At 47.9% G+C, this 51,760-nt stretch overlaps 1 protein-coding gene across 5 annotated transcripts; it reads left to right on the top strand.

Annotated features, from left to right (window-relative positions):
* The first annotated feature begins 6,946 nt into the window (after positions 1 to 6,946).
* Positions 6,947 to 50,313, top strand: ILDR2 (immunoglobulin like domain containing receptor 2). Of its 5 annotated transcripts, none has more exons than XM_075434534.1 (10): positions 6,947 to 7,051; positions 15,983 to 16,315; positions 17,410 to 17,529; positions 26,910 to 26,966; positions 31,419 to 31,565; positions 32,315 to 32,491; positions 37,679 to 37,792; positions 39,564 to 39,774; positions 40,700 to 41,390; positions 42,199 to 50,313. In XM_075434534.1, the coding sequence occupies exons 1-10, from the start codon at positions 7,006 to 7,008 to the stop codon at positions 42,232 to 42,234; spliced, it is 1,932 nt and encodes a 643-aa protein (XP_075290649.1). In that variant the 5' UTR covers positions 6,947 to 7,005; the 3' UTR covers positions 42,235 to 50,313. The 5 variants fall into 5 exon arrangements, with proteins under 5 accessions (XP_075290649.1, XP_075290639.1, XP_075290668.1 ...); XM_075434524.1 differs by having other exon boundaries at positions 37,676 to 37,792; XM_075434553.1 differs by lacking the exon at positions 26,910 to 26,966.
* Positions 50,314 to 51,760: the final 1,447 nt, after the last annotated feature.

Below are 51,760 nucleotides of genomic sequence, written 5' to 3'. Positions count from 1 at the left end.
AAGTTCTGTGCATCCCATAATGGGTCCTATATCAGTTGTCTGTAACTCCCCTCAGTCCTAAAGTTGCTGTGGTGTTGACCCATCTCGATGGGCTTCATGCCTGCACCCTGGGGTTGAGACTTTCCTGGGACAGCCCTGGGAGGGGCCTGGGCAGGTTTTCCCTTCCAGAGTACTTAATTTGGGTCCCTGTGCTCCTCTGGAATTGTGGACATGGGCTGTGGATAGGCTGTCAGCTCTTGTGATGGGTGTGGGAAGAGCTAAGACAGGCTATTATTTGGCTACTCCCTTGCCATTGTCTCTCTGCACTCTTTTGTGGGCATGTCAACAAGCTTTTATCACATAATCTCATAGCTGATGTCTTTCCCAGCCTAGTTATGGACGTTTTAAACCAACAGTTTCCCTGGAGAGTGATACAGAGGGTGAACTTTGCCTTTCCAGTCCAGTAATTATTGTTGTTCCATATGTAATGCATAAGCATTTCGAGGATCAGAACCTGCGCGCTTCCCTTCCCCTAGATGAAAGATTTAACGAGTAAGCTGTAGCCATCAGCTTTCTCTTGGTCTCACTCCTTTTGACCTAATGAATCCTGGCTTGCTTTCTGAACAGTGCCACAACTGCAAAAGGAGTGGAGGGTGACTCTCATCTGAGCTGTACGATTAAGGATGTAACTTTGAACACCTGGGAGTCAGGAGGCCTCTCTACAAAAGGTAAGCCATATCCCCCTGTCCTGTCATAGAATCATAGAATCATGGAAAGTTTTGGGTCGGAAGGGACCCCTAGAGGTCATCTAGTCCAACCCCACCTGTCCCACCTGTGGGGGGAAGGAGAGGGACTAAGGTTCCAAAAATCCCCTTGGTCTATATTAAGGTGAAATTACACCAAATGATCAATTAAATGTTTTATTTATGATAGAAGTAACTTGAACTTGGAAAGTGTAAAAGTGTTGGCAATGTGGCTTTTTATTGGAAGCATCTATAAGAGGAAAAGGAAAGAAAAGAGGAGGGAAGGATGTCACAACCCTGGGATCCCGTGACGATGATGACAGGTGTGGCAATCCTCTGGTGATGGGCACGCACCCGGCTCTTTGGAGTTGTGTTAGTTATAGTCTTGTCTCTGCCCTCACTTACGCCTCTTGAGGACTTACGTAGTGCTTATTCCAGAAGGTTTGTGATCTCCAGTGCAGGTGTCATTGTGGGGGAGGTGGTTGCAAGGGGTCTCTTGGGTTGTTGTAAGCCCCTTCCTCAAATGTGACCTCTGGCCAGACTTAGTCAGGCACATCAGAACACGAAACTGTGTGTCCTTCAACAAGCCCTCCATGTCCTCTGTTAACTAACTTCTAAGTCGTTTGCAGTCTGTTGTTGCTGGGCAGCCCTAAGACATTAGCATACATTAACTCCTTTAGTCTCTCACACCCCCTGCCTTGTTCCCTTGCTTGCCTTTGCAGGGCTTTGCTGAGTGTTAAGCCTATTGTGAATGTCCTGGGATCAGGCCTCACAGGTGATATCAGCATCTTTCTTCCAGGTTTCTGGGGGAACTTAAGTGTGAGCTGCTATGTGTCTGTCTGCTCTTCAGAAATATTAGTGAGTTGCAGTGCAGCAGGTCACGGGGTTGTGGGATGCATGAGACCTGCTGTGCAGGTGCTGTAACCCTGCTGACCAGCATGTCCCAGAACCACTAAACTGGTTACAAGGTACGTGGCAACCAGCTGCCCGCGTGTGGTACAGCTGCATCCTCCCTACGCCATAAATTTCAAATATTTTTAACGCTGTGGCTCCAGTGAAACCATCACATTGTTCCAGTATCCTGGACAAATACTGGAAATCCTTCATATCTGATAAGGCCAGGTTTTCAGGTGGAAAACAGGGACCTGGTTGTGACAATCCAGGCGTATGTGAGCATTAGCTTGGATGCCTGTTAGACATCTGTGTGCTCAGGACTATCTGGGCATGCAGAGAAGGAAAATTGTAAGCGTTCAGTTCCAAATGTTAGGTACCAAAAATTTTCCAAAGACTTATTTTGGATATGGCCCTAAGTAGGATGACCTGGGTAATTATAGACCTGTCAAACTGACAGGGATCCCAGGCAAAAGAACAGAATTACTGATACAGGAGTTACTTTAATAACAAATTAAAGACAAGTAATGTAATTAATGCCAATCAACATGGGTTTGCAGAAAATAGATTCTGTCACATTTGTTCGTAATTACATCAAAAAGATATAAAGTATAGTTAGTAAAGGTAATGCATTCAGACACGTGAGGCATGTGACTTGACCATACAACACTAAATCAAGGAAATGCAATGATACAGAGACCATCCAGTCTGCAGTTAAAACACTAGTTTAGGATACCTTAAAATGTAATTTTTAATGAGGAATTGTAATTGCACATTTTCAGCAATATATTTCTTAGATCATTTCTTGGCTGCATAGTACTAAATATTTGCTGGTACCTTTGAAGGAAACATACAGTCATCACAGAGACTTGCAAACAATACAAAGATTGAAGGAATAGTTAAGAACGTAGGTGATAGAGTGGGATATCCACCAAAGAGGAGCTCCCCATGTGATGCTATGTCACAAGAACTAACAGCATGATCCCTGAAAGCATAAACAAATATTAAACAGGAGTGATGATGCTGTAGTACTTCTGCTTTCATGCTTTTAGCAACTGTGCCTGGGATGCTCTCTCCAGATCTGGCGTTAGCTCAAGAATATGGCCAAACAACAGCTTCCAAAGAGAATGTTAAAGCGTGCTTTGATAACAGTCTGTTGTTACCTCTGTTCAGAAACGCCTTAAGAAGGCCCTTCCATCTAGCTTGGCAGCACTAGAAGGTGAAGTTAGCGGAAACTAGAGGCAGGGGGAGGTCCCTTCCAACCCAAAGCGTTCAGTGATTCTTTTTTCTAACAGATACATGGTGGTTCAAACAGGAGCTAGTGTGGCAAAGTGATGTGGCTTACTTTATTAAGAAAGCTGGATTAGACAATCACAGAAGTCCGGTTTCTGAACTCCGGCTCCCTGAAGATATTTGTGCTGCCACAGTTTCTCTACAGCCAGAACTGTAAAGGGTTTAACAACTGTCACCTCCTTGGTTATCTGCAGAGTTTGTCTTATTCCTATTCTGTGTATTTTTGCGTATGGTGACACACAAAAGATGGTGAGCTGGGATGATTCATTTATGATTGTGTACCTATATAATAACGTCACAAAACGTTATTGCTGATACACACTTAGTGCTTTAATGAAAATTTCAGGTTCCCTCTGAAGGCGTAGCAAAGGTACGCTATGATTTTTAGTGTCTAAAAAAGAATCAGAACAGCACAGGAAATTTATACAGAGGAGTGAATACTATAGAAAGGTGCTGTTCTCTTGTTTTTTTTCTGGTGCTGTATTTATGTTACAGAACTCAGGGTTCATTGGAATGAGAAAGTCAAATTTCTAAACATTTGTTGGTACAAAGATCATGGTTAAGAACAAAAGCAGTTTATATATCCATATCACCCACCCCTGACATTAATGGGAAGTAAAAGTTCTGTATTATTGTGCTATCAAATGTAACCAGGCAGCTCAGAAAAAAAAACATATACAGAGTCCATATATTTCAGCAATGTCTTGCTGTGAAGCCATCAACGATTAATAAGAGATTCCAGTGTAACAAAGCAAAGAAGCAAAAGTTTTAGGTAGTAGCTATTCTGAAGAGACTCAGTAAATGCTATGATTTGATGATGTCACCTAATAGCTTCTGTAACGTGCTGGCCTCAGTACTAAATCAAGAGAGCGGTGTCTAATGGCTGAATCTAGTATGACATCCCAGAAAGCTGTTGAAATCGCTGTTTCTATGGAAATTTCTGCAAGGGAAATCCAGGGGGCTGAATGGATGTGCAAAAGTATGCATGAAGAGCAGTATTTTCAGGTAGCGTAGCGGGTTTTTAGGGACGTTGCTGAAATGGGTCATTCTGAGTGAGGTGCTGGTGTAAATTGTTCCAGGTGTTGGTAACTTATTAGAAGGCTGACTCTGCTTACCGACAGAGGAAATGGCCACAAAAGGCTGGTACTGGAAGATGAAAGGAGGGAGGGAGGAGAGGGAGGAATGAAGTAGTTGAAAAGAGCCAGCAGCTGCTGGCAGGAGTAAAAAGTGAGTTTGTTTGTTTCCCTATTGTTCAGCTGAATTTGTTCATGATTGCTTAGAGAACTGCTCCAAAGAGAGTCGTTGTATCACATCAGCGTTGTAGCATGGTGTTCTTCCGATTCAGTCTGGGGCTAAATTATGCAAGAGAAGCATGAGAATGTGGTCATCTGGTATCAAGGTTGTCAAGTGACTGAGGGAGATGAAGGTTGAAGTCTACCGGTATGCTGGTTTTCAGGGGACAGAGAATCCCTGCTGGGCTGCGGCTTGAAGGGATGTGGCTAATCGCATAGGAATGTGCCCGCCGTAGGAAGGTGAAATGGGGCTAACCTGCAGTCGTGCAGCTTTCTGCCTCCGACAACTGGCTAAAATGAAAGACAACATCCCAACATTAACTATTAAGCCGGTTCAGATGTTGCAATACTCAGATCAAAGGTCTACAGAGATCTGGAACATCTATTCAGGGCTTGGGCAGCCATCATACGTGCATATACACAAATGACAGCTCACATTCAGTGAAAAAATAACTGTACAGTGAGTTTGAGCGCATGAAAATTTCAGAGCGGCTATAAATCCAACGTTACATACAAAACAATGGCGCTTCCTTGTATTGAAAATCTTTCCTTCCTTTGTTGTGAGTCAAGAGTTTAGCAAAACTGATGTATGCCAAATTTATTTGCAAAAGCTGGAGTAGGTTAAAAAAACCAAACTAGGAATAGCTAACAATAGTGACGCATAAGGGATTGTACTGCTCCCAATGTTAAACATATGAGATAATATCAACATCAGCATTGTCTCAGGAAACGCTGCATCAGACTCTTGGCCAATTCAGCTACAGAAAGGCAAGGCATCAGGATTTCACTTCAAATTTTGAGGCTTATCAGGCAAAATGGTTAAGGGAGGGAGAGAAAAAACAGCTGTGTGTTCACCTTTTAGGAGTCTTAATTCAGCCTGTACAAACCTTCGTGGATTATATCCCACAGATAGGTAACAATGGTGAGGCGGGCCGTCCGCTGATGCGAAGTATTACTGCAGCTCCATCTGAGTTTTTTAGAACCACACGTATGTCGTGAGGCTGAAGTTGTGGCCCTAGTGAGAGTCTCCACTTTGCCTTCCGCCTGCAGGTACGCACCGAGGCAGCGGGGTGTCGGGTCACTGCGTGTCAAAGGAGAACAGCACCGCGTGCTGTTGTGCACGTACATTATTCAGTGTAGCAGGGGCTTGGTTCTAAACAGTGGTTTTTAGCCAGGACTGCAAAACAGTTAAACTCACTATGTGTCAGGTCAGAGGAACAGCAGGACACTGATTGGGGTGGGTCTGTGTTTTTTTTTTTTAAAGCAGTGTTGGATAAAAATAAACTTCTACGTGAAAAGTGTTTTTCAATAACATCGAATAGCTCCGAATAAAACGCTTAGAAACGGACTGGCTGCCTAGGGATTGTCTCCTTGCTTAATTCCACTTTAGCTACATTAACAGAAGGACTACAACCGTTCAAAACCACCCAAAATGTTTCAACACATCTTGTATCATAGCAAACATGCTGTTTCGCTCAGAAATTATTGATCTATTTTTATTCACCCTTTTGAAAAAAGCTTATCGTGCCTGTAGAGAAGTTCAGTCTGAAAGGCGAAATGACGAGGGATCCACAGGCAGTTGGAAAACACCTGCTGCAACGCAGATGGCTGGTACAGCGTGACCGCAGGCACCCCCCCGCAGCCGGCCCTGAGCAGCGGGACACGCCGAGCGCCGCTCCCTTCTGGGGCCCAACCTTGTGCTAGAAAATCAGAATCGTTTATGTTCTTTGGCAGAGTCCAGGCGAGGAGAAGTCGAAGACTACTCCCATCTCCCGTGTGGGTCACTGACATCTGCGGAATCCAAACATCGGCTGCAAACACCGGCCAAGCCTCTGGAAGAAAAATGCCTGAAGATGAGCAACACGCAAAGGGAAGCTGCGCCAGGTGCTGCGCGTGGTGAGCGCCATGTTGGAAGGTGCCTTGCTGCTGAGCCACCAAAGCAAGCGTGCCGCTGCTTGGCCAGCTCCAGGCCTGCGAATAATTCTGCTGACTTCTTTTGCTGTCTCAGAAAGTTTAGCATTTTAAGTACAGTACGTATGTATGCACGTGGGTCTGCTGTGCCCATGACCGTTTATTTTCAGAGCAACATCCGACTTCTAAAAAGTGATCTTCTTCAGCTGTATTTCTGGTTGGCTGCCCCCCTCCTCCCCGAAAACTTCCCATCCCCTTCCAACATCATGTTGGCATGAAAGCTCAACGCCCCACAACTCAGCTGTCCGTCGCTAACAGCCAGAACACCTCCTCCTCATCTAAAATTACATCCCCTCTGCATCTGAAGTGACAGCAGTTAGTGGCGGTGCCCGTGCTGCAAGCGGAAACCCCGGGGAGGTTCAGGATCGGAGCAGCCTGCGTTCGTTCCCCGAGCCGCAGCTCCGGCTCGGGCGGCTGCTGGCGGCGGACGGGTCCTTCAGCCCTCACCGGAGAAGTTGTGAGGCGGCATCTGGCAGCCCAAACGCGCCTTTGCCGGAGGGAGGGAAGGAGAGAAGCGGCTTCGGGAAGCCGCGTCCCGCCCCCCCCCTCCCCGGACAGCCGCGGGGGCGGCCCTGTGAGGAGCCCCCCCCCAGCCGCCGCGGGAGCCGGCAGCCGGCGGCGGGGGAGGAGCGGCGCGGAGGGGAGCCTCGCCTCGCCAGGCAGCGCGGCCGCTCGCCGGCAGCCCGGGCGGCTCGGCGTCCGCCGGAGCGGGGTGCGGGCGCGCCGGGCGGGGCCGCCCCCGGGCCTCCCCCCGCCGCCCCGCGGCATGGTCGCGCCCGCCCCGCGGCGCCCCCGCCCCGCGCCTGCCGCCCGCCCGGACCCGGACCGGCGGGAAGATGGAGGGGCGCGTCCTGGGGTGGATCGTGCTCCTGTGGCTCGCAGGTACGGCCGCGGGCCGCCCCGGCGGGGCTGCGGTTCTCTTGGGGGTCTGGGGAAATGTCCCGGAGGGCGGCGGCGTGGGGCGGGGGTCTGCTCGCGGGCAGTTCGCGGAGACTTCTCCGCGGAGAGGGCTGCTGCCGCTGGGGTCGGGGGGAGGCAGCCGGGCTTCCCGCCTGCCCGGGCCCGGAGGGGGGGCTCTTGGGCCGGTGTTTGCCGCGGCCGGGGGCGGGCAGGGTGAGAGCCGGCCTGGGCGGGGGCCGGAGCGTCCTTGGTCGCCGTGCGGGGGGATGGCGAGAGCCCTCGGCTCCCCCCGCCGGGCCGGGAACAACTGCGGGAACTTCTCCTTCGCCGGTGTCCTGGCCGTCTGAACAGGGTGCGGGAGGAGGGGGCTGCCCTGCCGCCGCCCCGGCTTCCCGCGGGGCCGGACCCGGGCTGGCCGGCGGCGGAGCAGCTCTGCCCAGGCCTGAGAGCGCGGGAGGGCACTGCCGGCCCCGGCCCGGCCGGCTCCCGGAGGGCGAGGGGAGGGGGGAGCGGGGAGGGCAGGGGGCAGGCTGGAAGGGGGCCGGGACTGAGCGCGGACAGGGCAGGGATTGTGGGAACGGCAGGGCAGGCGGGAATCTGGGGCAGAGGGGGGGCCCTGCCCGGTCGGCGACGGGTTCTGCCTCCCCTGAGCCGGTGGGGCAGGGGCAGAAGGCTTTAGGGGAAGCTGCAGCAGGCTGACTTAGCCGGGCAGGTTGGTGGCAGGCTGAAAGAAGAAACAGACACACTTGGATTAAGTGGCATATATTTCCCACCATCACCAATGTATCCCACAGAAAAGACCTCGGGCTCTTCCCTCTTCCTATTCAGATTTAGGATTCACAAGCAGTAAATTCGGCTTTTAGTCATAACACCTCTCTCCCACCACCCACCCACCCCTTTCCTTGCTTTTTCACTCTGAGTCATCTTCAGCACCGGTGCCTGCCTACTGCTCCCTTCCAGGGTTTCACGGCCTCATCTGTGCCTTCGGCAGCTTCCAGCTCATCCTCTCTCCCTGCCTTCCTGCCTGCCATTTGGCTGCTTCTGCATGTATCCCGCTTCACTGAGTTGGTCTGGAGTGCCAGTGCACCCACAACTACCACTCCTTTCCTAATAGCCATAGTAGTGTGCTGATAAATAGCATCCAGGGACTTGTAGAGGAGTACAGGGTGTAGATAAACATGACATTACATTCCTCCCTCTTTTTAAAAGAGCTTTGTTATCTGGATGTGGCTGGCTATATCAGGACTTTTCCATCAAGCTAAAAGGCTGGGCTGTTGACACCTTTCTCCCTCTATTAAAGGTAGTTCGTGATGACTGGCAGCGACCGCTGTTTGGAGCATGCAAGGTCTATGCGGAGAGAGCGGTACTGCTGCAGTAGGAAGACCTTCCAGTCTCCTCTAGTCCTGGGCTTTGGAGACAGGACAGCCTGCTGCTGGTGCTATCAACTGCCGGCAGGCAAAGCTTTCCGGCAGGCAACAGGTTAGCCGTAGCCATGCGCTGAGAGATGGAGGCAGCCAGTGTCGGCTTGCTGCTCTCCAGCCTCCCAGCTGCTGCTGCCCGGCGATAGAGCAGGCGCTGCTGTCCTTTTTCATGGCTGAGAGAAAGCAAATAAGCAAAGGGGTGTACGAGTGTGAGCGTGTACGTGCGTGCACAGGAAAGGGAGAGAGGCTAGCAAACATGGATTCAAGATTTTCCTCTCCCCAGTGGCTGTGCAAAGGAATGAAAGGTCTGCATCAAGGTAAGGGTGGTACACTGTGCTCTGGGAAAGAGGAGTGGGGGCTGGGAGATAGAGGGGCCAGGGTAGGAGACAGAGTGCAAGATGGGGAGGAAGCAGGGAGACAAAAGGCAGTGAGAAAAAGAGAGAGAGAGAGAGGCTCTTGTCCCCTTCTCTCCCCTCCTCCCCCCTCGAGGTGGGCTGAGAAATTCCTAATCAGCACTCGCAGTTACTTTCCTCCCAGCAATAATTCCTCTCTGTCCTTTGTTTGTCTTTAATTTTTGGCTCTTGCATTTATCTTTTGTTTGATTTTGTGCATTGTGACTTCTTACTGCAATTTCAAAAAATCCTGCGTGAGGTACAGTGGATTTGGTTTGGCTTATCTTCCTCCTGCCCTGCTCTCCAGTGTGCCTAAAGCTAGTGTTTTAGTAACAACAGCAAAAGGATGAAGAGCAGGTCATCCTTTGTTCCTTCCTGTGAAGTGGGATGAGTTAGGATATGTGTGGGACTGTGTTCTTGTCGTTCTAGAAAAAGAAGGTACAATTTGTTAAGTATCCTTACGCCCCTGTGTAAAGCTGGTTCTTGTAAACTATCAAGTGCAGCTTGATTCTGGAATGAATCCTCCCATCGTGTTTACCGTTACTCTTATTAATGCTGTAATTCCTAATGCATTTAAAACTAGAGAGAAGTGTTGCACTGGAGACTGAACTCCAGTTTTACCTACAGAACAAGCAGAGCACATTTTTTTTTCTGCCTCATGACTCAGGCTAAGCTTGGAAAGATTACAGTTAGAAGACTGTCCACATTAAAATGTGATCTTGCCTCCCTGTTAAGTAATTTTTCACTAATAATTTAGCACTCAGTACCTGTTTATTCCTGCTATGCAGAAGAGCTGCTGCAATGCAATGGTATAGTACAAAGGTGGGTAGGATATACTACCTCTGCTTTCCCAGCCACAGTTTAGGAGCAGGCATGCTGGAGCACAGTTGTGCTTTGCTGTTTCCTGGCTGACTGAGCAGACTTCTTGGGAGGGCAGAAAAATGAATGGACTGCTTTATCTGCCTTGATTTAAAGTATTCGTCTGACTTCCCTTGACTGGCTGCAGACGGCATAAGCAAAGTGTAACTGGGAAGAAATCTCACATTTTTCTTACTTTTTATTCCTGTGGCATCACCTTGAGTGGGACTGGCACTGTGGAAATCCCAGTGCCATCCCAAGAACAGGTGTGACAGCTTGGTGTTACAGGGCTTGGAGAGACTCGTCCTGTTTGTTCTCCTTCGTTCTCAGCCTTCTGGTGGTGACCAGTTGCTGAGTGATAGTTATGGGAAAGATTTCTGGGATGTTGAATCAAGACTGTAAATCAGGAGCCATCTGACAATTGTAACAGCTTTCAGATAGTAATGACAGGATGTATTTGATCTGGTGGCCAAATAATTCACCTGAACATCCAGGTGTGTGAATGCATGTCATCCATGAATGTGTGAAAGGGGGACATTGTGGGAGAGAGTAATGAGCACAGGGAAGCTGGTGAAGAGAGAGCGGTACCTAGAAAAGCCCATGAAATGTCCTGAGCTCCTGTGAAAGCGCTTACACAGTCCTTGCCGTTTCAGGGCTGTGTACTTTCCTAGAGAAGTGAGGAGCATGGGGCACCTGGGGTACAGCATCACAGAGAATACGGAAGAGCAAGGAATAGTCCAGCGTCTCCTGCAGTCCGTTTGCAGAGTCTGGGTTGTGTCCTACATGGGGTCTCTTTGTATCGAGGTTCTGTGCTGGGGGTGCAAGGACGTGCTTTTCTCCGACTGTTTTGGTTTTGCCCCATTCCGGGTTAAGCAGTTAGGTAGCTGCAGTTTGTGGTTTTGCTATGGAACTGTAAAAGGCAGTACCATGCTTTCACGTCAGTTGCAGCTGACCTATTTAGGCATTGGTTTCTTGCTGGCTAAAAAAGTTGACAGTTAGTGGCGATGGAGCTAAGAACACAAGTCTGACAGGAGCCAGAGCAAGACATCCAATTCATTTCCTATAAGCCACTCAACACAATCTTATGGTGATGGCTTTTGCTGATAATTTGCATGGACTGGATTGAGTCCAGCATGAGTAGGCAAGAATCTGTACAACACAATCTCAGTGATCCTACTGGCTCTTCATTCACCTGTTTACACGTCTTTTTATCATCTCTGACTTTCCAGGCTTGAAGCCCAGATCTTGCGCTTCCTGGTTTGGGCTTGATGCGCATTTGAAAGCGTGGATGTCGTGCCTGTATTCAGCAGTGAAGAACATTTACCTAATTCTTAGTGGCCAAGGCACAGCAAAGAAAGCTATTGCATCCTTTTGCCCAGCAGTTTGTTTTGGTTGGGGAAGTGATATAAACTACCCTGGGAGCACTGTCTCTTACCAGTGAATGTATGCTTTTCTGCCAAAGCGCTTAGGTGCAGTCTAGGGGTAGTTTTGCTGAGGTGCCTGGTTCAGGGCCCAAGGACTTCCGTTCTCCTGTGTGCATCTGTCCTGTGTGCTCCTGTCAATAAAGGTGCATGAAATTGGGGGATGTAATTTTTGTCGTTTCATAGCATCAGCTGTACTGCCTCAGGCAAGTGGTAGACTGAGCCAAATAATTGCAGAGAAAGAGATGTGATGCATGCACAGATAGGGAGACCCATGCTGACCTGAAGAATGATGTGCTGCCTTCTCTTGGACTCAAATCTTATCTTATGTGCTAGAAGGATGCAGCGTGAGACCTATTACACTGAACGGCAGTATTTGGCTTTGCTATTAGTTACAGGGATTAGTGCTTCAGATCAACTTTATTCTAACTCAGTGATCTTTAAGGTCGCTTCCAACCCAAACCATGCTATGATATTATGATTCTATTCATAAAGGCTAACTTAAGGCTGTGTAGCGAAGGTAAATCTTCCTGGGATTCATCTAGCCTCAGGGAGGCATAGGCTTCTCCGGAGGGCAACTGAAAAGCAAGAGCCCAAATTGTCACCTCTCAATTGCCTTCTCTCTTTTACTCATGGAAGGCGCTTATGAAGATCAGGCTCACAAGGCTCAAATGTGCCCTTACAAATATCCCCTCTGTAATCACTTCCTGGAATTTTCTTTAATCGCCACTAAAATGTATTAGTGATAGCTTGTGTGTAATGTTGATTGTGTAGTTTGAATGTATAATCTGAGGACAGTTTAGGAAAAGAATCAGAGAAAGGAGACAAATACGCATGGGCAATGAGAAACAGGCAGAACCCATACAATTACATTTCTGAAATGTGATTATTTTTAAGCTCTTTCTCTGGGAATGTATGTATACACATGCACAGACACACAAAACCATGGATTCTTTTTGCTTTCTGAGAGTCAGGATATCTGTACTTTTAAGATGGACTTGATTAATATTTGCAGACCTTTTTCTGGGGATTTAGGAGAACAAGAAAGAAGGAAAGCAAAATTGTCATGTAGTTATGAGACTTCCCCAAGCCAGAGTTTTCTTTTGAAAGTTCAAACATTGTGAAATTCACAATGAACAGGTTGCGTCTCTGGAGTGCAGGAATTACATTTCCATGACGATTTTGAAACAAGGGCTAATCTTGCTCTGTGTGCATTAGTCAAAACATAGCAGAGCACAGTTCAGTTTCTTTGTAGACCTACTTGTATTAAACTAGACAAAGAGCTGCCGCGGTGCTGTCGCAAAGCTTGTCGTCCTTTTTCACATCTTTCACTCTTTTTTGCTCTGCTGTATAAACAGCCCAGAGTTCTGTCCTGTGGTACACCTGAGGCTTTTCTTATCTTGGCTAGTCTCTTGAAGGTTTTTGAGGTTAGCAGTTTCTTCTTGAATTTGAGGAAGTCCTAAGCAGACCTCTGCAATTCACATGCATGGACATAAATGATAGGTGTAAAGCCAGCGTCTTGCCTTCAGGCAGCGGCACATCCTGTTGGCCTTTTTGATGGACACTGTTACAGCAGTGACGTATTACATGTATTGAATCCGGTCATTTTTTTTTGGCAGAGGAAATAACAGGTGTGTAATTTCCCAGTTCAGCCATATATAATTATATATAATTTGACTTAAATAGATACAGAGTTTCCACTGCTCCAGTCTCTCAGTCTGAGGCACTGTGTTGCTCTTAAATGCTATTTCTGAAAAGGATCCGGAAATAATACTTCAAAAGTTAATAAAGAGTTAAAGAGCTTGGGATAGGATATAGAAGATGCCAGATAATTTACTGCACATCTCCCAAATGCTTTTGGGCAGAAAAAGAATTCCTGTGTTTTCCCAAAAGCTGCTTTCCTTTTCTTGATATAGACATTCACATGGGGGTAGGGTGGGGAAAGTTAGTCAGATGAGAATTTGCTAAAGCTCAGCTAATCATTTATTAAAGCAGTCCCTGGCTTGCCAAACTCATTAATCTCATTAACAGGGAAGGAGGGCTATGGTGCATGGTTAGCTGAAAGTACTGTGTTTACTAAGCTGTGTACTTCGTTTGCAAGGGAAAGATTTAAATATTCACTGTGTCACTGTTTTGTCCCCGAAGCTGAAGTAACTTGGTGAGTCACTTGATCAGCTCATGTCACATGTGGCTTTGGCCACAGACTGCGTGGGGTCAGGCGTAGAGTTGCCTGATACAGGTCTGGCCTGGACCCATTTGTTTTTCAAGGTGTTTGTCATGTCTCTTACATTCAGATGCAACCCGGGCAGCATGGGTCTCTGGAGAGGAGAGAACAGGACAATGTTACCACTTGGTTCACTTTGAGAAGCAAGTGGTGATCTCTTAATACTGCCCAACCCCCATGTTTCTACCCCTCTAGTCCCTGGGAAAAGGAGGCCTGGCAGAAATGTCCCAGCTGCCCTTTCTTGAGTTAACTCCCTGCCTATGACTCAGGAAAGTGGAGGAGCTGCCTCATGCCCCTGCCTCTCCTGTGCGAGCATCTTGTTGGGACGGCGGCTGTGTTTTGTGGTACTCTGGAGGACACCCACACTTCAGCGTCTGGATTTGGGTGCAGGCACTTCTGGCAAAACTAGTAACATGTCCTGTGCAACTTCCATGTGGCACAAGTACGATATGTGTAATGTCAGGCATTCATTATATGCATCATATACCATTCCTGTGCAAGTGCCATAGCACCCTTGTGCACTGCAAGCCTTCACATAGTAGAACCTAGGGTCAAATCCTGCCTTCATCAGTAACTCTTTGTTAGTATCAGTGACTGTCTTGCCTCTCTGAAATATGCTTTCCTCTAGCTTCTGTCCATACTGTGTTTTAATCCCCTGACTGGTATTTATAGACTTCGTTGCGATTTATGGTTTGGACATTGATAACTTGTTGAAGTGGATATTCAGTGTTGGTCCAGCCTCTTCACTTTTCCTTTGGTTCTGACTCCTGATCATGAGATCTCTGCTTGCTTTTGCTTTTCAGGTTTGCAGCTGTCTCAGACATGACCTTGTCCCTTCAAGCCTGCTGTTGTCATACTGTTGATGCAGTTATTGCTCTCTGTCTGCTTTAAGCTCCAGTGCTTTAGTCTATGCCTTTTTTTCCCCCATCCTAAAGATATCGCATGTCATTTCACTTGCTTTTGCCAGCTTCCATCTCCTTTTCATCTCTAGTTTCTGGAGTGGGTGGCTTATTTTTGCTGACTGCATTTCCTTTCCTCTCTACATCGTTTCTTAATCTCCTGCAACCTGGTCTAGCCCTTTATTTTGACCTAGGCTGAGACACCTTCTTCAGCTTCTTCCAGCTGACCGTAAGCTTCCCGGTTCCATGATTGTCATCCTACTTATCCTTCTGCTTCCTATACTTAACCTGATACTTTATCCTTGCTCTGTTTTCTTCTTTCTTGGCATTTGCCTTTCTCTCCTACTGTTTGCCGACATCAGGAAGCCTTTCTTTGTCCTCAGTCTTTCATTTCTGCCTAAGCTTCCCCTAAGTGCATCAGTCCCTCCTGATGTTGTGTAAACATCCTCTTCTGCTTTATTCTCTTGAATGTTTCCTTGTGTCTTGTCCACTTTTTCACTGTGCGCTGCTCTGGGCTTCAGGATGGATGGTAACTGCGTGTAGGGAGCTGCCATCACCAACATTTCCCATACTGACACTTGTTAGTTATCTATTCTTGTAGGAACTGCCATCATCAGACCCTGCTGCCCCTCAGCTGCAGAGAGTGCCCCTGGTTACAAATGTCTTTCTTAGATGCCCCCGCCTCACTCCTGGGCTGTTTCTGTGCCTCCACAGGCCAGGTCATCCCTGCTTGGGGAATTGTCAGCGTGTGTTTCCAGTGTTGCGTAAGTGCTCTCAGTCACTGCTGCCTGCAGCGCAAGAAGGAAGCAAGCAATGAAGGGCATGCGTGGGAGCTTTTGGCCGTTCCCCTGCGGGTAGATGGAGTACCTCAGTCTACTGAGGGCTCGCTGCTGGCATTGCTCACTGACTCTCGGCTTCTCCCTAAGCTATACAAGGATGTGGCAGCAGTCCCATGCGTCTTCTCTGAGGCCTTAATACATCAGCTCCGGGCTGCAGCTCTCCCGTCAGCTGGTAGATAAACTTTACATGTTGACATCCATCTCCTCCTTGGGAGTGTGAGAAACTTGAGTGTTTGGGCCATTTTTCTCTGCACCTCCCACAAGGAGCAATTTCTTTCAGTGCTACATGCCAGCCCTGGCAGGAACTGTGTGATTTGGATCCACTCCTTCATGCATCTCTAGAGTTTGGCAGAGCAAGCAGCAATAACTGGGCACCAGTGCACAACAGGTTGGGCCAGGCACTGACTTTCAAAGAGGAGGTGTCATGTGACTGAAATTGGGAGGGGGGTGAGTTATTCTGCATTAGGATTGTTGTGAACTCAGGATCTGGCCCCTGGGCTGACCTGCTGTAGCAGTGGAGTGTGGCCATCCCTAAAATATCTCATCCTTACCTGTGAACTTGCCACAGAAGCCGTGAATCGTCACGCCACTGTGTTAGGGTCTCTACAAAGCATAAGGATACTACATTTGAGCCTTCAGCCCCATCATGCTGTATTTTCCCTTGTGGCTGTAGTCTATGAAAAAAGCCAACTTCTGCCACATCCATGCTTACATACACTGAGGAGTATTGCACCCTAGCACCTGAAACAGATGGACATTTCATTTTGTGTACGTGGGGAGAAGGATGCTATGATAAAATGCAGTAGCTCCCTCTTCAAGCAATGCCAAGGCATATGACACTCATGTTTTTGTCTTTTAGCTGAGGTGGAAGGGCTGCAGGTTACCGTGCCTGAGAAGAAGAAGGTGGCCATGTTGTTTCAGCCTGCTCTGCTTCGCTGCCATTTCTCTACTTCTTCCACCCAACCAGCTGTGGTACAGTGGAGGTTTAAATCTTACTGCCAGGACCGGATGGGAGAAGCTTTGGGTATGGCGACTTCTGGGTTACAAACGATGAGCAAGAGGAACCTGGACTGGGATCCCTACCTGGACTGTGTGGACAGCAGGAGGACAGTCCGTGTTGTGGCCTCCAAACAAGGATCTGCTGTCACTATAGGGGACTTCTATAAGGAAAGAGATGTCAGCATTGTCCACGGTAACTCTCCTACGCCGGTGATGCTTGGTGGGGGTTGGAATGGACCCTTAGCAATTTGGGATACCTGAGGCTGGCAGTAACTGTGCAGATAACTCCCTTAGAAAAGGCAACTGAAGGGAGCTGTCGTATGTCAGACATTTAGGATTCAACCAGCCAACCCTAGACCCAAAGGTCATTGCCTTTGTTGCTTCCCTGCATCAAAGTCAATGTAGGTCTCCAACCTTGATACAATATTCTTTTCTCTTTGATAAAGTGAAGGTTTTTATTCCTGGCTTCTGCATATTGCTCCGTGTGTAGATTTTCCTTAACAAAAGGATGCAAGAGAGGTCTGAATTCAGTCTCTGCAGGCTAGTTTTTTCTTCCTTGCAAACTCCACTGATTTTTTTTTCCCAGTTCCGAAATACCAAAATTATGCTACACCTCATGTTTGCTCAACTGTGGACTTCACCAGCCAACCCTGTCATGAGCCTAAACCCACACAGCCTTGGGCAGTGTGAAAGGAAGCGATTTCCATGGGGTGAAGTCAGGTTGGGTGGAGATGGGGTGCGGCAGGGTCCTTAGGCACATGGTCTAGAAGGCTGTGTGAGAAACCTTGTCCTTCAAAGTACAAGGCTTCTGCTTGACTTGAGAGGCCACTAGCCAGAAGTGGAGGCTCCTTGGTGTGGAGAGCAAGTGATCAGCCTCAGCAAGGGGGGAGTGTTTTCCTTTGTCTCCGTGTAACCTCTTTGGTTGATGACTGAAGTGCTATAGAGGAGACACTGCCTAAGCCCTTCTTGCACGGTACAAATACTGTTGGGAGCCCAGGCCATAGGTGATAGGAAGGACAGAGAGTAACGTTAGTTACCCCTTCTGTTCTCGGTATGTGCAGAGTGAGCTGCCTCTGCGGCATTAACTGGTCTTCCCATTTACAGCCACGGAGCCCTGAGCCTGTTGTTTTTTCCTGAATACTGTGATGTTCTGGATAAGGTTAACCCCCCTTCTGAGTAAGGAAATGAAATGGATTTGAGACACTGAGACGGACCCAGTGCTTTCAACACTGCATTCTTCCTATAGTTGTTGGAGGGAAAGTCTGACTTTTCCTTTTTGCCTTCCAGATGCAGACCTTCAGATTGGGAAGCTGATGTGGGGAGACAGTGGGCTCTATTACTGCCTTATTATCACACCGGACGATGTGGAGGGCAAAAATGAAGAATCAGTGGAGCTGCTTGTGCTTGGTAAGCCCTCTTGGCACATTGCTTTTTCAGCAGAGAGCTGATGTATCTTTCCTTCTGCTCTCTTGCTCTCTCTACGTATCTGTGCACCATATTACTATGGGTGTAAGATCTATGTAAAACAGTCCCTGCAGTACCTTCACCATTGCCTTGCACCTTGTGCAGCCGTTCACACCTAGGCAAAGTGGGTGGCAAATGCTACCAAACCAGAATAGTAATATTTACACCCACATTGCTCACACGTTACACAGGCGTAAATGACTACAGAAAGTGCAGGGCTGTGGAAAGTCAGAACCCTTGTTTTTAAAGCATATAACAATAAACTTGCAGCAAAGTGAACACTTGAGAGAGAGTCTTTTAAAAATAGACACCCAGAAGACATCAAATCGTATGCTTTTTGCAGTCTTTTAACATTCCCTTCATCCCACTCTTCTGACCTGTGAGGATGTCAAGAAGTACCATGTTTATCTGCTGGAGTGTGTCAGTTTGGGAGATTTTTCTGTGTGTCTAATTATACTTGTCCAGTTAGAGGTGCAGTTTCACCATCACCGTAATCAAGTGTAAGCTGGTGCTCCCACTAAAAGGACCTGTCCTCTCTGCGATGTGCATGCTTGGCTCTGTTAAGCTCCTTTGAGCAATGTGGTGAGGAGGATCAGTTTCTGTCCTCTTTGCAGGGTTAGCTTTCAGTGATGGCTTCCACAGTCCAGCTCACTGTAAAGGTCAAAAAAGCACCCATACCAGCTATGGGAGAAAATGGGCATTTCGGGGGATATCTGTTGACACTGCCTTGAGCCAGCTGCAGTACTTCACCCCTAGACTGCCCCAGGAGAGTAAGATGAGTTTTTCCCAACTTAAGACCTGCTGACACCAGTGCTTGTCTGGTCAGCATACTGGCGTGATTCTTGGGTGTACAGATTCTGTACATCCTGTGAAGGAAATGTTGAAAAACTTGGGTCTGTAGTGTGTAGGTGATCTGTAGAGGCATATGATAGAACATGTCTGTCAAGTGCCCTTGCTCTCATGGCTAAGGTCAGAGTTTAATTAGCATTTATATTTGGAGCCGTAGTTATCACAGACTAAACCAGATTGAACGAGTGACTATAACAGTGCCATCACCTCCCCTCACTCCTTCAGATATCAGTCAAGCAATGGACAAGTGGAGAATGGGTCCCTCCAGAGAAGTGTCTTACCTCTGTCTAAATCCACAGCGTGACTGTGTATCGTATGCTAGTTAATAACCAGCCCAATACTGACCTGTGTTAGTTCAGGTGAGGTTATCTCTGCCAGGTGGCAGTTATAGCTGTTACGTAGCCTCTCCAGAGGAGCTGTCTGTGGCTGCGTGGTGATGGACTGCTGAATTTTGTCCCTTCTTCACCTTCCTGTCCAGGATTTGGTGTCTTCTCTGATGTGTGTCTACAGCTGTGCACAGACACCAGTGATGAAACAGTGCCATGGTAACAGGAAGAAACTGTTTTTCAGTGTGTACAGAAGACTATGCAGGGGGAAAATAAAGAAATGCCCTCCTCCGAAACTAGCTTGATGATGTCCCCAGCCCCAGTTCATTGTGGTTGTATTGGAAGGAAACACGTAGCTTAGGCTGCATTACCTTGACTGCCTCTGCTTTTCTGTTCACTGCAGCCTGTGGGTCTGACCTTGCGCTTTGCGCAGCACTCCGCCAAGTTTGGCAGCAGCATGAAAGCATACTTGTCGTGGGCATACTTTGTTCTGCCTCATGCTGTTTGGCGCAGCTTGTGTGTATTTCTTTTCCTGGGTAGTGTGTATGGAGGCAACATTCCGGCTTTCGGAGAGATTCCAGGTTACCTACCCATTTTCCTTCTTTCCCCTTCCCATTTTTTCCTTCTTTCCCCTTCCCGTTTTTTCCTTTCTTTTCCTTTACCTCTCCACATTGATGGATAAAGGACGAAGCAGTCAGTGGTGAAAATACCGTTTCTTAATATTCCAGCATCTTCTGGGATGTTTTTTATTCCGTCCCACTGCTTGGTGAGAGACACCGAGTACAAATGTAGATCAGAGTGATTCCACAGTCCTAACGGACGTATGGTAAAAGAGTTCTGTTTGCTGTTTTGATGTTTGCTGCTTTTTGGGTGGAACCCAGATTCACTGTTAGAGCAGTTGGAGCAGCGGTGGGATAGACACTGCGATTCCCAAAGCACGTTGCTGTTTGCTCCCTGCTGACAATGGTCTTTCAAATGCAGTTTCCATTGCGTATTTTGGGGCTGCTGTGTGATTTAATAATGGATTAGATTTTTGAATAGAGCAGAGGTTCTACCTACTGGTGTTGTCAGCGGAGGAAGACAGAAAAATCAGAATGGAAATGGGAAAATATTCCTTCTAGTGTTTTCATATGAATCCCAAGATGAAAGGTGTGTTTAGGTTAGAGAAGGATGCTGGTGGACAGGGCAGTTGAATATCACCTAGCGACCTTGAAAGGTCCGAGGGGCAAAAATGGTAGATAACTAATAGCATCAATGGATTAATGGAGATTTACTTAGACAGAAGTGGAGGATCCTGCTTTTATACAGTGAATTGCACCATTAAAAATTGGTCAAAAGCTGCTTTATCACAACCTGGAGCAAAATCCAAAACCTGAGCAAATTACAGCATTCTTTTTTTCTTGGGCAAGCAATCACAGAGACTTCCAGTGAAGTCTTAAGTAGCCGGTCAGTCTGGGTCATGATGGGGTTGCAAGTGGAGTTTTGTCACCTGGATGTAACATGTTGATGCACAAAGCAGCTGGACTACTCTAGGTAGCATCAAAGAATCCCATGTGCTGTCTTCATTTCAGGCCTATTTCAGAAAAGCATATAAGCATTTATGTATATCTATTTGTGCTCAGCAAAGATGATAGGATTTATAAAGCATACCTGATGTTAAGCACGTGCTTACGTGCTTTGCTGAAAAGACCATTCAGTAGGTCTTGCTTAGTCAGGGACTTCAACCTTCTCTAGCGGAATCAGTACAGGCAAGGGAAGAGGGACAATAACCTCTTCAGAAACACAGGAGGTTGGCTGGTAGTAAGCCTCCTTCAGAGTAAGGAAAGAATTTAAATTAAAAACTACTATTAGACTTTTAGTAAATACGTGTATTTTGGTGGCATTTGGAATCTCTGAATGGGGTCTAACATGCTGGCAACTCTGAACTCTGCTTCAGCTGGGGCAGGACTAGACTAGTACAGGGCTTAGCAATTCCACAACAGGAGTCAAGCGATGCTCTCTCTAGTAAAACACCTGTGTTGTACTAGAAATGTGGAACCCTTTGCTGACATTACAGCTGGGCTAGTGAATCCATTTGTAACTTTATACATTTTTATTTTCTAGAACTATTGTGATTGAATCAAAAAGACTGAATCCTAAATTTAAGAAAGGCTACATTTCTATCTTAGTAGCTAGCAGCTGAGTGTCCTGATTCTTGAAACGTAGACAGTGCTATTAATCAAGTTGTTATTCGTAGCCCCTGTGCTCTGCTTTTTATATGAGCATGTCAGTGAACTTCAGTAAAGTCATTCATTGCAGCCTTTGTTGAAGGGATCTGCAAGTGTACCAGAGCAGTGTATGCAGGGTGCCTGGAGTAACCTTCAGATCAGAAGTACAGGGCAGTGTCAGCAGATACCCCATCCTAGCTGCACATGACCCCACCTCACATCTAGAAGCAGTCTAGCTTAATTGCATGGGATTGCTTATAACCCAGTAAGCCTTTCTGAGAGCCAGCGTTTACTAGCCAGGTGCAGAGTCCTGTGAAAGCAGCTATACTGCTCCCTTCCCAAGCTGGTACAGCTGTAAAGCAGTGGCTGGTAGGTATAGCTAGGCACAGCTGGCTACCCTGAAATGCGTAGATCTGTGCAAGCTTGGCAATGTTTGCATTACGGGATTTTTACGTAGCTTAGATGTGCTGCACGAAATGGTGGCTTTATTCCCAAGGTCATGTCAAGTTCCTGAAAGAGGCGGGAAAGTGATCCCGTAATCCCAGTTGTTGGTTTGATACTTTGGTTAGGGATCCATGTGCTTTGCTAGACAGTTACTGCCTCTTTTTTTTTTTCCATCCAGTTTGGCAGCTAATACTACATAAATTATATATTAGTGAAATATTATTTGATAGTTAATCTTGTAGAAGCTTCAGCTTCCACTGTTGTTATGCTTTAAATAACGACGACTAGCACTTGACGTTTTTGTAATTTCCAAAGTCAGCTGGCACTTAACATAGGTAAACTGACGTCTTTGGTAGTTCATATTACCAGCCAATATCGATATAGCCTAAACGCAAAATTTATGAAGTCTAACACCTATAGGTTGGAAAGAATGTAGATACATATACACACAGCATATTGCACAGTAATTAATGTGCTAATAGAGACATGCGTTGGCTTTCAGAGAGGATAAATCTCTACTGGGATGTGTGTGTATGGTGTGCAATGCTAATAAGACAGTTCTTACTCAGCAAAATGACTCAATAGCTGGTATAAATATAGCCAGGTTTGGAGTCTCTTGTGTGCCAGGGGAGACTGTGTTATAAAAGTTGATGTGGTTTCAGAGACAGTAAAGTTCTTGGCCAAATTTTCCCTGACAAGACGATGGTTTTAGGATTTTGCTCTGTTTTGCTGAAAAGCTGCCAGTAGCATCGGCGCCAGTACTTGGTCACAGCAGTTGGCAGAGATGTCAGTGCTGTTGGCCATGTGTCGGGGAGGAGAGGGCCAGATCTCAGCCAAAGAGGTGTCTGTAAAGCAACTTCACGGCGAGGGCTCTGCAACCTTGAGCTGCGCCTGCGTGACCGAAGGCGGGTAATGCCAGCAGGCGAAGAAAGTGATCGGCACGGGAGCCCTCTGCTTAAAAGAGCCGGGAAGGCGATGCCAGGAAGGCCGCTGCTGTCCTCCCACCCCCAAAACGTTCTGTTCTCACTAGGCACTGCTGCCCTGCCCCGGGCCACTGTGCTGCTGCCTTTGTAATCTGGGTCCAATCCCCCTCGTCCTAGCCTGGACTAGTCCTAGTTATTTATTTCACACCATTTAGAAATGCTACTTGTTGCCAAGGTTTTTTTACCCCTCTTTTCCTCCTTATTTGCCAGCGACAGCCACACGCTGCTCACAAAGGAGACTGGCAAGATTAAAAGACCTCCCTTACTAAGGTAGCCATAGCAACAGCCTCCTTGGAGGTCTTTGTTGGCTGCTGAAACTTTGATCTCCAAGAAGGGCTGCTGCTGTTTCTCCCTTCAATTGAAGAGGAGGACGGGAAGAAAGGATAAAGTTTACTCTGAGCAGAGGGAGCACGGAACAACTCATTGCAGAGCCATACTCTCCCAATAAATCTCACAGCAGCTTCCTTGTAAATCAGATACTTTTCCAAGGGCCACACTTCCTCTCCTGTCCTTTCCAGCCTTCCCTCGGGGCAGCATCCTGTGCCAGGGGCCTCTTGCTGTGGCACGGCTTGGCAAATTTTTCCGCTGCTAGGGAAGAAATAGTTCCTTCTGTAGCTGCTGCCTCCTGTGGTCCCGCTGCTGCAGGTAGGGCTGCAGAGGCAGCCCCCAACAGGGAAACCAACTTAGTTCCCATATTTACCCAATATTTATCACATTTATGCAATTTCCAGTATTTACCATGTTCCTGTATTTACCCAGTGGCCATGTGCCTGACTGCACCTGCGCGTACTTTATTCATGTCATCACTTCTTTTCAGCTGCACCACTTACCCTAATTATTTTTGTGTCTCTTCTCTGCAGACTCTATGCTAATTGTCTGCTTGACTCCAGGTCCTCCCTGATCTGCTGCTGTTTGCTGTCTCGCTCTGTCACCCGCCTGCCTCCTGTGCATTAACTCCTGCCCTCGCTCGCCTCCTCCGTACCTCTGCACCTTCTGGAGCCGCTCCGCACCCCCTGGCTTTTTCTCTCCCATTCCTACTCCTGCCCTCTCCCGCTGTGCTCTGCCAGTGCAGACGGGGGGCTTGCGGGGCTCCCTCGCACCTGGAGGCCGGCTTGGCCCTGGGATGTGCGAGGAGCCCCATGAGAGGCCGCTGCGGGTGGGCAGAGCCCCACAGCAGCACGGTGGAAACAGAGGCAGGATCGTGTCCCAGATCCATGCTGGAACGAGGACAAGCTCCTAGCTCCAGCAGAGCCGCCCGGGACAACCCCGATAAACGGGGCCATCGCCTGTTGCCTCTTTCCCCCGGGGGTGTCTGCTGGGGCTGGGTGGTGAGAGTCCGCACGGAGGACACGCAGCCCTCGCGAGTGGGGCTGCGGAGCTGCCGTGTCTCGGAGCCCTGCCATCCCCTTGCTCAGGTGGGCAGGGACGCCGGCCAGGGGTGGTGTGGCTGGATGGTCTCTGGGCAGGACGTTTTACAAAGTTGTTTTTTCCCCACCAGCTGCTGTCTAGCCCCAGCCCTCCACCTTAAAGTTTCCTTTGGAAAAAGCAAGAGGGAAGTGAGGTGAGCTGAACACCCATGGACGGAGCTGGGTGGGCGCCGGCCGTGGGTGCCGTGGCCGCCTCCTGGCTGATGTTTCAGCCACGGGTCCCACAGGAGGCCTTGCTGGCTGACACCCTGCCCTCTCTGCCGTGGCTTCGGGCACCACGCGACCCGCCGCCGTGCCGTCCCGGCTCCCCTCCGACAGCTACTGCTGCAGAGGGCAGGCAGGCGAGGGTCAGCGGCAGCCCTTGCCCCCGAGAGCCGCCCTGGGCCCCTGCCCGCTGGCCGGCTGCCGGGGTGGTTTTGCTCCACTTGTTGCTGGCAGCGGTGGCGGGAGGAGGAAAGTCGCCTTTCAGTGAGGGGCAGTGGCGGGGAGCCTCCCGTTGCTGTGGCAACTGCGGGGCCACCATGGCGGCCAGCAGCCCCGGCCTGCTGGCTTCACCCGCTGAGGGGGAAGCTCAGGGTGTGGGAAGGGTTATCAGCAAATTAATTCAGCCCGGTGCAGGGAGGGGGAAGAGCCAGTGGGCTGGCAGCTGCTGGGGGCATGGCAGTCCAGAGGTGGGCTCTGTGCTTGCTGGCGGTCACCTGGGTTCAGGCTGAGCCGCGGTGGCTTTGCTGCTGCCTCAGGCCCTCCCGGGCTTTGGGCATCCCCCGCCCATGGCTCTGGGGCCCCCGGGGCTGTGCGGCCCCGCTGGTGGGGCAGAGGGAGGAGATTTCCCACACAGATACTCAGCAGAGCAGCGTGAGGCCACACAAGCAGGGTGATCCTTGACTGCCTGTGGGCAGCACAGAGGAACTACTTTGGCTGTCTTTGTAACGAGTTACCAAGTTCTCAGGCACTGTTATTTTTGAGGGATTCTTCTTCCCACTTTAATCAGGATCAGGAGGTACCATAAGAACCAGCACTAGCAGGGTTCAAGGCGCTTCGAGTCAGTTCAAAATAAAGCAGGCACCTATTTGAACTCATGAGATGGAGTTTCTGCTCTTTGCAGGTGTCACTCCCTGACCTCTGGTACCACAAATCCCAGCCTTAAATTAGGGCTAAATAGCTATATACCTCTGGCTATTTGTCCATTGGTGTCTGCTCTCGAACTAGGGCTGCACGTGGGCTTCTGAGGAGATAATAAATTGGCATGCATGCTGCATGCCTGTGTCTGCTTATGTGTTCTGTGTGTGTGTGGTTCATGTGTACGTTGTTTGCGTACACACATGCGCACAGACGTGCACACACATGGCCTATGCAAGAATTGCATATTTTTTTGTGCATGCTGGGGAAATAAGGAATGTATTTAATATGCACATGAATCAGAATGTAAATCTACCATACTGTGACACAAGGCATACATTTGGTGCCTGTGTTTGGAGCCTGCTTATGGCACCCAAGACTTAAGCCACACACATGTTGTGAATGTGCCTTGTGAGGAGAAAGCATACCTGAGCACTTGCCCATAACAAGCTAGCTGTGAGGAGTTTGGACACTTGATCCTTCTAGAAAATGGACTGCAAAGAATGTCATGAAACTCTTTGTGTATGTGGATGAAAATGTTGCAGTAGACTGATGGCCAGAGTCCTCCTTCAAAGCAGTAAAAGAGAAACAATTATCTGAAGGATCGCCATTGTATCTTTTGCTAAGGCTTCAGGAGCAGTTCATCATGATGGCGTTACTGCGAGTACGGGACAGCTTTGATGGGTTGCAACTGGTTGCAAAGCACTGACTGCATTCAGAGTATGTTTATTATGGCTCTAGCAGGCATCCTTGTGGGTTTTTGATCTCTACAGAACCTCTGCTGAAGCACTGAGAACAAACGGACAGTGGGAATTTGATTATAACATGCTTCAAGGACAGACTAGAGGCCAAGAAACTTGGGATCCAGTTCATCATTGTGTCCGAGTGCTGCTTAGTGCAGGACCTGAAGGGCATGTGGGGAGGTTAAAGGTAGCTTTCTACCACTTTTGCACTGGCTTACCCGTAGCTGCTTCTGTTATATCTACAATGTATGTTTCTCTTCAGAGTGCAGCTCTCCTACCTTATGCATGTCTTAAAAAAAACCCTAGCATGATCCTGGTGCTATCTAGAAGAGCACGCAGCACAGCTGCACGTAGGGCTGTCTGCCGATGCACAGGTGTGTGTAAGTTATAGCTGAACACCGTGCAGGATGTTTGCTGTGTACTAGAAATATCCCAGTTATTCAGTGCCAAAATAAATAGGCACCAAGCTGCTTTTGGGCTTGGATTTTGTTTGTATTCAATTATAAATTAGAAGTTGACTTGCCTTTTTTTAATTTTCCTTCTACAAGGTGATTCCACATATTTCTACATGAATCCTTCCCTGGTTGGTTTGCTTTGCATGAGAGTTGGCCTTATATCACACAATCTCACCAAATTGCTCTTGCATCTTGAAATAAGTAGCACATCCTCACAGTCGTGCTTCAAGGCTCCTTTCCTGGAGCTGTCTCTGCAGTTGCAGAGCCCCACACAGAGAGCACTACCCACGGGTGTTGGATGCGTGTGGCTGACTTGTCAAGGGCCTTGGGTTAAAGATATTTCACACCCATCCAAACTACATCAGTACATTTTTAAAGTAAACAAAATCTTTCTGTTTGAGGGCTGTTGTGCATTTCCAGGAGCTTTTTGCATGTGTAGAGTTTAACTCCAGAAAGATGTTAACGTGTAACCACGCTAAGGGGACCTCCCTCTTCTTGTCATTTTGTGCCTAGATGGGAGAAGCTCTGTTTCAGATTCTTTCCTCCACAGCTCTGCTGATAAAGATAAAATTCAAGGACACAGAAATGGCAGAAGTGCAGAGGCAGACACCAGGCATGGAGCAGGATGACATCTATGGTTGATAGGAATTCACTTAACAGAGTGCAAGTGGGCTGATGAGGAAGGGGACTGGAGGCTGAGGCAGGGGCTGGGGAGTGTGTTTTTCTTGCAGTAACCTCTCTCCTTATTCTCCTCCTTCTGTCTTTTCTAGGCAGGACAGGGCTGCTTGCTGATCTCTTGCCCAGTTTTGCTGTGGAGATTATGCCAGGTATTCAGTCATTTCACCCTTCAATCGCCTGGTCCTCTGTCATCTTTTCTGTTCATTCTTCTGCAGCATCTTTATGTGGTGTATGTTTCAGTCTTATGTGTGTTTTATCTGGGGATAAAAAGAGAAAAGCATGTTGCTTACTGGGAGAGTGTGTTGGGTTGAGATCTGAAAGAGCTGATGCTGGGACTTGGGGGAGGAATGGCTGTACTGGGAGCCGACATACAGAGATGGTCAATGTCATGCCAGGAATGCATGCAGAAATGCCAGCGCTGTTCATAGGAAGTTTTATGTCAAGCTCTCTGCTCTCCCCTCTGCTAGCACACAGGTAACGCTGCTCCAGCCTGCGAGACCTCGGCAGCCTCGTGTGCCCGTATGGCTTTTTACGTCAGCTGCTCTCGTGCAGGAGTAACTTCCGCTCCCCAGACCCTATCCTGCGGGTACCGTTACAGCCATCACCACAGATGGTAGCACAGGAGGTGCTAGAAATAGAGCACTGGTTAGCAACCCATCAGTGGCACAGCCCATCTTGTGCTGCATGGCCAGGGCATGATCTAGGTAGCAGCAGGTGGTTGGACCAGACATGAAAGCTCTGTGCCCATGATAAATCCCTTGCTAGCCAAACTAATGAGAGCCACCAGCTCTGTCACTGCTTGCAGAGCAGAGACTGTGCAGCAGATTGTCCTTGAAAGGGAAAAACTGTGGGAACATTTAGCCCTTGAGTCATCTGATCATCCCCTGACAGTGCCCAAAGAGTGTTTCTTTCACACGTTTGTGCAAAAATGCAACTCCACATAAACGTGTGAAGCTATTTTCAAGTCTGTCCCAGAGATGGAAACAGAGAAGGCAGACACTCCCCCACCTCCAGTGTCACCCGAAGCTTCCTGGAAGTTCAGCATGGCAGGAGAGGGATTGGGCTTTTCAGCATTGATGGAAGTTGATTCTCTGTTACCTAACACTTTTTTTCCCCCTGCTATTTACCATTTTATTGAATGGGTATAAAATTCTTGTGTATTGGCCTGGTAGCTTTCTGGTACCGTCACTGCATGGGTATAAATAACAAGAAAGCGTAAAAAGGAGCAGCAAACCACATTTCAGCTGTTAGCATTGCCTGTTATCTGAATAAACCAAAGCAGATGCTCCTGCAGGCACAAAACAGTAGTTTCCAGACAGCGAGGACACAGCTTGGTAGTCCTTTGAATCTCAGGGCTACATAGTTGTATCTGAAACTGGTTGAATCCCAGTTTCATGCATAAAGGAGGAACCAGCAGGCTCTTCTGCTGTTTTCCTAACCTTGTGAGAGAAGCAAATGGGTCTGACTTTCTGTGAAGTAAAATCCCTCTTGATTCATAGGTCCCTGTGACTGGGACACTGATTTCAAACATCTGCTCCTGGTGCTGAGTGAGTACCTTGCAATGTACATACTAACCTGACATCCTTTTGTTCTCCTAGAATGTTTTCAGAGAGACCACAGATGGTCTTATAAAGGACTTGCTGTTTGGGTTTTTGCTCTACCTGGCTTTTATCCTTTCTGGAGTGGTTGTGAACTGTTCACTAATAGCTTTGGAGATCTGACGTCTGAACTTTGTTGCATAGCTGTGGCTGGCCACCTCTGTTGCGTGATACTATTTCACCAGCTTCTCTGTATCAGTGATGGATATAGAGAGCAAGATGACAAAAGAAAAAGCCACCGAGCTGCTGCCCTGCTCAGATTGGCATAGTTTAGGAAGTACAGGACTGGAAAGGACAGTGTCTCGTTATCTTGCTTGCTATCCCGAGCGCCATGTAATTTCATCCTTCCCGTAAGCTTAGCAAGCTGAAGAGTAATCTGGGTTTGGCCTTTCTCTCTCTCTCATTGTATCGCTTTCTTTGATGTGTTTCTTCTAACTTCCATCTACGTTACTCATAGCCTGTTCATGCCCGTTTATGTAAGACCTTTACAATACCTACTTTTCCTCCTAGCACTTGTCCTCCTAGCATATTCACAGGCAGCAGCTACGTCTGCTCTCAGCCTTCTTTTTAGTAGACTAGTGCAGCAAGCTTCAGCTCTCCTGCTGCAAGGCAGGCTGTTGAGTTCCTTCATTGCCTTGAATCCCTGCTTTGCAGCAGCTCCAACCTGAATTCATCTTTTCTTGTACAAAGCTGACCAGAGCTGTATAACGTCAGGAACTTCAGATGAAGTTATATGGAGGCCTTGTATGATGGCATTAATAATTTCTGTAACGTTGCTGGAAATTCCTCCTCTACTGGGTGTAGGATTACATTCACCATTTTTGTTGCTGTATTGCATGACTGGTTACAGTTGTCTTCTGATGAAATAGTGTACTTTCTTTTCTTTTTCAGTTGTTTTCAGCTAATGAAGTCCTGCTCAGGGCAGAAATTGTTCTTAATCTTTGAACGTGTGACCTTGAAAGTATTACTGCGTACCTTGAAATTCAGTATATTGCTGCATTTCATGTTTCTTATTGTAGGCCCAAGGACAACTGGCCCTTTCTATAACACATCCTAGTCTTCATCTTTAGTGACAATGCTTCTCTACCTCTTACCCTCAAGCTACATTAACACATTCTTATTTTCTGTGTCAAGGTCATTCATGAAAATATTAAATAAGATGGCTCCTAGAACCAGCACTTGAGGAACTGTGTCAGGAATCTCAGCTCTTACTTTTCCGTTCATGAATGCTTCCCTGCAGCCATTTCCTTATTCGTTAGCTGAATTTTTCTCAGCATATTGTAACTTCACAAAAAAAAAAAAAAAAATTCCCCAAGGACCAAAATTATCTACAAATTTAAATCAAATTTATCTGTTTCAGCCAAAAAAAGAAATTAAATGTTTTATATTTTTTGAATATTTTACTTGACACTTCTGAAATGAAGTGTTTTGATTTGTAAATGCCACATATTTCACTGACATTTTTTAAAGGAAATTGTAAGTTCTAAATTAAAAATGGCTTTAAAAAAAGGGAATTATTTGTAAAAGAGTTAAGGAAAACTCTAACGAAGCAAAGGCTTTTACTTTTGTTCAAACAGAGTGCTGTGGATTAATAGAAAATGACACTTCTTATTTTTGCATTTTATTAAGAACTAGAAAAAACTTCTGTTTTGATTGTTTCAGTCGGATCATATTTACTCGACTTTTCAGCTTAGCGACGCAGGTGAGAGGTGCACTGTTTTTGCAGTGTGATTCTGTACTCACATTGCATCTTGTATCAATACTTCTCAATCTTGAATAATATCGTACCAGGAGGCCCCTTAGTGAATGCTGGACTTCTGTTCAGAAACAGTGGTCTGCCGCTTATTTTTCTCTGGGGCGGAGGTGAACTCTACCCTGCTGCAAAGCAGCCCCACCCTTTCTTTTTCTACTTTCTTACCATCTTTCCAAGGTGCTTGAATAACCACCTGGGTCCATCTTTCCCCGCAGATTTTCCCTTGCCAGTGGTCTGACTGCTAGATAGGCTGGTGCATCTCTCTAACGTAAAACCAGCTCCGGGCCTCCTGCACGTTCCGCATATTGAAATTTCTTGGTCTGGATGTGTTCACTGACTGTTCCCTTAATTCAGGGAATTGCCTTGTGGCGGCAGGCGCAGCCTGGTGCACGCAGTCCCCTGTGAAGTGCGCGGTGGCTGGATGCAGAGCTGGGAGCTGCCCTGGCGTGGACTGAGCGCCTGCTCCCACCACGGCTGCTGCCGCTGCGGGTTTCCCAGCAGGAAAGTTTGAGAAGCATTTTCTCGCTCACCTTCCCATTCAAACCCCATCCCTTTTTTTGTAGACCAGTTCTTCTCTGCTGTCCCTTTCAGGGTATTTTTCAGCCATTCCGTTTTGGGGCCTAGCAGACATCATCTGAAGCTTCAGTAGGGGGATGGGGGGGAAAATGTGGTTGTTAGGTTTCCTGGCTGGCTGCAGCGCCTGAATAGGATGTTCGTTCAGCACATTGAAAAGAATAATTGCGTGCGTGGGCCTAGTTGCGAAGGGGCAGGCCTGGCTCATTTACTAGGCTATTTATAGCATGCTTTTCACCATCGTTTCTCCCATTAAAACTAGAATGTGGGTAAGGAACAAACACACAAGCGGGGCATGAACGTGGCTGGGAAGAACAAGTCTTTGATGAGATCCAAATGCTAATGGAGCATGTCCTGGGCCATTCATACAGGTCCGCTCTGGGGCGAAGGGTTTCTTTGCTGGGGAACCAGAGCTGCTGCCCTCTCTGCTGCTCGCCTCTCGGCCAGCCAGAGACGTCGCAAGAAGGGACCATATTTCTGTAGCTCCATTTCTCACTGTCGTGTGCCATTTCCACTTTGACGCAGAGGGGGACAGTCCTAGACCTGCAGGGAGTCCATTTCTATTATTCACCTATCTGTTCTGCCCCTATGCTCTCCCCTGGGAGGATGTTGCTGACATTCCCTTCCACAGTGATTGCAATCCTGTGTGTATCACCCTTTCTCCCCTTGTTTTCCAGAGTGGGTCTTCGTGGGCCTGGTGATCCTGGGCACATTCCTGTTCTTCCTCCTGGTGGGGATCTGCTGGTGCCAGTGCTGCCCACACAGCTGCTGCTGTTACGTCCGCTGCCCCTGCTGTCCTGAGTCCTGCTGCTGCCCGCGGGCGCGTGAGTGACCCTGTCCGAGCCTCGTTCAAATCTTCTCCTGCACTGCTTCTGCTCCCTGGCAGAACAGGAAGAGAATCTGCTAATATTGCTTTCTTTGCCCTGAGCACTTTGCTTGACTAAAGAACTAGTTCTTAGGGGGTGAAGCAACTGACTTATTGCTCAATGGTTGAGTGCTCAAAATTAATTACAAATGTAATTCCCTGAGCCCTCCCTGCCTTAGCAGCTGTGCCTCCTTCTCCAAAGTGTCATGCTCCTCTTCCAAAGTTGTTGTCGTGTCAGTGAATGTTGCGGGTCAGAGGTGAGAGCATCCAGGGAGGTTTCCTCCTGGCAATGCAAAGCAGCTGCCCTCTACAACAGTGCAAAATCCTTGCAACCCGGCAAGTTTCCTGGTCAGGCTTAGGCAGATCTGTCAAGTTTCATGAGCCTCATCCTTGCTACTGGAGTCATCAGTTGTTTTTTAAAGCTGAACTGCTGCTAAATTATGGCAGCGGTAACGCCGGCTGTAACAGTGTATGTCCTTCCGTTGCTGGGCATGTTGCAGTGCTCCTCTGACCCGACACGTGCATTTTTTTAACTCCTCTCAGTGCTCTTTGAGTCTTACAGAAATTTAGATTGGTCCTTGTTTCATTTGTCCACTTGTGTCCTGCTGTGTTGTCACCAATGTTGGTGACGTGCAGGTTTCAGCCGTGTGCTGTGTGGGTCTGTGGGAGGCTGGTGTGATGCTGACTGCTGTTCTTTTTCTTTTTCAGTGTATGTAGCAGGCAAGGCAGCAAAAGCTGGGTACCCTCCTGCAGTCTCCTCTATGCCAGGTCCATACTACATCCCCAGTGTTCCTGTAACTGGTGTCCCGTCTCCTGCTGTGCTGATGGATAAGTCGCACCCCCCTCCCTTAGCCCCGAGTGACTCCAGCGGAGGAAGCCAAAATGGTAATTTGCAGTGCCAGGCACAACATTCAGTTCTCTTACTGGGAGCAGAGCTGGGAAAGGGAGGAATGATTGTCACTGGTTGAATGGTATGAACAGAAGAAACACAGGGAAACTGTATTTTAATCCTGGCTCTGATAATGACATTTTCATCCCTTAGAGCTACATGGTGTTCTCTAGTGCCATCGGCACATCATTGCCAGTTTGAGGGTGTCTAATTTGGTCAGCAGGGAATGGGAAGCCAAGTTCGTGCCCTAGACCCCTCCCATTACTGCTGCAAACCCTGATTTGCAAGGGAGAAAAGGATGAAGATGACTTCAGGGGAGCAGAGACAGTGGCCATTTTCCCCTTAGAGCTGATGTCTTACAAGCTGCTCTCTGTCTGTAAACTGTTCTTCCTACCCTGTGCAGGGCACTGTTTGCCCTCTGGCAGCAGTTTTTGCTGCAATGTGTTTTACTGTCCCCGTGGCATTTTGGGCACAGGAATATGCTCCCTCGACATTTCTGCCCGAGAGCATTTGGGGCTGGAGCCCTCCCCTGCCTTACAGAAGTCAGTAGGTCACTTTTTTTGTTCAGCCTTTGCATTCGTGATGGGTGAATGATAAAAGGCTGCTAACTAGAAAGTTGTGGATCAGAGTATCGGTGTGATGACTCTGTCTTGGTGAGGATCACTTCTCCTGCTGCGAAGGAAGCTGCCATCAAGGAAGAAGAGGGTAGCTGCTCAGCCACATGCGAGCATTTCGGGATCAGAGTGGCTGTCTAAATTCAGACGTGCTGCAGCAGAAGGGCCTTTCACCAGTGTAGTCACCAAACTTATGCAGTGTGTTTCCCATTGATGCAGGCGCATGTCTGATTTCAAAGCACCACACTAATTATCAATTGTTAAATTTGCTCATGACAAAATGTTGATAAGACACTTCTGAAAAGATCAAGTAGTGTAATCAAATAATTAAGCTTTTGGGACAACCCTACACATCCTTCCGCTGCCACAGTCAGTATATTAACCTTTCTGGAATTAGAAAAAGTATATTCCTTCAACAATCATACTTTTTTTCCCCCCACTGAAATCAAAACAGAGCTCTGGAATGAAGCATTTTGAAATATGAAATAAATCAATCACTGATCCAAAGCAGGACGTATCCAATTCAAAAACCTTTGTCAGAAAATGATGAACGACAGCCCGGTGCTTTAATTTGTTTCTCCTGTGAAAAATGTCACTGCATATAGAGCATGGTATTGGCCATGGGAACTCCAGGGGTTTTTTAAGAGTCAGATCACAGCCCAATCTCTTCTCTGCTGTGCATAACTAGCGGAGCACAAATGCAGAATGAAAAACTGTGGATGCGTTTGGTAACCAAATTCAATGGCTCTTAGCATACCGTGTTCAGTACACAGAAAGATGCATTTACTGTATAATCCAAATCAGCTGGCTGGGCTTAATCCCTGAACTCAGGACTTGACAGGAAATACTATGTGTTGCAAATGCAATGATTATTACAGAGTTTTAACTGTTGTGGCAAGACAACAGAGGTTCTTAAGCTTTTTCTGTTTCTGATTAATATTTTTTGCAGTAATATGGACAAACCCTTAGTCTGAATCATGCACCTGTTGTGCAGGGAGCTGTGCAAAAAGGGTATTACTTGAACTGTGGAGCTAAGGAAGGGTGATACCCTGCACCCTGTTCCTTTTCTCTTAAGGTCCTCCACAATGCCAGAATATCTCCTAATTACAGGCTGCAGAAGAGAAAACATTATGTGGCTGTTCCAAGCTACTTACTTGCTGGTTGGCCAGACAGCAGGCTAAACAAAACAGGTAGTGGTGGAGTTTATAATGAAGGCCTTTTTGCAGAAGGAGCACTAATTATGGTCTCTGTGTCCTCCACACAGCCAGCATAGGTCTGATTTGAAACTTGGTATCTTTGATACTTGAACCATTCTGTCAAGTTTATTTAAAAAAATGGGATCAGAAGTGCTAGGGGACAGAGACTGGAGGATTCTTTAATTCTGGCTGCCGGGCTAAGAGGGACATCCTTTGCCCTAGATTCTTTCTGTGCTTGTAAATGACCCCTGTGAGGTGGTCTAGCGAGCAAACTCAGGCATGAGGACATTTAGAAAATTTGTCTAGGGTTACATATAAGCCATGTGACAAAGCTCCAGTGAAGCCCAGGGACTCCATCCTAAACTTAGGGCTGAACAGGGAAAATGATAAACTTTCAGCTCTTATTTAGAAGAGTGTTGGTAACACGTAAGTTAACATGTCTGCTCTGTTTATTTCAAATGCAGTAATTACCTTGGAACTCTTGCATAGATTCCTTAAACAGTGTACATGGGGAAGCTTTTGATCCGAGAGCTGGAATCCTGAACTTTAATATGGAAAGTGTCTAAGTATAAGAAATCATTTACTTCCTAACCACACTTGTCTGAAAAAAAATAGTAGCGCTGTCCTTCCTGGGGAGGGAAACGGCTTACAGTTTTGGCTAACTTGGTTCCACCTACAGAAGAATAAAAAAAGTGTCCACATTTAAACACAAATTAAACATTAGAAATTTTTTAACTGTTCAGGAGGAAAAAGTTGGTCTAACAGGGAAGAATGTTCCATTCCCTTTGACTTCAATGAAAGGTTCTGGACAAATAAATGGTTAACGTCTCTGCATCTTCATTGCCTTATAATTAAGATAGGCGTAAAAATATTCAGACCTTATTAGAGGGTTATGGCAATTTACAGATGATGAAGGGCGTGAGGAGGAAGCAATAATATCTTTGGTTCTCACACGAAGGAATAATAAAGAGATTTAATAAGTTGAACATGCAATATCATTGCAAGAAGTGTTTAATAAATAAACGCAGAGACAAAATATGCTTTATCTATAATGGAAAATACTTTTTATGAGCTCTTCACGGTCATCTTTGCAGATTTAATTCCTAAGTTAATTTCTAGATGCTTGCAGAATTAAGCAAGAAATTAATTTGCCTTTTGATACACAGCTGCAATAGCAAGTTGAGCATGAAGCTAGCGTGAAGCCTAGCTAATTCTCCATCAGTTCCAGGAGCTATAGATGTTGCCCGCATAGATACTTGGCACAGCCCTGCGTGAGTATTGGCTCTGGGGAGACAGTCTGGAAGCTGATTTTTCAGGTTGCCCAAAGGTCGTTAGTAGGTCAGAGTCATTCCCATCTGATGGTTGTTTTCTGGCCTGTGTATAAATGAGGTGGTAACTTAGCTGAGCTCCTAGTAGACACTTTAGAGGAAAGAATAGCTAGAGGCCTCTTTCCTAGCGAGGTACCGGACAAAGGTCAGCCATGATGGTGAGGTGAAGTGGAGGACTCGCCTTGCTGTTGCTCATGCAGCACAGCAGGAGTCATCGCTTCAGAGGCCAGTCAGTCCAGCCCTTCTTCATAGCAGCAGTCTTACTTCAGGAGACGTGATGGTCTTCTGCTTTGGAAGGCAGAGGCAGGGTTCCTTGTGTTCTGTAAATCACTATGTGCATTTGCGGTCATTGTGCACATATTTGTGGGGATAATAAAACACAGTGAAACTCCAGACTGCTGTCAGCTGAGGTATCTGGAGACACGGTGAAAGCAGGACCCTGATAGACCCGTACTATATTTTAACATCTAATACCTTTCCCAAGTACAGATACACAAGGTAATATTTCAAGATGTAGTTACTTACCTTACATGTGTACAGTAAAAACCCACAGTAAAGCACTTTCCTCCTGAAGCAATTTGCAGGATTATTACAGGAATCATTCTACCCATTTCTATGGCACAGCCATTTCTGAAGTAGAGCACGGTTATTTAATAGCGCACAGATACATGCACAGCAGTTTAGGACAGAAGGTGCCTAAGAATACCTCTGCCAAGTCCTTGTTCAGCCCACACAGTGCATACTATGCAACGTACTACCGAACCCATATGTTAGTAGCTTGATGTATCAGGGTGTGGGATAAAACAGAACAGGTTGGCTCAAAACCACCGTCCAAGTACTTAAATCGTGCCACAAGAGCAGTGCTCCTGCAACACTGCAGTCACTGTTCACACAGGGGAGCGTATTAACCCCATGCAAGGCAGACAGGTTCTGTTTTGTAGTGCGAAGTGAATTGTCCTCGCAACAGTTTTCTAATGAGCCTGCATTTGAGAGTTGTAGTCCTTTTTTTGTACTTAGACCTATGTTTCTGTCAATCTTCAACTAGCCCCAAGCTGAGCCCTTAAATAATCTTGTATAAAAGCCTATTTTCTTCAAAGTTCTGATAAGTGGAGTTCTCTTCTTGCTGACTATAGACCTGCCTTGAGGTAGTCGGGCTGCTCGCAGGGTTAGCAGGTAAAGCGTGCATGGAGCCAGCCTGCCGGAGTTAGAGCTGCTGTGGCTCCAGGTGTGTAAGGGCTTTTTTTCTACACACAGGAATGTGGAAAAGCCAAAAAGCTATCCAGACTTGCCCTGCAAATAGAGTAATCCCAGGAGTCGAGCACTTAATGTATGTGTAAGACATACCTTTTCTGTAAAATAAAGAATGTAAAGAATGTCAAAGCAGGCAGTTTCACAGTTACCCAGTGACCTGATTGGCCCCATCATTGGATTCAGTATAAATCTTACAGCAGGGGGATGTGCTTTGTGGGGCTTTCTGTGTTTCCTTCTGTATTCTTTGGAGCTTCGCCTACCACATGCTCGTCAACCTGTGTGAGCAGAATTCATAGGGATGGGAGGGTGGAGTGGTCCTGCAGAGTGACAGCTCCCAAATGCTCAGCCACCTGCTTCCCCTGCAGACTGGGAACTTAGAGCCCCTGCTGCATAGAGGAAGCCTGATCTGGGACTGCTTCTCCCGTACCATGACGAATCTTTCCTGTAGTGCTGAGGAAGGGGAAATGAGTGCTACTTTTCTCTCTGCCATCCTCTGTGGGAGGTGGAATCACTCTGTGGCAGTGACACCACTTGATGCATTTGGTTGTACAGATTGGGCATTTCCAAACCATTTTTGCTGTTACTGCAAACTTCATAAATGATGCAGCTGCTCACAACTTCTCATCCCACGTTACAGACAAATTTCTTCTGAAGCAAGGACTGACTCACTCTGTTTTGGAAGACACAGCCTACCTGCCTGCAGACGTGAACTCAACTATAGAAGCAATATTGTCAGAAAGTCTCCCTGGATTTAAATATATTTTCCTCTAATACTTTTCTTTTCTCCCTAGCAGTGCGCAAAGGGTACAGGATCCAGACTGACAAGGAAAGGGACTCCATGAAAGTGCTGTACTATGTCGAGAAAGAACTGGCTCAGTTTGACCCAGCTAGGAGGATGCGAGAACGATGTGAGGAACAAGCATGGTTTGATATCCCCCCACCCCCACCTGAAAAAGGCTTTGCAAATTCATAGTTAAATATTCACTGGCTTTGCTTTAGAGCCAGCCTCTAGGATATGATGTCCAGGATATGGTACTTGGGGCAGATAAAGTCTAGATTTTAGGCATCCACAGTTGTGTTCTGATTTTAAAGGTCTGCTGCTTACCTAATCATCCTTAATTAGAAGAAACAAGGTGTGGGAGACTTAAATGCTCGTGAAAATTGTCTGCTTGGATAATCAAACTTTTGGATCATCAACATCTGAAAAGCAAAGTCCACACTCAAGCATTCTGCAGCCTGTGGTGTGATAACAGCTGGGATACTGTTCTTACAGTTTCCTTATGTCTTACAGTGTGGTGCCTGTAAATTCCTAGCATGGCAAAATAGGAGAGGGATGATTTTACTGAAGCATGTTTTGTGGGCTGCAGTGACCACAGTGTGGTTTGGAGAGGCTGTTGCCCTGAAGAAGGAGCAGGGACTATAAGAAAGATTCAAGACACCAGGGGATTCTCAGGTTTTGTGATGCTGGTCAACATAAGATCAGAGGTTGTACGCGCATCAGTATTGACAGCTCGGCAGGCAGACAGCTTCAAGTGAAGGGGAGGAGGGTGGTGAATCGGGACGTGATACAAACTCAGAACTGAGCTTCTGTGGGGAGCTCCTCACTGTCTTCCAGTAGCCTCTTGCGAGCTGTATTTCCCTAAATAAAGGCAGATCTTTAACGGGTGTCAGAATACAAACCCAGGTGAGGATCTTTCTGCATTAGGAGGCAGAGGTGCAGTGGTGGGACAAAGTGTGTGCATGAGGAGAGCTTGCGGTGCTGCTCTTTGTCCCGTAGCTGTTCTGTGCAGAGGACAGCAGCAGGGTGGGGGCTCGGTTCCTCCCAGCAGCACCCGACTCATGCAGAGCTAACCCACATTAGGCTCATTTGTAGAGGCTCATTTAAAACAGACACATGAGATCCTGCAAATCAATGAAGGTAAGGGCTTTAGGGAATGACACTACATCAAAGCTCTGTACAGATTAGGCATAACTAACAAATTATATGTTCTTCTAAAACAGTCATTGCTGAGCACACTTTATTCTCCACCCACAAGATTTACTATAAAAAGACCTCTCCAGATTGGTATGTCAGGCCTCCAGATGTCAGTGTGCTTGACAGGGTAGAGACTGACAGTGATTCAGACAGTCTCTTACTTTTTTCTTAATCATTTTTTGAGGGGGTTGTTTTTGTTTTAGCTGGGAAAGTCAGGCCAAATCCAGAGCCAGCCTGTCTCACACCAGGAAAGGGGGGGGAGGTGGCACAACTGCTGTGATGATGTTCCACCAAGTGCGGTGCCCACCTCACGAGGACGGAGAGCTCACGAGTTACTGAAGCAGGGCTGAGGGGAGCTTTCTGCACGAAGGCTGGACTCAGTTTATCTGAACACAGGCATCTGATGCCATTTGCGATACTCTTAGGATATCCCACCTGGCTGCCCGCTACCAGTTCAGAAGACCTGTAGGTCTAGCAGCAGCTCTATGTCCAATCTGAGCCCCAGGAGTCTTGGGCAAGATCAGTCAAGGGTTTGGAGAAGGGCCTTGGATTCCATTTTGATTCCTTTATAATGGAGGGCAGCTCAGCTTCTTTCTGTAAAAGCTGCAGCTAGGCTTACCACAGCCTTCCTGTCCTCTCCTCCCCTCTCACACATGCTATTGGGAGATGCCTGTCTCATTTCTTCCCTGCAACCTCCCCTGCAGATAACAACACGATCTCTGAACTCAGCTCTTTGCATGAGGAGGACTTGAACTTCCGTCAGCCCTACCGCCAGGCGCGAAGGAAACCTCTGCCTCCAGCGGGGGACCTGGACAGCGATGCTGAGTACTGGGCAGGAGTGATGGGCGGGGGCAGCACCTCGAGATCGCAGGCTGTCTCCGATTACAGAGATGAGCGGGACAGTTTCCGGCACAGGTGAGGAGTGCTGTGCTGGGAGGCAGCTTTATATGGCAAAGTCGTAAAGAAAGGAGAAGGGACAGATGGACTGGTAGCTCTTCTCCATTTTCTGCTGCTGTGGTTCTGCTTAGCAGGGCAGTGACATTAGAGAGAAACATGAAAACTGGAGATGTCATTAAATGAGGTCCGAATGAGTCTGATTCCCACAAGTCTGCTGAAGACTACCCAGCTGGGCAAAGCTAGGTACCAGCCCCATTCCAGGTGGGATGTAAAAATGAGATCAGTAGGAAGCCAAGCCACCCTTCCCAAAGTGCTCTCTTGAGATTTGTACCTGGTCCCTCCAGCACTTCTCAGTGCTGGTGCGCTTACTAGGAGTCACACCCTGGTGCTTTGGTGCAGCAAGAGCCGTACTCCAGGCCTAAAGGACTGGCACTCTGGTGCCTAGAAGAGAAGACATCACATCCTTCCCTCGCATACCAGCAGCCCAGTCTCTCAAAAGCAGTGGCAGGGATTTCCTTCCCTCAGCAGTGGGCTATTGTGCTAGTTCACTCCCTTAAACCTGCTTCAAGATTGCGCTCCTGGGAGTTCTGTAGCCAGGTTCTTGGGTTCTCCCAGCAGGACATACACATACAAGCTTTAGTGCCAAGGAGAAGCAAGCCCAGCCCTGCATACTGGAGGACAAGGGAGGTGCACTCTGGGGTTGGTCTTAGGTAACATTAGGCATGTAGAGTCCAAGCTATCTGCACTAAGGTGCCTTTGCAGTCAGCAGAGAGAAGCAGGGATTTGGAGGATGTGACACATCTCTTCCTACAGAAGATGATAAAAACAGGTCAGATGATTCATGCCCCCAGAGTGCCTGTTTCGCTCCATTGTCTGCGAAGGCAGCCGAGGGGATGAGTGCAGCTGAATCCTGCCCTCTGATGCTACCTCTTTCCTCCTCCAGCCAGCAGAGATCCAAGTCCGAGATGTTGTCCCGTAAGAGTTTCTCTGTGGGAGTGCCGGCCGTCTCTATGGACGAGCTGGCAGCCTTTGCGGAGTCCTACAGCCAGCGGACCCGGCGGGCAGACAGCCAGGAAACGCGGTGTTTCGAGCGCTCAGAGTCGCACGGTGGCCGCGGCGGAGGGCTGCCCCACCAGGATAGCTCCATGGAGGAGTATTACACCAAGCGTAGCAGAGGGAACCGAGAGCCGCTGACGGACTCGGATCGGGGCTGGTCGTACAGCCCACCCCGGAGACGGGCCCACGAGGAGAAGCACCTGCCCAGGCTGGTGAGCCGGACGCCCGGAGGGAGCCAGAAATACGATCACTCCTACCTCAGCAGCGTCTTGGAGAGGAAGTCCCGGAGCTACGATGAGAGCGGTGACCATAGTGAAACCCCCTCAAAGCTGAGCTCACAGCCCAGCCAGAGAGGAGCGGGAACATACTACGCCTGGTCACCACCCTCCACCTACAAAGCCGAGAAGTCGCAGCAGCAGCCGCAGCAGCCGCCACCACCGCCACAGCAGGATGAAGGGGAGGACAGCCTGCCCCCCTACAGCGAAAGGGAGCTGAGCCGAGGCCCTTCGTACAGGGCCAGGGAGCAGGCCTACCTCAACGCCTCCGACAAGAAGAGGAAAAAGGACCCCAAGAAAACGGTGGGGCCATGTCTGGTGTTCCTGATCCAAACGGGCTGAGCGGGGAGCCACCAGGCAGGGGTTACTAACCAGAGTTCAGGGGCAGGGGAGCTCTCCGGGAGGGTATAGCCTGCGAGTGTGGGGAACCCCAGATCAGGGCAGCCACTGTGGGCGTAGGAGGCCAGCTCCTACACAGGACTCTGTGATGGAGGGGAGAGACGGAGGTGGCTGGGACTGGGGAGGTAAGGGATTTTTTTAGCATCTGTGGCCTGGTGATCCAAGGAAGTGGGAGTTTATCTAGGGAGGATCATGGTAGGGAAGGGAACTTATCCAGGGCTTACAGAAACTACAGGGCACTGCTTTGACCCTGATCCTTGTTCAGGAAGGGCTGAGAGGTTCTGTTCTTCTGGACTGGGACACGGCTAGTAGCAAGGCCTGGTGTGAGAGACCTCAGGTCTTTCTGAAAGGGGTGAGATGACAGACTCCTGTGGGTGCATGCCCATGAACATGTGTATGGGCTATGCACGCGAAAGGCGTTCCTTGCTCAGGATACCAGCAAGTGCAAAACATCCTGCCACGGTCTGACCAGGAGTGATGAGTGTGTGGTTGTTGGGGAAGGGGAGCTGGCTGAAGCCTGTTGCGTGGTGGAGACCTCGTCACTAGAGCTGCTTGGCTGTTAGGCCTGAGCTGAAGTGGCATGTGTGAGAGAGGAAAGGCGTGGGAGCGGACAAGGCTGTTGCTATTTGGTTGTGTCTCTGTCAAAGCTACATCTGCCTCTTTGTCCGTTCCGTGGGTGCGTCCCTGTTGACATTTCTCTTCTCTCTTTCAGAACGATTTCCCAACGAGGATGTCCCTCGTGGTTTGAAGTTGTTGTGGACATGTCATGTTGATGGGCTGGATACTGTGAGGTGACTGTGGTGGAAAAGATGCAGAGCAAGAAGCAAGACAGGCCTCCATGAACCTTTGCAGCCATCGCCATGGACTCTTTGTTTGAATTGTTTGTTTCTTCGAGGGAATAGAAGCTTTTGTAAGAGACGGACTCCCATGAACAGCGCTCGATCTCAGAGGCTCTGGGAGTCTGCCAGGAAAATGAGGCCAGGGCTGTCTTTGGCACCCTTCTTTCCAGTGCCCTCCATTCTGCGCTGGAAGGCAGTCACATCCCTGCTGTCCCTGCAGCCCTGAACTACAAGCGAGGCTGCCTTTGTGCCTCTTGCCATGTCTGATGTGCAGAGAGAGGCCTGTGTGCATACCTCTTGCTCTCTCTGTCTCCTCAGTTTTCTGTTTGGATTAAATATTGTCTCCATACTCAGAGCCTTTTCTGTATCATCCCCGTGCTGGGAGGAGGCCTGGTTCTTACAGCTGCAGACTGCCTCCAGCTGATCAGGCCCCAAAATCCTGAAAGAAAATCTGCATCCTTTCAGACACTATAGAAAAGGACTGATGAGGTGTCACTTTGGCAAGGGCTGAACAGAGAGAGTGAGAGACAGTTATGTTCAATATATTTAGTTCTGTTCATTGTGTGATGAGAGTTGCAGGTGAGATTGATGTATTGTTTTGAAAGTGGATCAAAGTAGCTTTTATTGTGATGAAAGCATGATGTGTTTTTTCCCCCATCCCCAACTGTGATTTGTTTTCATACAGTTGCATTTTCTTGCAGCTGAGCTGTGACCCTGGCGTGCGTCAAGCTAGAATATCTGCTCCACCATATCATAAGCAGTGCTCTAGCCTTGCTGGCGCTCTGCTTCCAGCACCACCAGACATCTCTGCCCAATGAGTGGCCTTTTTGTTTTCAAGAAGCAAAAAGGGAAAAGTCTCAGTGAGAGGGCAGCTGCAGATCTTCATTCTGTGCTACTGGTATTACTCCTTTCTGGTCATTGTTCCCAGACATTGAAGAGAGCTGTAACAGCAGTGGAGAAAGAACTAACACTGTGGATCAACACAAGCTTTGAAAGTCACCTTTTTCACTTACAACCATTTCATTCGCTTCAGTTGTGACATGGTTTCAGTAGCTGTTGTCTGAGGAACAGCTGAATTTAGAAGTGAGTGCTTCACACCATCTGGAAGCCTGACGTTCAGGTTTTCATAGGGTATAATGCAGTCATTTCTTTAATTTTTGGCTGTTAAAATCATGATGTGAAGGAAGATGATGGGAACATTTTGAAGTCCAGCATCTTGATCCCTATTAGGCCTAGAAACAACTTAGTGCGCTATTGTGTTATGGACATCGTTAGCCTCTGAAATGCCATCTCTGTTGTTTCTCTGGAAATCTGGGGAGCTGTCTGACGTCAGGTGCTCACTCTGTCAGTGAGCACGAGATTTATTAATATCACTGCAGTTCTCCATAAAAAAGACAGATTCATTTCTGTGTTACTCCTTTGCTGTATTAGTTCACCCGGAATGGTCAGGAGAGAGGAAGGATAATCTCCATAGGTTTGATGACAGTGCAGTTTTCATGCTAGAAGGTTAACTGATGAAAGGGTGGCTTTCTTCTCCTCCCAAGCTTCTCTAGTGACGAATGTGGTTTTGGAAATCCCAGTCCTGAGTAATCTTGGCCAGAGAAGGACTAGCTTGCAGGGGCATAAAGTCATGGAGTCACAGAATGGTTTGGGCAGGAAGGGGCCTTTAAAGGTCATTTCCACCCCCCTGCTGTGGGCAGGGACACCTTCCACTAGACCAGGTTGCTCAAAGCCCCGTCCAGCCTGGCCTTGAACACTTCCAGGGAGGGGGCGTCCACAGCTTCTCTCGGCAACCTGTTCCTGTGCCTCACCACCCTCAGAGTAAAGAATTTCTTTCTTGTATCTAATCTAAACCTACCCTCTTTCAGTTTAAAGCCATTGCCCCTGGTAAAAAGTCTTTGATTTTCTTATAAGCCCCCTAAGTACTGGAAGGCTCCTGTAAGGTCTCCCCAGAGACTTCTCCAGGCTGAACAGCCCCAACACTCTCAGCCTTTCCTCAGAGGAGAGGCTTTCTTGTCTTTCTTGTGCTGGGGACCCAAGAGCTGGACGCAGGACTCCAGCTGGGGTCTCGCCAGAGCAGAGTAGAGGGGCAGAATCACCTCCCTTGACCTGCTGGCCAGGCTTCTGGTGCAACCCAGGATACAGCTGGCCTTCTGGGCTGCGAGCACACGTTGCTGGCTCAGGCAATTTTCACATACCACTATGCCCGAGTCCTCTGTAGGGCTGCTCTCAATCCGTTCATCCCCCAGCCTGTACTGACATTGGGGATTGCCCCGACCCAGGTGACTCAGGTGCAGGACCATGCACTTGGCCTTGTTGATTTTCATGAGGTTCACACAGGCCCACTCCTCAAGCCTGTCAGGGTCCCTCTGGATGACATCCCTTCCCTTTAGCAAATCGACTGCACCACCCAGCTTGGTGTTACCTGCAAACTTGCTGAGGGTGCACTCAGTCCCACTGTCTCTGTCATTAATGAAGATATTGAACAGTACTGGTCCCAGTACGGAACCCTGAGGGACACCACTTATTGCTGCTCTCCATATGGACACTGAGCCATTGACTGCAACTTTGGATGCGGCCATCCAGCCACTTCCTTATCCATCGAATAGCCCATCCATCAAACCTGTATCTCCCCAATTTAGCAACAAGGATGTTGCGTGGGACCATGTTAAAGGCCTTACAGAAGTCAAGGTAGATGACATCAGTTGCTCTTCTTATTTGCCAACGCAGTCACTGCACTGTAGAAGGCCTCCAAACAGTCAGGCATAATTCGTCCTTTGCGAAGCCATGCTGGCTGTCTCTAATCACCACCCTGCTATCCATATGCCTTGACGTAGCTTCCAGGAGGATCTGTTCTATGACCTTACTGGGCACAGAGGTGAGGCTGACTGGTCAGTAGTTGTCAGGGTCCTCCTCGTTACCATTTTTTAAAAATGGGTGTGATGTTTCCGTTTTTCCCGTCGCTGGGGAATTTACCTGAGTGCCATGACTTTTTAGATAGGGAGAGTGGCTTAGCAACTACATTTGCAAGCTACATGCCAACTACATCTACTTTTATTATGGCTGGAGAGGCCGTATTTTATTTTCATCTTTTCTCATCTTTAATGTTTGTTCCTAGGAAAATCACAGCAGAGTTAAGAAGCGGTAGGCAGGTGGTTGCTGTCTGAGGTTTCAATGACCTTGAGAAGTCTACAGAGCTACACGACATGTTATTTTAAATTAAATGTTTCCTCCCTGACATCTGATGATACAAGCAGCAAGAAATGTTGATGTTTTGTTAGTCTGAAAACGTTGGGAACCCCTATGCCACGAATTTCAAGGGAGTTTAGCCTGCTACCTTTTCCATCGGACATCCAGCAGACCCAGGAAACATTTCACGTAGAAATTTGAAAGTGCATCTGCAACAATGACTGTGTCAGAAAGGGGCCAAGCCAGCAATTTAACAGTCTCTGAATACCTGTATCTTTTAAATCGTACTGAAAGCCAGAGCGTCACGTTCTCCTCCTCATTTCAGTTATATCTGTCTCTTCTCTCAGTCGCTGTGGTTTATTTGATCAAGCCCTCAGGAATGAGTTGTGTGTACTAAAAATACAAGCCTTCCCCTCATTTATTTGAATCAGTTTTGTTTGCTCGATGCTGGTACTTGAGGGCATTTGTACACTATGTGTAGGAAGTTGCCATTTATGTATCTAGCTTATGAATAAGTAGTTGCAAGCTAATTCTCTTAAGAAAACTGTTTTAATTGTAGAAACAGCTGTTCATAAGGACTGTCCAACATTTCTTTTGAATGCAAGTACTTGGAAAAGTGTTGAAGATGTTATGACTAGTGATTCTAAGAGTTTTACCAGATGATAAAAATGTAAGCCTTAAAAAAACTTGAGCAGGTCTTAATTCCCTAAAGTCAGATCTGGGAAGCACCCAACAGTTGGCTCTGCCTTTGCTCTAAAATTTTAGATTTCATATCTCCCTATACCGATCTGAAGGAATTCTCAGTTGCTGGTGGTGGCTTTCCTCAGGCCATCTTTATTTTTCCCATTAGAAACATGTCTGCAGCAGCACCAAATGGACCAAGTGAAAACCTGAGGGGTGATGTAGAGCATGGCTTCCACCTCTGTAGCTACACAACCCTAATGATCTGTGACTCATGCAACAGAGAGGAGCGAGGAGCCAGAGGCGGATGGAGAGGCCGAGAGAAGCCTCTTGTTTCAGAAAAGAAGTAAGGGTTTGTGTCTGCGCCGCCTCTCAAAACACCTGCAGAATGCTGGCACTGGAAAATAATAAGCCTGATTCTTATGGGGTCTCAAATTATAAATTGTCCAGTGATCAATTTTTATTGCTGGCATAAAATTAAAATCCTTTTCATACAGGATATGGATGTCTGGGTCATGTCAAAGACATGGATGGTTTTGTGGCCTTAAAATGAAGCATCACAATAGTGACTTGCTAAGAAGACAGCCAAGATGATGAGTGAATCCTGTAAAAAAAGAATGAAAAAGAGCCCTTGGAACAACAGCAGGATCAAGCATCAACAGTACATTTGGCTGTGCTGTCAAAAATGTGATCTGGGCTACTGAAAAAAAGTTTTGACATAATGGAATAAGAAAATAAATACCAATGGTATTGACTTCTCAACAATCCTATTACTCCTTTAAGGTACACTGTAAAAATTCCAGGGGGTGGCTTCAATATGAATCTCCTCAGTCCACTCCATTTGCACTGAAATGGAAAATTAACAAAACTAAGACTTCAAATATTTGCAAACTTTGTGAAACTCCAACATGTATCACCTGAGGCAGGCAGCCAGAATCATTCCAGTCTTCGTGCTGGCATATGCTACAGTGGACTGGAAGTGTGAGCATCCCAGCCTTTGTGGCTGTTACTAAGTCAGAGGTGGACGTGGGCAGCGTGCCCCAGGCCCGCCTCCCCTTCCCTGCCGCCAGCACTGGCAGCTGCCTGTGCCGAGTTTCCCCAGGAGCAGTCCCAGCTCCTGCTGTGATGTCTGGGTCTCTCTGTAGCTCACCGAATTGTGGTTTTCATTCTGGCTTGTGACTCTGGGTGCCTGCTGCCCGTGGATCAGCAGTTACGCTGCTCTCCTGACCTTTTCCAGCAAGCCCCCTCCAGGTGGGCAGTACCAGTTCACCTGTAACAGAAATAAGACAAAGGGTTTCGCAATCACCAAGGACACTCTTACATGCCAGTCCTCTCCAGAGTTACCTAAAACTGGCCAGAGGAATTTGTGGGAGGGAGCAGCAAAGAAAGTATCAGGCACTGTAAGATGGAGCTGGCATTTTGCAGGGAGGAGAGAAGGGGCATTCTCAAAGCTTTTTTTTCAGGGAGTTTCAGGAGAGTTAACCACATCTGGACACCACCGCTGCAGTGTGACCAGCTTCCTCAAGTAACAGCGCGATCTGACATAGCGCAGAAGAGCTTTGCTCGGTCAAGTTGCCAGCCCACTCCTACAGTTCCAAGTTGTCTTGAGCAAAATAACTGCTAACTGTCCACCCACTCGGAGAGGACTATGTCTCTTTTGACCCTGGGTCCCTCCCAAAGCTTCTCTGAAGAGATGCAGGACAGCCCCTGGGCTGTACAAATACAGATCCCCGAGAAGGAGCCATCACAAAACATTTCAAATCAAACCACAGGCTGTTACAGGTACATAAACACACCACCACAGTTGTTTATCTGGGCTATTCTGAAAATAAGGTTAATAACATGGAGATTGTTTTGCTGAGAAATCGCTCGGAGCTATCTTCTATTTTCTCCAGGCAGCTTTCACACCGGGCTGTGGGTGAGGATCTGCTCTGTGTCACTAAGTGCAGGGTTTGGGACACTTGGAAACAGAAGCTAAAGGGGCTTTAGCTCATTGCTTGACTGGGTCCAGGAGCAAAGATACCTTTGGCATAAGCCAGCTGCTGCAGATCTGACCCTGCAACTGCGGAAATCTGTGGTAGAGCATCTCCATCGGGCTATATGGCCACACGCGCTTTCTACAACAGCTGTGATGCTGAAACCACCCTCATCCCCACGTGGGGCTCCTAAAGCCCCTTTCCCATTGCCTGGGAGATCAGAAAAGAGATCCATTAAGTAATGTGACAGGACGGCTATCATTCTGATAAGATCTTAAAAATGCCAGCTGGATTAACAGCATTAGAAACAGAAAAATCTGGAGAATAAAGCTAGCTAGTACTAAAGGAACAAATCTGCCACGATTCCCATATCAATTCCCTTGTGACCTTTATAATTGCTTTTAGACATTTGCCCCTGCCTGTACAGGGGGGGTTTGCCAGGAGAGACCGTCACCTCCTCTCCCTTTGTGCATGTTGTTTTTGTCACACTTGTAATCCCTCTCTGACCCCTCTGCTTTCCTTGGCGATTTCCAGACAACCCTCAGCGTTGCGCCTAGGGGTTGCGGTCGATTTAGATGTAGAGTGAGTGGCATTTTGTAAAATGACATTTTTACCCCCTATAAAAGCAAAACTTACAGAATACACAAAACAAAACCCCAAGCCCTCCAGATATTCTCTTGAGCCCAAGCAGGGATGTTACTGGAAACGTTTTGAAAATTAAAGCAGAACATAATTTCAAAACGAGTAAGTATTGTTTTCAACCCCAAGGCAGCTGCAGTCACAGCTCTGAAGTGCAAACAACAGAAGCAAATGCATTCGGTTGTCATTGTCCTTGGTGAGAGCAGTGGCAGGGAGAAGCAGCATTTCATGAGTCATAGAAAGCAAGTGGGATTCCAAGATGCTGTTAGTTACATTCCAGTTTAAAAAAGTAAGAATTGAAAGCTGACAGGCTTATTTCAAAAGCAAAACTCAGTTCAAGGAAATGGCAAGGTTTTAATCTCTAATGCCTGGCGGTGGCTCTCCACCACACCTGCTCACTTTATATAGAAAAATACATTTTTTCTGCAAAGCCTCTATTAGTGCTCCAAGAACAACGTGCCCTCTGCGCCCCAAGCACCAAAATGAACTCGGAGGTGAAAGGGAGTTCTTGTGCATCCCTGTCCCAGCTGATGCCATGAAAAGCCGGAATTGAAGACTCAGTAGTCTGCAGACTATTAAGCAGGTATTCTTTATTGCGGTGCCGGGCACACGGGGGATCTCTCCTCCAAACATGTGCACCGAAGAAACACAGTTACTAGGTATTTATGCTATGTTAACATACATATTCATTACATTTCCAAGAAATGTTTATCATAGTAATGGCTTTTCCGAGAATTCATTAATATATGGTAATGTCCGTCGCACATGTTTGTTTGGCGTCTCTCGGCAGGGGTCTTCAGATTATCCTGCAGCCTCCTTATCTCTGTAGTTTGCATACCTGTTCTCCCAAGGCCCAGGCACCTAAAGGGATTATTCAGGAGTCCCTTGTCTTGCAACCGTCGGAATTATTCACAAAGAACCAAGACTTGTTTCTGACCACCTGAAGTGATAACATCCCCTACATGTTACATTTATTACATTTACAGTTATCACAGCCAAACAGTCCGCAGAGCACCAGCACTGTCCCCATCGTGCATCCCAACAAGTTCGCCTTTAGTTCTGCTTGTACAAGCTACACAGTCCGGAGGCTCTGGGCTGGGAGCTAGGTGCTCCCTGTTGCTGGCTTCTCATAGACCCTGCCGAAAGCCCCAGCGCAGGGGTGTAGTCCTCTTGCTACTCATCAGTGAGCCGGGGGTTTTTTTCTGCTGCTGTTTCTTACCTGCAACAGCCATTTTTCCCGCATTATGCAGTGAAGGAGTGGCTTTCTTTGCTGTACTCTGCTGTTGTTATTTTACTTAACTGGCCCTTCTCTCCTGCAGTGCACTTCTTTTCAAAATGGGGGGGAGAAGGACATAACATATACTGCTGTATAATTAAAATACAGCAATAGCTTTTGGGGACACATCCTCATCCCCAATTACCAAGCATTATACATTTGACATGCTTGCAGTTTCAAAGTTGTTGCTTTTGAGTTGTCACCACGGAGAATAAAAGCAGGAAAAGCTACCGCCAATTTGCCTTTCTATTATCCTGCAGGCAAACAATTTGCCCACTTTCTCCTAATAAATGAGCAGTTTAGAGCGGTTTTCAACTCTTTTCTGATTAATGGGCGATAAACCAAACGTTTTCCCGTGAAGCAGGAGACCCCGTCCTAAGTTTCATAGCTAGCTCACAGGGTAACATACACGATCGTGCACGTGATGCCCAGCCTCCTCTCGTGCAGGACATCCCCAGAAGTGCCCCATGGAGCCACACAGCTTCACTGAAGGGAGAAACTCTCCCCTCGTTTTGCAGACCTAAAAACTCTGTCCCTGTGGATTTTATTGGGAAACTTTTATCTTCTGCAGACACATTCTTTCCTTTCGGCAGTTTGACCCCTTTGTCCTTACGGCTGCAGTACGCTGGACTGATGATTTTCCTCTCTCATGAGCGAGTAACCTCATTCAGATCCTGTCCTCACGCTATAAATAATGGATGGGGGCTCTCGCACGGTTTGCAGACGTCATGTGCGTGTTTCGCCCCGTACCCGCCAGGCGATACCAGCAGCCAGGAGCAGGAGTCCGTACTTCCCCGCACACGGCGCGTCGCCCCTCGGCTCTTCGGTTCGCCCCCGCGGAAGGGGCAGCAGGCCCGGGCCACCGGTCTCCCAGGGCAGCGCTGGGCAGACCCCGGCGCGGGTGGGGGCGGCAGCGCCGCGCTGACCGCGACGCCTGGGGAGGGGCGCCCCCTGGCGGCCCGCCCGGCCGCCGCGCGGTAACCAACGTCCGCCGGGCGGAGCGAAGAGACGGGAGCTCCCGGGCAGTCCCAGCAGCAGCGGCAGGCTCCGAGGGGGGGGAGCCGGGGGTCTGGTGAAAGGCTGGAGGAGAGAGTCCAGCGGAAGGCTACGAGGGTGATCTGGAGACCGGAGCATCTCTCCTATGAGGAAAGGCTGAGGGAGCTGGGCTTGTTTAGCCTGAAGAAGAGAAGGCTGCGAGGGGATCTTATAAATGCCTATAAATATCTCAAGGGTGGGTGTCAGGAGGATGGGGCCAGACTTTTCTCAGTGGTGCCCAGCGACAGGACAAGGGACAACGGGCACAAACTGAAGCACAGGAAGCTCCATCTAAACAGGAGGAAGAACTTCTTCACTCTGAGGGTGACAGAGCCCTGGAACAGGCTGCCCAGAGAGGTTATGGAGTCTCCCTCTTTGGAGATATTCAAGACCCACCTGGACAAGGTCCTGTGCAGCCTGCTGTAGGTGACCCTGCTTTGGCAGGGGGGTTGGACTAGATGACCCACAGAGGTCCCTTCCAACCCCTAACATTCTGTGATTCTGTGAACAGAGTGTGCAGCATTGAAGATCTCTAAGCTCAACATTCACCTCTGAAAATCATCGCAAAGCCTTTTTCCCCATGCGTGATGGTGCTCAGCACTCCCTTGGGCCTCTTCATTCCTCCTTCTTCTCTCAACA

Source organism: Opisthocomus hoazin, chromosome 1 (genome assembly GCF_030867145.1).
Source record: "Opisthocomus hoazin isolate bOpiHoa1 chromosome 1, bOpiHoa1.hap1, whole genome shotgun sequence".
NCBI classification, from domain to species: Eukaryota; Metazoa; Chordata; class Aves; order Opisthocomiformes; family Opisthocomidae; genus Opisthocomus; species Opisthocomus hoazin.
Note: the sequence above shows the minus strand (reverse complement) of the source record. Positions and strands in the feature narration are given on the sequence as shown.

Coding starts and splice junctions, on each gene's coding strand:
- ILDR2 (XM_075434515.1), top strand. CDS start 7,006: ATGGAGGGGCGCGTCCTGGGGTGGATCGTGCTCCTGTGGCTCGCAG. Junction 31,566..32,314: donor CTGCTGCTGCCCGCGGGCGC/GTGAGTGACCCT, acceptor TTTCTTTTTCAG/TGTATGTAGCAGGCAAGGCA. Junction 32,492..37,675: donor CAGCGGAGGAAGCCAAAATG/GTAATTTGCAGT, acceptor TTTTCTCCCTAG/CAGTGCGCAAAGGGTACAGG.